General features: G+C 35.1%; 1 protein-coding gene and 1 pseudogene across 1 annotated transcript; one reads left to right on the forward strand and one right to left on the reverse strand.

Moving 5' to 3' along the window:
• Positions 1–6,964: 6,964 nt before the first annotated feature.
• On the forward strand, positions 6,965–28,904 carry LOC121391663. Its single transcript, XM_041523215.1, has 15 exons — positions 6,965–7,108; positions 7,784–7,924; positions 17,228–17,504; positions 18,206–18,346; positions 20,494–20,663; positions 27,528–27,599; positions 27,664–27,771; positions 27,821–27,883; positions 27,939–28,008; positions 28,061–28,195; positions 28,240–28,289; positions 28,347–28,479; positions 28,530–28,653; positions 28,721–28,787; positions 28,836–28,904. Exons 1-15 carry the CDS (start codon positions 6,965–6,967, stop codon positions 28,902–28,904), a joined length of 1,764 nt encoding a protein of 587 aa, XP_041379149.1.
• Positions 28,905–34,201: 5,297 nt separating this feature from the next.
• Positions 34,202–53,455, reverse strand: LOC121391664 (annotated as a pseudogene).
• Positions 53,456–61,334: the final 7,879 nt, after the last annotated feature.

The following is a 61,334-nucleotide window of genomic DNA, read 5'->3' on the forward strand; positions in this document are numbered from 1 at the left end:
GTGCAAGGCCAAATTATGTACAATGGCATTCATATAACTTTCACAGTGACTCTACTATATTACGCACAGCTGGATAGGCCTTGTCTCTGATACATATCCCAGTCCTACATTGCTTGAGCTTCTTGAAAAGAGGCAGAATCAGTAATGGATGTATCAATGATAAAGCAGTCTGCTTCTCTAACATACTACCGATTAAAGAGAGATATGTTTTATTTTAAGACCAATTGATTTATGAAAGGCACTCACCAAGTCTCTCATTGAAGAGACTCCTCTTGTCCAGCTGTATCAAGATATCAAGAAGACATGTCCTAAAATGACACATATCATAAATAATACTTGAATGATAATTACATTTATTTTATTGTAAACTAAAACGATTTGTCCACACTACAAGAGGTCTAATTTACTCTTATTTACCCTCTCATCATCTTTGTAGTCAGCAGATACTGAAAGAATATCCAGTAGATGCATGATTGTATCTGCTTTCTTCTACATATTCATACTCTGCTTCATCTCCTTCTGGTGCATAGACATAGTCACTTGCAAAGTCCATATTATCCAGTCAACTAGTACTGATGTGATTATAGCTGGGTTATTGTAGAATGAGATTTTTATATAAATATTTTGTTACTATTTTTAGAGGATTTTTTGCTTATTCACCATATGTTTACTATTTATAGCCAAGACGTCAAAGTATACGGAAGCATAGTAGTACGGAAATATTCTGAAATTTGTACAGGAATATAATGCAGGAAATACATGTTACACTCCGTATACTATTAACTTTCTATGTTCGCAGCGCCTCTTTGTAGGTATGCTGTAATTATTTATTAGCTATAATACTAAATTAAATAAATAAAATGTGGCTTGTACTATTGACCTTATTCATTTTTTATCTTTAGACCATATTATGGTGGCATGATCACTACGTGGCCAAGAAAATTGGCTAAGGAGTTTAGTACTAGCAGTACTATTACTCCTATATGACAATACTGATATCTATTGGATTAAGTGTACAAAAACTATCTGTGTGTTTTTATGATTGGCAAACATTTCATTGAAGCATATATTGTAATGTATAATGAACAACAAGGGATTGACATTCAGCAATTAAGTTCTGTATTATATTCTGTTCCACTATTGACAGCTTGGAGGAATATTAAAAGCACCAGGAGGAACTGTACCAGTGTTTTCAGGAATCTATACAAGAGTATTATAGGTACAAGACATGCATAATTATTGAACTAACGTGAGTGGACGTTCACTCGCTCTGGCATAGGAGCACGTTCCCTTATATAAGCTTCTCAGAAACAGGCACACACTGAGTCAATGAACCGCTAATTGGTGCAACACTAGCAAGATACAAACAACATCTAATAAGACCACACAGAATACCGTCATTTAGAGTGTTTTGTTTCAATGGTACCTCTTCCATTTCGATCATAAAACTGATCCACTTTTACACGCTAGACCAGTCGACTTCAGCACCAAGGGTAGTCAATACCAACAAATGCGAGCAGTTGAGGGGACTTCTCCAAAGGGTGGAAACTCATCAGGAGTGCCCGTTTCTCACATGTTGTCCACGTTCAACTCGATACCACGTCTATAACACAATATGCTATTAAATGTAATAAAGGAACAAGAATTGACTGACTTTTGATTGAAACAGAAACAGTTCTTCTACTATCTTCTCCTCGTCGATCATTTGACGCTCTTTCAAATTCCTGACATGGATGCGTTGACCTATAGCATCATAGTCAATGTAGCAAAAACGAAATGCAGTCTCAAGGTCCTACAGCATCATAATTGACCTATAAACGTAAATGAAACAAGTTTATTTTTTAAAAAATATCACTCTGTGAAGGCACCACTCCACATTGGAGGAGTAGTAGGACACTATAGAAGGTAATAAAATAATGATTTTTTATTATTAAATCCTCACTGCATCTTTGCTGAGCTTGCGATTGTGCTACAGCGAACAAAGCAAGAAAGATAACGAGATATTTCATTTCTACAATCGTTTGACCTCTAATGACGAATGATTTGTCCTTTTATAATCGCGTGGTTAAAATTATGCGCTGTTACACAATGCTCACGATCGGCTCATGTGAAAGTTGTTCACGTGTAATCAAATACTCATGACCCACTTTTGTCAAATATTATGCGACCTGATTTTGGAAAATGGACACTGTTAAAACACCTCAAAAAATAGTTTTGGTATACATACAATTTATTACCATGACAGTGTGTGTATATGTAGCAACTGCTCTGTATACCAAAACGTGTTTTTTTTTTTTAATGTTTTACAGTAGGTCCCATTTTTTCTGGATAAGTAATCAAACATACTAACTTTTAATCAAACATAATATTATGTTCAAAAAAGGAAATGTCAAAATCACAAAATGTGTACTTGAGTCAAAAATCATATTTATTATGACTGAGTTTATCGTCGGCACTCAGAAGGCAATTCCAGACAAGAGAATTGATGTGAGTACTAGTAATATTCAAAAACCTACAATAGCAACACAAAATATAATATCATTGCTACACATTGCTATAAACTCACGTGAAATGAGCGTTTCGTTGGAACTGTGGAGAGGAATCAAGTCGTTTCATATACCACTAAAACAGGGATGCACTCATAATCCCTGAAACCAAAGCCAGCTGGAGCAAGATATCCACGATAAGTGCCTCCATCTAAAAGGAATGATGCACTTCACATTAATAAGTTCTCTTTAAATGCAATATACCTATGTCTCCCCTGAAATAATCTACTGTTAGTCTGTTCCATACTCGGCACCTAAGCGGTTTGGTGCCGGAACACTGCCTCTTCAGGACTTCAGAGGCTCCAAAGGTGGGAAAACGTTCATCATAAGGGTATATCTCGTCTTGTACATGTTCTGTCTCTTTCATCAAGTCTATATTCCACCCTCTGTTGTCAATATAAAAAAGTTAAATAGCATATAGTTAAGAAAACTACTGACCTCCATACCAAAGTACCATGTTCTGATGAAATCTCTTGAACCTCTTCTTCTGTTTCAATAAAGAAGAAATGGATACGAAGTTCTGTACGATTGTAGAAAATATAGCCACGATGAGCAAGTCCTTCAGAATAGTCCACCTAGTTAATCAGTATATCTACAATCACAAAATTATTACTAACCATGAAAAAGTCACCACTCCAAGATGATGGACTTGCAACTAAAATAATGAGAACACAAATATTATTTTTATATAGTACACTAATCTTACAGCAATGCTGTGCAACAGGTTGACTGTAGGCTAAGCCTAAAACCAGCTAGAAAGATCAATGAAGCTTGCATGTTGGTTTAAAGACAGCACTTCACTTAGATGTCAAATCCATTCCACCTTCAACAGACAAACAAAAGAGAGACTACACCTCAGTTTTATGTTATTATCTTCACCACTAACCCATCCCTCTATTGATAAAAATATATTTTTCCAATGTATTATATTATAATACATTTTATATGTAATTGTACATGAAATATGATAAAGGAAGGTGGTTCAGTTTACAAATGATAATAATCAGGGAACTCCTCTTAAAATCAACAACACCTGATATTAAGTGATTATAGAAGAGAACCAATGTTAGCTTGTTGTAAATATTGCTGCAAACATACAGCAGCTTCATTACTTAACCCTGAAGCAATCATTCCAGGTAGCTTCCCTGGATATTCAGAGGAGAGCTCATACAAGGATTGTGCTAGATGTAATTTAGCATTAGGAAACCATATCACCAAAAGGGGTCATAATCTTTAGGACCAGACCATTACAAGCTGTGAATATGCCGTCTGATAGCCAGGAGTGTCATCCACCTCGATAAAATGCTCATCATCGGGTGTTGAATCATCTTCTGGCAGTTCAAACAAGCTGATAAGTGCTTGTAGTAAAGGAACCCATAGAGGGCTAACACCTCAGACAACATGTCTGGTGTCTTTTGTTAATATCTTAGTGATACCTACAGCACATATTTTCCGTTCTATTGGCCCACTCACTTTTTGAACATCTGCTATGATACTTTTCAAGGAACATTGCAAGAGTTTAGGCTCGGATGGAATCAACTATCTGTAGTAAATTAGGACCACACCACTTTTTGCAGCATATAAACAAAGAAATACAATCAGTCCTTTAACATACTAGTGGTCTTGCTGCTCTGAAGCCTTTGAAAAAGCAAGACAAATATACTCTTAATATGTTGACTCAAAGTGCTAGAGCTTATATGCTCTACAATACTCCCTAATAGATAAAACCCCTCGTGATCATTAGCTTTTGACGCAATTAACTTCTGAAACACACACAAGGAGATTCATAAATTTGTCATTACCTGTTACATCTGCAGGGGCTTTTTAACAAATGCTTGCAAAAGTCGGACAAGAGCTGAACATTGCCAGGACGTTCCCAAAGTAGAGGTGTTAAAAGGAGAGGATATATTGTCATATAAATAGTAGGTATTGGTAATGGTCGTAACTCCAGAAGAAGGGAAAGGATCTGAAAAATGTAGGGTAGAAATTCTGATACATCTCGAACCAAAATGTTCTCAGAATAATTGGAAAGGAGCGCATCTTCAAATTTAGTTACAATTTGAGTATCAACTTTGCAGGTGTAGCGAATAATACAACACAATGCTTCAAATAAGTAATGATTAAAATGGGTTTGCTTGGATTTTGACAGACCCAGAGCCAACTTTGCCACAAGCTCCTTCAAAAGAGTCTCAGCATAAGGAGCAACCTTTTCATTCCATAGGTAGGACAGTAACCTCATGATAGCTTTCATCACATATTCATTCTCAGTCGACCCTTCTCGATGAAGACAGTTGAAAAGATTAGCAAGAAGGTTTTCAAAGTGTGGTTCTATATCAGCAGGAGTTACTACAAAAGGCCTTCTGCATTACGAAGCAACATCAACTTCTCGATACAGTTAGCAGCATATGTATGAACACGATACTGGTAGCTGTTAAGTGGAGAACTAAAAGAGGCAATGAAGTAGTTAGAAGTTCTCGAGTAAGACGCCACGAAATGTCATAAGGTAACGTATTGCATCTGCTCTAAGAACAGGTTGTTTGTTAATATTTGGAGCAGATAGCTCAGTGAGACATGAGCAGTGAAGATTTCAGCAACATTAACAAGATCACTGTCTGTGTAATGCCATGACGTGAGGTTTTAGTACGTGTTGCTAGCGTCTGTTATCAAAAAAAGAGCTGTATATCCCGTACTTTTCCAACTCTTTGCAGGATTCTGGATATTCCTGTAACATAGCAGATATGTAAGCTGAGAAGATGGTAGTAATAGGCCCTTCAAAATAACGACATAATCCTCTGATTAGATTCGAAGCCGAGTGTCGACGTGTACCAATATCAGAACCGTTCTAAATCTCTTCGCAGATACTCCTCAGGATTGTCCTCAAAGAGTTCTTCATCAGACTCTCGAAACTTCATATTAGGGACTATGACGTTTCTCACAAATGTTACGCAGAGTTGCTTCATCAGCAAACAAGTTCTGATAACTCGGACGCTCAATAACTGATGCTAAAAACTCAATGGCAGAGTACTAACGAGCATGTCATGTTTTGGACGAGCATCAGTAGTGACAAGAAGACTCCAAACTGATTCAACATATTTTGGAAGATAAGGAGAGAAGTCTTCATCATACTTCTGAGCTAACATACCTGAAATGGCACATATTTGAGATTTAATCATCTCCAGAGGCCCCGATTCTTCATCATCATCTTTTCTAGTAATTTGTTATTTGTTGTGAGGAGAGTATGAAAATGGGCCATCCAGGCTCGAGTGCTTGTCAGCAAAATGATCTGGTAGCTCTGGTATGTTAGACTGTAAAATATCTTGGAGATGAAAAGAAGTGAAGCTAAATAGAACTTTTTAAAGCTGATGGGTTTTGAGTATTGGCTGAAGCAAGTTGCATTGTTGATTTAGGAGGTCTGTAAGTGGAGAGGCAAGTCCATCTAGAACTACTTTGATCACAGACCATAATTCTTGTGACTGGAATTCATAACGATTAGCGCTTAGTCAGCGAATGCGCTGTCCGTAGGACTCCATTGATAGCATGAAAAATCTCCTGATTTGAAATGATTAACCATTTCATCCATTAAACCTGGCCAATTGTTTGGGAAATCTTCCTCCCAATTATGGTAATTTGCATCACTAAGCTGTTTTTGTATGGCCTCGGGGTTTTTAACATGAGACCAATTATGTGCTTTTTAATCAGTTGGCGATCAACATCAGCATTTTGTTTACCTTTGTCCATCAATAACCCGCCAGTTACGTTTAACAAAATTTTTGAACATAATGCTGGCAGCTTGGCGTATGTGAGGCTCCACTTGTTCACTATCTGTTAGTTGGAGAAGGAGCATGGGATAGTTTTGAGTGTTTCCACGGACACCAGATAATCCTCTGCTTGTTTTCGTACTTGATACTCGGGTGAGAGGGGTATGTGTGAGATAGGATACCAGCACTTGAAGATTTCTGGAGTTGCTTCCATTCTATATAGAGGAAGAAGAAACATTGTACATTAAAAATTATCATAACCTTCTTATTACTATTTTAGCATTTTTATCTTTTCATATTTATTATATTTGTAATTATTTTCGAACTTTACCTTTCTTTTCAATTGTTTTATGAAAAAGAAATTTAATATTAATTGGGCACACCAGCTTTATGTGACAGAAGCTTTGAGCATGCGCAGAAGGTAAAGCAGACAATCAGCTCCTATTCTAATTAATGCACCACGCACACACATGTTATGTAACCAGTACAAACCACTACCTGTGATACTATGGCAAGTAGAGATTTACTAGGTATATTAAACGGTATACGTCAAGTGGTGACTGCTGGCAGCTCAACCACTATTGCTGAAGTTCGTCACGTCTCACAAAAACTCTTCATACAGCAATACATCAGTTCATTATGTCAGCATATACTAATGTAATGGAGAAATGGACAAAAACCGAACAAGACTTAGATATACCTGATTTTCCACCATTTGATGACATCAACTCTACAGACTGGGAGTTCTACAATGAAGGAGTTCAATATAACGCTGGTACAAATGGTCGTCATGACAACACTACTGTTACTAATAATAGTAACAGATCCATCACTTCTAATGATGTTTCAATCAATAGTATTAATAGACGGACGGGTTTCATACTATGTCATTACATCATCAGGTCAATAATGATATAACAGTCGATGAAAGTACTACAGAAAGGGTTAAAAATAGACAGGTTAGTTATTATCACTAACATGCTAATGTCACATGCTTATCATGTGACTATAAGGCTAAAGAAAGGCGTGTACCTGCCTCTCGAGTTGGGAGAATGGGGTCAACTTTGGAGGTACATATACATGATGCAATAACTAGTCACACCCACTTCTAGGGTTAGCAGCTGGTCTTGGCCTTGGTACAGCTGCAGAGGTAGCTCGGAGAACTTTGGGTTTCTTGAAGATTCTTTAGCTGTGGGTAAAAGCCCTATCTTGACTCAAGCTAATATAGAACGCATAGTCAGCACTTTATGTCGTGTCCGAGGTGCTGCTTTAAAGATTGGTCAGATAATTAGCTTGCAAGGTTTGCACATGATGATGTCATAATGATGTCATATTGTGTAATTTGTAGATAACAGTCTCATTCCTGACCAATTCAAGAGATATTTGAACGGGTACGGAATAATGCAGATTTTATGCCATCATGGCAAATGGAGGTATGTGCACTGTTGTGTTGTTAAGTTATTGTGTGTTTTCCTTTAGAAAGTTCTCATAGAAGAATTAGGACCAGACTGGTCAAAGAAATTAAAAGAATTTGATCCTCACCCTTTGGCTGCAGCGTCCATAGGTCAAGTTCATCGAGCTTGCCTTCATGATGGAACTGAAATAGCTATGAAAATTCAAGTAAGGATTGTGTGCCCCCTCTGTTTGAATATTACTAGAACCTTTGTTATAGTATCCAGGTGTGGCCCAAAGCATTGACAGTGATATCAATAATCTTATGGGTGTGTCCTCAAATTATGGGACCTTTTGCCCCCCTGGTAAAGCTCCTCCCATTTTAATTTACTAAATGTCTTATGACTAGGTTTATTTATTGATGCTGTCGTTGAGGTGGCAAGGAAAGAGTTGGCCTGGGAAACTGACTATATTCGTGAAGCTACTCGCTACCTACTGCACTAAATTTAGGTAGTTATTATAGGGTTAAATATTATTAAATTTAACTCTTTTGTAGAGAATTACTTGCTGATAGACCTGGATTTGGTGTACTCAAGTAATTCCAGAGTTAACGACCAAACGTGTCTTGACGACAGAATTAGTGGAAGGGATTCCTTTAGACAAATGTGTGTCTCTACCACAAAATACAAAGGATAATGTTAGTATGAGGAAGAGTGTTACATATAATGACTCTCTTATAGATTGCTAGCAGAATATTGAATTGTGTTTAAGAGAATTGTTTTGAGGTTCAGTTCCAAATTGGTCTAATTTTTAAAAACTCAGATAGAGTGGATGAATGTAAATTGGTCTAATTTTTACTTCAATGAGTCTCAAATAAAGTAGGAAAATGTCTAATTTATCTGTTTTCCATCCTCTCTCCTTCTCTCTTCTCCTCTCTCTCTCTCTCTCTCTCTCTCTCTCGCTCTCTCTCTTCTACAGATTTATTTACTGATTTTGGTGGCTAGCAGACATTTTCCCAAATACTTTACTGATGAATATCTTAAAGTAATGTATCCATGATTCTCTAGTTAATTCTAATTTTAATTGACAATTTGATATTAGATAATATATGGGTCCCACAATGGGAGATATAAACCAAGTAATAAAAAAGCTCTAAAGCATTACAATTCCTTACTGGATATGAGTCTAAGGTAAACAAAACATATTATCAAAGTTCTGTTCTCTCAAGGGACATACAGTATATACTACATGTATGACATGTACATTATTATGGACTGTTTTTTTTATAATGGTATGTTTTAGTTGTTGTTATTTTTTTAGTATCGTTTAGTTGTAAATGAAACATGACTAATGTATCTATGTATACAAAATCAGTCTATCATATCAAGTTGTTTTCCTATCAATATATGTGTAGGTGATGATACAGGCGCACGTTGAATGCTGTCATGATTCTTGGGAACCATTTAGTCAAGATAGAGCCTTTGATTTCAAAGGACAAAAACAACACAACGAATTCATAAATTGATACCTGTTCTATTAGAACACAGACTGACTCCGCCCCCTGAAGAAACATATTCGTTACACAGGTAATATTTGTGATACCTCTATCTCTCTCTCTTGACTGCACCCATCTGCTAAATTGTCTTTTATGATGGTTAGACATGTCCTTAATGCAGACATTAACTAATAATACACTTAAGTATTAGTATGGGTGGAGCTAGTTCCCTAATAATGATTAGAATGTCCCTAAGGCAGGTATAATTTCATCTTTTTGCTTTACAGGAAAATGTCCGGTGCCTTTCTCCTCTGTACTAAGGCTAGTGTGTGTGTATAGAATGTCGACCAATGTTCATGAAAATTTATGACAACTATAATTTGATGATGTACGATGATAATGTCACATGATTGTCATGTGATCATAAAAGTAAAGGTATTTTTTATTCAACAGTGTACCACTACATTTACTCAATATGTGATGAGTTTTCAACAATTTAAATGAAAGGAATCATTTATACAAAATTATTTCAGAATTAAAATAATTATATGATATATATAATATATGTGTGTCAATAAAGGAGAAAAAATGAGTTGAAAAAATTGAAACCCTACGATAACACAAGCAGAGATACACGACAGGAAAGTTTGTGTGTTATAGTGTCTCCCAAATGTCAATCAGATTGTCAAGACCAAAGAGATAACCATACGTTCGTGGTTACCCTCCTCCCAGTTTCGTCGATGATCAACTTTTGGCATCCGTCAGGAAGAGAGAATGGTCTTACCAAGTCAATTATACTAACTCTAGCTTGATTATTGGAGTCATATACAAATAATAAGGAACTCCCAATTACCTAAAATAAAATAAGATACATGTAATTTAATGTATGTATGTATCTACATTAAAGTCACATGTATACATGTACCATAATATGTCATTATTACCTCATGTTGTAAGAAAAAGACAGATTTTTTCAAGAGCACTACGAACTTGTTTCAATTGATCTAACATTTTACACTGTAATATGGAGATATAATAAGGGGTGGAGTCTGTAAAATCACCACCAACCTTGACATGAATTTTTTTTGTTTTTTTCATTGCTCTTTATAAACTTCCTCAAATGATGATGGACATACCCTCTCTCGACAGCGTACTGTCTTAAATTCGTCCCTCAATGGCTTGTCCTTAGACATGCTAAATGGTGTAATTGTGTGGTCAACATGACATATATATGTATATTCTATACCTTAATGCCTTCAATTCTAAAACCTAGAGTGGCTGTTGAAGAGAGTGTTTCTCTCCATTGCATGTAACGTGGTTTGGTAATGGCTTTAGCTGCATGTTCAGCTTCTGTTGGTTCATTGGGATCAACTGCTATCATTTTATCATACATATCCTAATATATATGAAACATAATTGAAATTAAAATGGATATATAAACATTTCCTCATGTCACATAATTATCTTACAACGTATTAAACCACTTTATTAAGGGTCATCCTCAGAGCTTATATTAATACTTATTAGTGTATTGTTTAATCTTAGATTTTCAAAGGGAACACCTCCTCTACTTATATCAATTAAAATTGATATATAAACATTTCCTCATGTCACATAATTATCTTACAACGTATTAAACCACTTTATTAAGGGTCATCCTCAGAGCTTATATTAATACTTATTAGTGTATTGTTTATTTTAGATTTTCAAAAGGAACACCTCCTCTACTTATATCAATTAAAATTGATATATAAACATTTCCTCATGTCACATAATTATCTTACAACGTATTAAACCACTTTATTAAGGGTCATCCTCAGAGCTTATATTAATACTTATTAGTGTATTGTTTAATTTTAGATTTTTCAAAAGGAACACCTCCTCTACTTATATCAATTAAAATTGATATATAAACATTTCCTCATGTCACATAATTATCTTACAACGTATTAAAACCACTTTATTAAGGGTCATCCTCAGAGCTTATATTAATACTTATTAGTGTATTGTTTAATTTTAGATTTTCAAAAGGAACACCTCCTCTCTACTTATATCAATTAAAATGATATATAAACATTTCCTCATGTCACATAATTATCTTACAACGTATTAAACCACTTTATTAAGGGTCATCCTCAGAGCTTTATATTAATACTTATTAGTGTATTGTTTAATCTTAGATTTTCAAAGGAACACCCTCCTCTACTTATATCAATTAAAATTGATATATAAACATTTCCTCATGTCACATAATTATCTTACAACGTATTAAACCACTTTATTAGGGTCATCCTCAGAGCTTATATTAATACTTATTAGTGTATTGTTTAATTTAGATTTTCAAAAGGAACACCTCCTCTACTTATATCAATTAAAATTGATATATAAACATTTCCTCATGTCACATAATTATTTACAACGTATTAAACCACTTTATAAGGGTCATCCTCAGAGCTTATATTAATACTTATTAGTGTATTGTTTAATCTTAGATTTTCAAAAGGAACACCTCCTCTACTTATATCAATTAAATTGATATATAAACATTTCCTCGTGTCACATAATTATCTTACAACGTATTAAAACCACTTTATTAAGGGTCATCCTCAGAGCTTATATTAATACTTATTAGTGTATTGTTTAATCTTAGATTTCAAAAGGAACACCTCCTCTACTTATATCAATTAAAATTGATATATAAACATTTCCTCGTGTCACATAATTATCTTACAACGTATTAAACCACTTTATTAAGGGGTCATCCTCAGACCTTATATTAATACTTATTAGTGTATTGTTTAATCTTAGATTTTCAAAGGGAACACCTCCTCTACTTATTTCACTGTTTGATGCCAAAATATTTATGTTCATAATACATACAAACATCCTCTGTACTAAGACACTAATATAGTGTTTATATATACATAGTATCATATTAATGGAATGCTAAAATAAAGATTACTATAAACAGAAATCTCACCTTTGTTTATATACTTGTTCCAAGAAATTCAACATACTTTACTAAATTACATTATTAAGAAAGACTATACAAATTAATGTATACTTACTGGTCTAAGGACTTCTTTGACACTTGCTTTAGTGAGTTCATCTTCTAACTAAGTCCTTAAGAGAGAGAGAGAGAGAGGGAGAGAGAGAGAGAGAGAGAGAGAGAGAGAGAGGAGAGAGGGGAGAGAGAGAGAGAGAGAGAGAGAGATGCGAGAGAGAGAGAAGGATTATCGGTACATTTCAAGAGTCAATTCCTCTAACCTGGTTCCCATTTAATATCCATTACAGATGGATTATCAAAATCACGCAATAAATCAGCCATTTCAATATATACTGTTCCAGTTAAGGGAAATGGATATATAATCAATCAATGGACAGATATAAATGGATACGCGAGTGCTTAACATTAGACAATTCAATTAAAACATGCCAATCATTTAAACATTAACATATTAGAGTAAAAAACAAATGATTTATGTAACCACAAAAATAATAATATGTACTATAATCTTTATATATTTCAAGAATGTTGATTATAGTACTACTTCAAAAGGGAGTGTAAATAGACAGACTAATTACTCATCCTACAATATTGTACCTCAGTGTACTTCAAATAATCTAAATAGCTAATTAATTGTGTGGGTGTGGTTAGGTATTTGGGATGTGGGAAAATTGATAAAGACAACAATGGAGGATAGTTAACCTCTGTCTCTTAGATCAGGAGGAAGGAGGGCATACAAAGAGTTACCACATAGTATGAGGTAGTTCCTTATAAACAAACAACTAATGAATGAGGATACATTCTGAGTCTTCTTTGGTAAATTCTCTTCTATATTCAGGAACAAAAGGTCTCAGAATATCATCCATTTAAAAGTCTCAATGCTCTCTAGCCTCATCTGCAGACGATTTCTTTATTATAGTACCATTTTCTTGACCAGGACTGAAATTACCTGAGGAGAGAGAGAGAGAGAGTATATAATAGCACACAGGTGTGTGATAAGCAGCATGTTTACTACTTGTAATACTACACACAAGATCATGTAGTGTTTAAATAACTACATGTTGTGAACAGTCTTAGAACATTTCCTGCCCATTTACAAGTCAGAAGTACTACAACTTTCATTAGTTTATATAGTTACTCTCACCTTGGTGTCCTGCTAACTGGACCCAGGGGTACTTCTTACGATATACTTGTACAAATGGAGACCACTGGACTGCTTTTCTGATAACAGCCCATTTCTTGAGTTAGGAGAGAGAGAGAGAGAGAGAGAGAGTTGAAAGCATGTTTACTTAGCATATCAAAAACTATATTCACAATAATTTTACCCATGAGATTACTGTTATTGTGAATTTTAGACTAATTTTGTGTGTGCCACTAAACACATGAATATTGTTAATAGTTTTTAAGGAAGTAAACAATTGTGAAATATTAACAATGATAACAAAAATATCATTCAAAGGGAGTTGAACTTCCTATCCAATTGTCAATTTATAAGGACATAAAAGAACAATCGCATAAAGGGTTAATATATACAGCTAAAATACCTTTCTTAAGACATCACAGATATGTAAACTACGAAACACTTAATGCTGAGAATTAACTGATAACCAGCAACACGTTAATTATATGCATATTATCTGGTAAACAAATTTAAACAGTATGTACATTGTATATATTATGATATTGAAAACAAACTGTTAGGGGATACTAAGAACATAATGATAACACACACACACACACACAATAGGCATACAAAAGGATATAATATTTCCTGTGAAAGTACCAATTCTAACATTGAAAGCTAAAAGACAGAACTTGCATATAATAACTGACTGACACGATTAAAATCAATAAGGAACTTTGATAACTAGTAAGGAAAGACACACATAGAAGGCTAGCAGGTGAAAGCTTAGGAAAGCATGACTCATTCTTTGAAGCCATTTACGTAATACAACGTAAAATGACAAAGAGCTATGTTGATATATGGAACTAAAATATTATAAATGAGAAATGAAATCAAACAGATATTTAATCCAAAAACAAAACTTCTTATTTACAGTAGGTCCTTATATGCAATGTGTTGATGATCAGCATTGACATATATGCCAAACTTAACAGGAAGTTACAAAATCATTGATAATTGAGGTAAAAGACAACATAGGGAGGACATGAAAGCTATCAGTCAACTTCTTATTAGTTACTGTTGTCACTTGTTGCTCATGACAACCAGACATTACAGTAAACAGTGAAATTTTAAATTGAGCTACTCTCTCAATAATTATAATAAAAACACACTCAGCAATTAGATTGCAAAGTTTTCCCAAAAGAGTTTGGTTATTATTCATATGTGAAAAGGATGATGAAACTTGATGAATATTACAATCCCTTTCTAGTTGGGAGATTTAAAAAGGGAAGTTGATAAAGCTTAAAAGGGAAGTTGTTATAGCTGGTCAGCACATTTTTTAACAGATATGTGATAATGTAACTTGATTACTTTATTGAACATTGACAAGATATTTTGTTGGCTGTGAATCACAACTAAAACTACATTATTTTACAAATTAAAAGTGTCATTCTTGAAAGCTAACACATACCTTTTTCTTTTGTTGAGTTGTTGTTTTCTCTTTGCCTCCTCCAGCAGGTGTAGGTATTGTCAGAGCGCATGCTGCATTGATGGATAGTGGGATGGGCTACTAGGAGGGAAATCTGCATCTAATATAATCAGTTTCACCATCAGTTCCCGGCGGAGATGATGATGATAGCGTGTCATCTTCAAACATAGTTACATTTTCTCGACTTCCATTGATGCTGCTGGCATTGGACAAAGGAGAGAGAGGAGATTTTGATCAGATAACAAATCTTCGTCTCCACTAGGTGACAAGAGACTCCTATACTGTAAATTAAAGGCACACAGTAATATAAAGACATTGAGGTGAAATATTTACTGTAGAGTATGTAAACTAGTTAATCATTATTATGTAAATAACTAAAAAAAATTATATGAACATGTTATTCATGTTGTGCTTACTAAGACCACTGAAGTGACTGTGGATGAAAGCAGCTGAGAGGTGGCTGCATTGTGATGTTTTTCGAAACATTCCTCCATCTTCATCCTCAGGTGATACCATAATTAAGGGTACATTCCGGCTTTGTTTGACATTCAATTGACCTGGTAAAGAGTCCACTGGAGTTGTTTCTAAAGGCAATGGTTGATAGTTTTACTATGATTGCAATCATCATTATCAAAGCTTGGTGAAGGTGAGCTATCAGCGCTTTTGACTTGACTTTCACCACGAACCGTAATTTTTTCTTGCGAACTAGATTAGGTGTCCAACGACGTGGAGAAGATGGTGATGTAGGACTATCATCTGAATCTGATCTCTTTCTGTGTCTAGAGGAAGGGGCGAGGAGATCTGGTAACTTCAGTTTGCTTGACTTCTTGGCCTCTGTAGGTAAAGTGATTTAGCTAAGGGATTGTTGGTGTGCTGTCGCTTAGAGCGGACAGGAAGAGCTGAATCCAAGGCATGAACTCAAGATGTCATCCAAGAGCATTTCCATGAGCCTTTTTTACACTGACACTTTGTTCAGGAGGTGGTGGTCGCCTTGTAGCATAGCGCGTATCGTATTTTAACTGATATTCTCACCTGAATAAAATCGCGTACTATATAAAAATCTTGTAGTTAGACTCACTCTATATCTGCGGATACCATCAGATTGAATACTTGGTTGTGTAGTCTCTCTTCCTGTATGTGCTAGCTACTTTAATAACGGAATCACAAAAGTGAACACTCCTCCTCTTCTTATAGGGCAAAAACATTCGCGGATACGCCTCATTAATATTAAAGTTATTAAAATGTAATAATTATAATTCCTTATATATAGGATCGGTCCTATATAAGTAGTATAAGTCTATTATATCTGTTAGAAACGTATTCTGGACGTTTGTGTTCAGACGTTTTGTGGGGGTAAATTTAACACTTATGTGCTACATTTTAAAATACTTTTAGAAATTATTATTTATTATATTTTTGTAAGTGCTGATAAGTAGCTATTTTGAGTTAAATAAATGCCATGCAGATGTGATACTTCATTCTCCGAAGTATAATATATTTCCTGAGACAATCACATCTCAGTACAATACTGGGGCATAAGATAAAGCACACATTGTAAGTACTGAAAGCTATTTGAACATTTTGTAATGTTATTCACTTGATGTAAGTCATGCTTTAAGTGTAGCTAGTGTTACATAATACTTACGCAAATGTTAAGTGAAAATCAAACCCTCCTTTTGCACAAAATGTGTAAATCATGTAATCATATGTACTAAAATAGAAAGTGTACATGATGCTATATTTTAATAGTTTTGTTGAGAATTCACATCTAAATGATTGCTATGAACTTTGGACTGGATTATATAGAAAATTAATGGTTCATTACTGTGTTGTGTCAAGGCTATAGTGCAGTACAGTATAGCGTAATTGAGCATCACAATTCACAAAGGGATTGTTTTTCCATTTCTCAGGAGTAAATTAAGCTAGGAATTACTACTACTAATCTCCCACTGCAAAACATTTTAATCTCCAGAGATTGTTATGAGTTTACAGACTATAGTCTGTATTAAAGTTAAAAAGTATTCATCATTGAAACTGGATGTACTCTGTACTTCTAGTCATTTCTGGAGTAGTATAATACAACACCAAAGGTTGTCATTATGACAATGATGTAACAGTAGCAATATTCATATGACCATCTAGACCGGACATGGTGATGTAAAGTTTATAATTCATAGTTATATAAACACAAGTAAATTATCTCATTGATGTCTTCAGGTCAGGGTATTTTTTTGCGTATTTTACTAAAACAACACCAATTATAGTACAATCTATATTAAAAATTCTGCTGATATAAGTTTATTGTGATAAGTCAGGAAGTGCGCATGCGCATAATTGCAATACGCGCGGACTTTTCAAGAAAGAGAAATGGCTGAAAAAAGGTACTTTAATGAGGATGATTCACAACTTTTATTTAGTTCACACTTAGTAAAGCGGGTTTACAACAGATTCCAATGTATCCGAAGACATTGGTTTATCCATATGGTGAGAATGACAGCACAGAATTCCAATTGGAGATGATCCGAGCCAGACAAGAGAAATACCAGTGTCAGCCGCCACAAGAGGAGGACAATACTTGTGATATGGACATGACAGAAGCATGTCCTGTTAATATTACACTCAATGTACCTGTAGTACCTTCAGTAGAAAAAGGAAAGAAGGTTCTCCAATTGATGCAAAAGCCTGACTTAAAAGGTATATTAAGCATGACTCCGCCCCCTTACAGCATGAGTATAGCTGATAATGGAATAAGATCCTGTGTACATGTATATAATATATTTTTTAGATGGTAACGTTGATAGTTTAGATAATATAAAAACAAAAGAAAATGCTGTTATACCCAAAGACCAAGTTAGTAAATGATAATGTTACAGAGATTGTGTAGACTGTAAATATTTTTTTGTTTAATAAAACTGGGTATGTTATTATCACCAGATGGACTACAAAGTCTTGGATCAACAAGACGTACCCCATCATCTTAAACCAGCAACAGTTATATCTACAACTCAAGAACTTTATGGAAAAAGAGAACTTACCTCCTCCTGAAACAGAGAAGACACTATACCACTTCACACCTAGTACCTCAGATGACATATCAGCTATGAGTTCATACAGGTAGAGTATATGATAATCCCCTTATATGAACAATACCACCTACATGTATATGTATATATTTACATGTACGTTTGTACGTGTACATGTACAAACATACATCAGAGCAAGATACTCTCGATTTTTGTTTCAACACATGTTATATTTACATGTAACTGTGTAAATATGTAGGAAGTAAGTCATTAATTTACATGCACTTCCTAATATCTAGTTGGCATGGTATCGCATCAATGATAACTAAACTAAGTTTTAGTGAAGCAGACAGTGTTAGTTCATTGTTTCAGGGGGACAATTGTTAGATGACAGAGGAGGGCGTGGTCGTTGTCCGCAGGTAAAATTAGACTGTGAAGACAAGATTCTATTGACACAGGAACAGCAGGTTTTTGAAGCGCAGTTTAGTAATCGCTATGGTGTGATGATGAGAGGTATATTAACTGACTTTGTAATGATCTCTTCCTCATTGTATATGACATGTTAGATTGCCAAGTCGTCATGAGTCTGAATGTATTGATGGTTCAATGGCCACTTCTATTAATGATCCTTCATCATTTAGTGTTTTTGATGAACCGAGTAATGCCTCATTAAATCCTCCTCAGACTATAGCATCAAAGTAGTGTGTACTTCAGATTTCTCTTATAAACTCTCTCTTCTCTAGACCTCTTGTGCAAATAAACTCTCCCTGGTGCAAAGAATACCACTTGGTTATCTCTCAAGATCAAAGCAAAAATGCTTCAGTAATGTTTAAACCTTCATCTGATCACCTATCAAAAGGAGAAGTTGAATCATTCAGTGTTTATGATGAACCAAGCATTTCTTCCATAAATCTACCTCATCATACTACAAGGTATAACTGTAGTTAATAGTTGTAGTTATATTATTGTTTGATATAGACCAATGGTAGCAAGGAAGCCACTTGGTGTTATCTCTCAAGATCAAAGCAAAAATGCTTCAGTAATGTTTGAGACTTCATCTGCTCACCAATCAAAAGAAGTTGAATCATTTAGTGTTTATGATGAACCAAGTATTAACAATGCTTCAATAAAATCCACCTCTATCAAAGTAAAATTGTAATGTCTATATATTATATTATCTCTCTTCTAGACCAATTGGGCAGAGGAAAGCACTTGGTATAATCCCTCATGATCTTAGTAGAAATGACACATCTAGATTACCACATTACCAGTCAAAAGGAGAAGTTGAATCATTCAGTGTTTATGATGAACCAAGCATTGCTTCCATAAATCTACCTCATCATACTACAAGGTATAACTGTAGTTAATAGTTGTACTTATGTTATTGTTGATATAGACCAATGGTAGCAAGGAAGCCACTTGGTGTTATCTCTCAAGATCAAAGCAAAAATGCTTCAGTAATGTTTAAGACTTCGTCTGGTCACCAATCAAAAGAAGTTGAATCATTTAGTGTTTATGATGAACCAAGTATTAACAATGCTTCAATAATCCACCTCTATCAAAGTAAAGTTGTAATGTCTATATATTATATTATCTCTCTTCTAGACCAATTGGGCAGAGGAAAGCACTTGGTATAATCCCTCATGATCTTAGTAGAAATGCTTCGGGAATAGTCAATGTTTTATCTAGTAACCAGTCAAAAAATGAAGTTGAATCATTTAGTGTTTATGATGAACCTTCTATAAATCCACCTAGTAATATATCAAGGTAAGCATTTATAATTATGTTATAATCTACTGTTGTCTCTATTAGAACCTTGGTTCAAAGAAAAGCCATGAGTGTTATTCCTCAAGATTGTAGCAGAAACACATCTGGAATCAACACCACCAGTAGGCATCACTCAAAAATTGGAGCAGAATCATTTAATGTATTTGAAGAAGTTAGCTTGTTAACGACTGACTGCTCCTCAATCTCCTATCATAATATGCCTCAAGTACAATCACCCAAGAAAGAAACAAAGGAAACTCCGCCCTTTTCTCTCATTAACCCTTCATCGTCTGACAACTTTAAGTCACCTCAAGAACCCTATGCTGATCAAACAGTTAATCCTCAATTTCTTAGTAACGATCACACCAGCACACCCTCTGGTAAACCAGTAGGTAAATTCACTTAACACTTTTCAAATATTCTATAACATTTTTATTATTTCTTGTAGCACTCGATGCACCAAATATCACTGCTATACAACTTGAATCAACAATATCATTTCCTGATCTCCAATCAGCTATGTATCAGCTTCCATTGAGAGATGATCCTAAAATAATTAAGGACTATATACCACCTCAGCAATGGCACCTCCAAAAACTTGACCCCATTCAAGAAGAATCACGAAGTACCTATACTAGCTCTTCTAGTGGGAGTTCAGCTAACATTTATAGTAAACTATCTAATTTTAGTAGAACATCCAATATTTCAAGTGCCAGTCAATACCATGATGAAGAGGAAGCTCCTGGTAATTTAACGAGTGAATAATAATATTAATAACATTATTATCTTAATAGAACTTCAAGTTTTAAGAGACTGTGGCGCTATGAACTCTAAACGTCAAATTAACCCTTTTGTCACTGAAACTATTGAGTTCATGCTACAATCTCTTCCAGTCACAACCACACCCGTTCATCGTAGCCCCTCCTCTTGTCCCAGAATGACAATTGGTCACACAATCCCTTTATCTGGTTCAACATACACTATAACCACCAAGATAGCAAAAGGAGGGTTTGCTACAGTTTATACAGTCACTGGTATAGATGAAGAAAAGAAAGCATTAAAGGTAAGTATTATAAGTAGACATAGCCTCAATATAAAGGTACCATTAACACAATAACAGTCTATAGTACATGTACATATAATTTGATGAGGCTAAGTGTCCTTAATATAAGTTGTTTGAGTAATCCAGTTTAATGAGAGGAATAATTAGGTCTCCACCACTCGCTTAATTAAATGTTCTATAATTTTTTTCCTAGATCCAGAATCCTCCCTTTTTGTGGGAGGTGGCCATTACAGAGGAATTACACAAGAGATTACAAGCAAATGATTTGTTATATTTGGTATGTATCATTATAAAATATGTCATTACATGATCCTGTTGTGTTTTAGACACATTGCTATATGAGTATAGACACTGTTCAACTATATAATAATGCTAGTATTATGATATATGATTATTATCCTTATGGGACCTTGTTGGTAAGTTGTATAAAGGATATCTTTAAAATGGATGGATGAATCTAGAAAACATAGATGAATTATTGATAAGTTCTTACATATTTCACACATTGTCTTCTTTATTTTCTCTATATAGGATTTAGTTAATACTTGTCGTACTCTTGGAAAAAAGTTGACAGAGCCGTTTCTCTTGTATTATGTATTGGAGTTAGTACAACTAGCAGATGCTTTGCATAATTGTGGTATTATACATGCTGATATAAAACCTGATAACATTATGCTACGAGATCTCCGAAAAGTCTTGTAAGAAAAATTTATGAAATCTTTATTTTTTTTAATGTTTCATAGTGTACTATAAATAGTAACACATGTTACTATATTTAGGATAGTTGTCAAATCTAATATCATGCAAGATTACACATTTCTTTTGTTGTAGATCAAACAAAGGTACAAGTACAATTAAGGGGTGTGGTTTATGTCTGCTTGACTTTGGTCGTGCCATAGATATCCAGGCATTTCCTCGTGGTACTCAATTTATCGGATCATGTGACACTGACTCATTTCAGTGTATTCAAATGCTAAACAATGAACCATGGACTTGGCAGGTAATAAGGTTGAATCCTGTTTCATAATAGCATCTATATAGAATGAATTTATATACTAAGTTTTATACAATTTGTTTTAATAGACTGATTTACATGGCATTGCTGGTACTGTACATGTTCTTTTACATTTTGATTACATGGAAATATGTAAACATCCAGTATCTGGTCTTTATCAACCAAGAAACTACCCACAAGGTATCACCAAATTCTGTTTATATCCAATCCATTGAAGATGTACTGTTGTTTTGTATACAGGATGTTAGATCGTGTGATGTGGGTTAATTTTTTCCAAGCTCTTCTCAATTGGACAGGAACTGGTGAAACACAACGTCCGAATCTATTAGAAATGGCGCAACCTTTATCAACGAAATTATCCCTATCTGGGAATTTATCTGTTAGTCTTAAGTATTTATGGAACCAGTTAGAACAACAGAGACTGAAGAAGTAGTCTGTTTAAATATGGAGTCTGTTTTTTCTTATTAGTCATTATTTTATGGATGCACTCATCTGTTAATAGATATGTCATGACAATTTTAGTCTGAAACTTAAGTGGTCTGGGCAACTAACCCTTAGTTTAAAAATATTGGATAGGTGGCTAAACCATTTGTTTTGAAAATGTCAATGTCTCAATGTTAGGTTGATCTGTTTTCATGATCTGCTGGTCAGGATCTAACAGAGCTAATGCCACCTAAAGTCACTTAGGGTAAACAAGGCTATTTTTACACCTTCTGTAAATCACATTATGGGATGATATTAATAAAGTTGTAGCTTATAAAACCCTAACAGTTCTTGTTCATACTTGTCATGGATAATCTACACAGTTCTGAGCCACAATATTGTCACAAATATTTTGACACAAGCAGACAACTATACATACATGTAAGATACATCTAAACTATCAACACTATTTGTCTGACTGTCTACACAGAACTTAATGCATAAAAGATGAGTGCAATGAGGGTACATCTATAAGTTCTATATAATTAAGTGTTTTTTTGTGAGTAGGTGGAAGTATACAACTGTTATCAATGACAACCTCACTGTAAGTAGAACCTTAACTTATTTTGAGTTGTTACTTAAATAAATGTACATGTACAAATAAATATGTACATGTTTATATTTATTGTCTCTTATTGTAATTGTAATATCATACTATCAAGAGATGAAATCTATAATTTCTTTTTACTATCTCCAAGCCTGACCAGCAAAAATGAGCAGCAAATATATGTGAATATATTTATTTCATAAATAAAAAGTAACACAAAAAAGGTTATTAATTTTACATTAAAGTATGGTGTTTCTTTACAGGCTCCATAGACATTTTAAAATATAAAATAATGTGAATATTAATTGCTCCTAAAAAATAAAATCTATGCATATTATTACCATTAGTGGTCTGGTATTATGACTTCAATCATAATGAACTGATGTTATTAACTCTTTTGTATTTTTGATATCATGTCTTAAATTTTTTTTATTTGATTCTCAATATCAGGATTTAATAAAACAAAAAAATTATGTTAAATAGAATTATAATTTATAAAAAAACCCTTGTGTGTTGCCCAAACGATTCCTACTCGCTCACCCACTCAGGCTTCCACTTAGGCTCCAGGATTCCCTGCTATTGCTAGCTGGGACCGCCACCTGGCTTGGTAACCCTCGTCTTCGCGAGGTAATCCTGGCTGGAGCGTCGCCCTAACTTAAACCAGCCGTACGGGATTCCAGCTCTTAGGGAATGTCGCATTCAGGAACCGGGAACCACAAATACACCAGCCTCATCTCGTTTAAAGGGAGACTACCAGCCCTATCCTAGTCGGCCTTTCGGATACTCCGTAGAGTATGCTGGTAACCATCTCAGAGGTCTGATGCATTGCAGAACGCTGGCCCACAACACACTGGCACTCATGACTGCTTCAGTTTCTTTTTATATGTACGTCAGATTTTGTCTTCATGCTCTTGTGGGGGCGCGCTGTGCTCGCCTATGAATCTCATTAACGATAACTATATGGTTAAACTAAGGCTTAAAGATAAAAAATTACCTAAACAATCTTCTTCATTATCTTTTGTTCTTTCTATCTAAATTTATAACAGCCCCTTTAGTTCCTCGAGTGCTCCAGACAAGTATATTTGTATAACTTTCTCCCACTAATGGCTGTTGACTTATCTTGTTGTAGCTATTATTAGCTAATTATATAGGGTCAACCTAAGACTGTTTATATAACACTACAGTTAATACAAAAATTGACATCCATAATCTTATGTCTCAATTTTATAAGAAGTGGTGGCATAAATTTAAGCTTTAAATTACAATGTAAATATATAGTACATCAAGAGAAGACAAGTATATAAGTTATAAGCACAACGATGTTGAAGACTTTGTTATGTGAATACAAAAGAAAGGTTGGCATATTTTGTTATATTAATAGTTTGAAGAGATTCACCACAGCTTCCATACCTAAATTTATATTATATTAAACTTATTATAGGTGTCTACCCTTCACAAATATAGTCTACAATATTGTCTGAATTATCTAACTCATCAAAAATCAAATCCTGAAGGTGAATTCTCTTCTTACCCTGTTCAATATATTATTGACTAGTTGAACGTAATACTTATGAGCATCTTGGTATCTATCAGGAACAAATGATTCATGCATATCTGTTTTCAATAATAAACTCTGATATTTATTGTATTTTTCTCTTTTACTTGATAGAGTTTGAACAAGAGATTCTGACAAAATGTTTTTGTACCATTGCTATACCTGTACCTTTTGTATAGGTTTAGTAATACCCTCAGACTCAGTAAACATACTCCTCACCTGTGTGACAGTATAAGTTGTATTAATTTAAATGTTTTTAACTTTAAATATTACACCTGACTTTGTACATTCACAACATGCATGTTTGCTGGTTGATTACAGGAATCCTAAAAAAATAGGGTGGTTCAGCAGACACTGGAGGATACCACAAACATAGCAATTGCTAACTGTGTTGGCGATACAAGTATGTATCGCTATAATTCTCACATATTATAGTTTTGCGCATGCGTGGACCAGGACCAGAATTGACTCAATTGAGTAAAAGGGTTAAAAATTGAAGGACACCTTCTCCGGCTAATGGCACTCGCTGATGAACCTAAGAGTGTAGAACAAGTTAAATGGTCGGACAGGTAAGATTTTCACTTCATTATACATTATTGCATTCATTCAATGCAGTACTTTCTACAAGGAGGCTCTAGACAATGTTGTATTGTACAATGCACAGGTAATCAGAGAGAGAACATCAAGGTTACCTTACATTGATGCTCAAACTGGCATAGCACAGAAAGGTAATGGTTTTTTTTTAACTAATTTATATCATAATTTTTCATGATAACAAAGATTGCCGTTTATGGAGGGGAAAACACGAGCGTATGGTGGGCAATCTACCAGGTCAAATTTATAGCTACCCTCCACGTCGTTGGCGCCTTGAAACAGCTACACCACTCCCACAACCAATTAAGAAAAGTATTCCATTTTCATTTTAATTATAATAATCCTATTAAATAATTTCATAGCATTGTCTGAAACATCAGAACCTACCAATGGAACAGCAGGATCAGCTGGTCTTGTGCAATCAGTTGAAGGGGGTGTAGTAACCAAAAGGAGTTCTCGCCTTGCTGGTTTGAAACGAGATGAGAGTACGTAGAAACATTTCAATATACACATGTACAACTCTTGTAAAGAGAATTATCAAGTAATATTATGTTTTGGTAGGTGGTGTCACAACAAATACATCAAGAGTAACTATGGAGTCACCTATCAGTTCTGAAATGAATGAAGACGAAAGTGATAAAGACATGGATTTTATTGATGAATATGACTCAGAGGAAGAGAAACGACTCAAAAAAAGAGAAAGGTGTCTTATTTTAGAATAAAATTCTACAAATTTTTTCACAATTTGTTTAGATTACTACACGTACTCGTACTATTACAGCACCTCAGAAAACCACTCGAGATCCAGAAAAGGAAAAACCTTATGCATGCACTGCTTGTAATCGTCGTTATAAAACGCAAGCCTCATTAAAAGCCCATCAAACTCAGTATCATGCTGGGGAGTCTATATTGACAATAGAGAAACCCTCATTGGTAGTGACGTCAGGAGGAATTAGTGCATTAGGTGGGGGAGGGGCTAAACCAGAGGAGGCCCCTGTTGTTAAGAAACGTAATCCGTATTGCGATTTTTGTCTTGGAGATGATGATTTAAATCAAAATTAGGGAAACCAGAGAAAATGGTGTCATGTGCCGACTGTGGTCGATCAGGTATGTTAGTGAGTCTGTTTACTCTCTATCTTATTTCTCTTTAGCTCATCCTTCTTGTCTTCAGTTCTCTCCAACTCTTGCAGCTGTTGTTTTGACTTACAGATGGCAATGTATTGAATGTAAATCTTGTTCTTTATGTGGAAAATCAGACAATGATGTAAGTACGACATAATACTGAAGTCTCATTCCCAAACTTACAATCCTGGTTCTTAAACTTTAGGATCAACTCTTATTTTGTGATGATTGTGATCGAGGTTATCATATGTATTGTCTTAAGCCACCAATGAAAGAAGCTCCAGAAGGTCTGATCAATTCCATAATAGTATTATTTTTAACCCCTCCCTAGGTAGCTGGAGTTGTGGCATGTGTAAAACTCACACTTCCTAAATACATCATGTATCATTCATCATCTATCATAATTATACTATGAGTAAAATTAGATTGGATCATCAATCCATATTTTTGATACAAACCTGAATTAATGTAGATAAAATATTACTAGCAGCATAATTCTTTGTATAAGTTATTGGGTAAAGCAGTCGACATTAATATTACATGTATTACAACACTAATTATATTATATAGATATATTTAAACACTATTTTAACTCTTGTAATAAAGAATTAAGTTCTATAATTTATATTATAGTCAGAGGTAGTGTGTGTGTACTTGGACGACACAGAAATAGAAGTGATAATCTTTTATTATAAGGTAGTTTGACGAAGGAGTGACAAAATTTGAAGAGTTTTTAGTGAGTGGTAGCCAAACAGTTTAAACAGAATGATCTGACATCTGATTCCTCATAACTAAAAAATAGAGATAATAATTAAAAACAATAAAAATTAAGAGAATTATAACTAATTTATAACTATAATACATACAATGTCATATCTTACTTAAGGACAGAACAAAACTGACAATAATTTTGTCTGCAGACAATACAAGACCGATGACAGAACATACAGACCCAACGGTCACAGTCAGTACATCTCACTCTGTTAGCTCCTTGTCCCGTCACGTCACAATGGGTACAATATTGACGTGGGGCCTTCCCTCCCTTTAAAGGAGACTTTAAAATTAATTTGTGTGCGCCATTAAACAAATCCATTCATACCACCAACTGCTTGAAGTCGTTGTGAAGATACATCTGGATTGGCTCCTTTGAATAGCAAAGCTTTAGTTAGAGCTAAAAGAATGGGGTGTGGTCATTATAGAATGGCGGTTAATTCTTCTTACCATATATTCTATCCATCTCGTCTTTGTCTGCTAATTCTTTAGGACCAACATGGATTTTTAATTGTCGTGGAATCTCATCACCAAATGGATTTTTTTCTTTTTACTGGTCTAGCCATTTTTTGTGCAACTTCACTGTTTATTATTCATAACTCATTAATATTCATAGTCCTCAAGCATCCACGTGGTAGAGATGGAGAGATCTAAGATTCGACTCAAAACTCATATTGTAGAAATGTCAGTTATAAATAGTTAATTATATAGTAAACTCATATTGTAGAAAATGTCAGTTATAAATAGTTAATTATATAGTATCTTATTCTTGAATAGGCACAGAGTACTGACTCACCAGGTAGCTATCCTGGCTGTGACGACTCCTGGAATATTGATAAATTTAAGGAGGTAGATATACTCTATTCACACTGAGAATGATATATGCATAAATGTCACTGGCCTTTTCTCTTAGAAATTCCATGTTGACATTGTTAGTCTTAGTTATGCTACAGCTGAATTTGATATGGTCAGATTAGATGCTGCTATTGCTAATGCTATTCGTCGTGTTCTCATTGCTGAGGTATGTTTGCATTGTAACTAACTCTATAAATATTAAATAATTTTTCAAGGTTCCTACGATGGCAATTGAGAAAGTACATATTCATAATAATACATCCATTATCCAGGATGAGGTACATGTACACGTACATGGATATAATAATACATGTGAAACTCTATTAACATTAGGTTTTAGCCCATCGGATGGGACTCATTCCAATATTTGCAGATCCTCGTAAATTCTCTTTTCTTCCTCCTCGTAAGAACGTCATTTCACAGTTTGTAATGCTCAAATTTTGTCTTTATTTTAGAGGAAGAAGGAACACCATTTCCAGAGCCTTCATCTCAACATATGCTTGAGTTTAAGTTGAAAGTAAAATGTACTCGTAATCCTAAAGCACCTCAAGATTCAGAAGACCCCAATGAACTCTACCAGTGTCATAGAGGTATATTTGATAATGTAGGCGTGGCCCTTTTAGTTTGGATGTAGTTACTACAGATGACATGAAATGGGTTCCAATAGATGAACAAGATAAAATGGTATAGTATTAATATGGGTTATCTTTGGAATGACTCTCTCTCTCTCTCTCCATTTAGTTTTCAGTACATGATATTCGTCCTGTTGAGAATGATATCTTAATTGCTAAGCTCCGCCCAGGACAAGAAATAGATCTTAGATTAATTTGTGTTAAAGGCATTGGTAAAGATCATACCAAATTTTCACCAGTTGGTATAGTCAATTATAATTATATCTTTAGTATATTAATTGTTTTTAAATAGCTACTGCTTCATATCGACTGTTGCCGGAAATAACTTTAACTAAACCAGTAGTTGGACCACTGGCTGACAAATTGGCAATGTGTTTTCCTAAAGGTGTCATAAAAGTACAAGATGTTGCTGGTAAGTAAGGAAATAGGTTTTGTGTTGTTTTGTCTTCCTTTTGTTCATCTCTTCAATTCTTCTTAATTCAGGTCAAAAAGGGCATTTGTATCTAATCCTCGTAAAGATTCTTGCAGTAGAGAAGTTTTAAGACATGAGGTTATCAATATAATGTGTTATTAATGCTAAGTCTCATTACATGTCTAGGACTTGAAGGAATGCGTAGAGTTATCTCGTGTTAGGGATCACTTTATATGTAAGTGCAGTGTCTTGTAATATGAAACATGCAGATATTTGGCAATAGAGATAACAATGTTATTATTTTTGATTAGATTAGTCTTTTTAGGAGTCATAAAATTAGACTCTATTTCACCTGCTGTCTAGGAATGTACAAATTCATCAGTGTGTTTGATTTCTCTCCCTCCCTCCCTCTCTGTCTCTCTCTCTGTCTCTCTGTCTCTCTCTCTCTCTCTCTCTGTCTCTCTCTCTCCTCTGTCTCTGTCTCTCTGTCTCTCTGTCTGTCTCTCTGTCTCTCTGTCCTCTCTCTCCTCTCTCTCTCTCTCTCTCTCTCTCTCTCCTCTCTCTCTCTCTCTCTAGACTCAGTAGAATCCACTGGAGCTCTTTCTGCTGATACTCTTGTTCTTGAAGCATTAAGAATTCTAATAAATAAATGTACTCATTTTCTTTCTGAATTAGATGACATAACTTGTGGAAACTAAAACAGTTAAAAAGTCCTAAAATATACTATAATGATTTATTTGTGATTAGAAAACCTATAATGACACAGGAACTATAACTAAAAGTTGTTTCAAAATAATCCCACAGTTACCAAAAATGTTTGTGTGGGATTTCTATGTAAACTTGAGGTAACTATTGGGTAGGTTTTATATTAGGTAATTCAATTGGATATTGCATTGGGTTAGCACATTGGGTATTGTATTAGATAATTCAATTAGGGCATTGCATTAGGTAATATATTGGGTAATGTATTAGATATTACATTAGATATTACATTGGATAATATATTGGGTAATGTATTAGGTACCAGTATTAGATATTACATTGGATAATATATTGGGGGTATTAGATATTACATTGGATAATTATTGGGTAATGTATAGGTACCAGTATTAGATATTACCTTGATAATATATTGGGTAATGTATTAGGTACCAGTATTAGATATTACATTGGATAATATATTGGGTAATGTATTAGATATTACATTGGATAATATTGGGTAATGTATTAGGTACCAGTATTAGATATTACATTGGATAATATATTGGGTAATGTATTAGGTACCAGTATTTATTACTTGGATAATATATTGGGTAATGTATTAGATATTCTTGGATAATATATTGGGTAATGTATTAGGTACCAGCATTAGATATTACATTGGATATATATTGGGTAATGTATTAGATATTACATTGATATTACACTGTATAATATATATGGGTAATGTATTAGGTACCAGCATTAGATATTACATTGGATAATATATTGGGTATGTATTAGGTACCAGTATTAGATATTACATTGGATAATATATTGGGTAATGTATTAGATATTACATTGGATAATATATTGGGTAATGTATTAGGTACCAGTATTAGATATTACATGGGATAATATATTGGGTAATGTATTAGGTACCAGTATAGATATTACATTGGATAATATATTGGGTAATGTATTAGGTACCAGTATTAGATATTACATTGGATAATATATTGGGTAATGTATTAGATATTACATTGGATAATATATTGGGTAATGTATTAGGTACCAGCATTATATTACATTGGATAATATATTGGGTAATGTATTAGATATTACATTAGATATTACACTGTATAATATATATGGGTAATGTATTAGGTACCAGCATTAGATATTACATGGATAATATTGGGTAATGTATTAGGTACCAGTATTAGATATTACATTGGATAATATATTGGGTAATGTATTAGATATTACATTGGATAATATATTGGGTAATGTATTAGGTACCAGTATTAGATATTACATTGGATATATATTGGGTAATGTATTAGATATTACATTAGATATTACATTGGATAATATATTGGGTATGTATTAGATATTACATTAGATATTACATTAGATATTACATTGTGTATTACACTGGGTACATATCCATATAAGGGTTCTATTGGTTAAACTTATTTTTCCACTGATAATTAGGAGACATCATTTTATAGGATTCTGTTGACAATGAGCTACTGAACTCATCTAGAGAAAGAAGGACAGCATTAGTAATCACTCCCTGTCAATTTTACTCCAGTCTGTGTACACTCTATAGAAACATTACATTGTGTGAAGTCTTCACAGCTCACTTGTAGTAAACTAATTCAATAACTAATGGAACAGTTGAGACTGGATTTTAATAATAGTTCAGACTTTAATACCATTTATGGGTAAGTCTGGTAAAGAAACATAAGCTTTAGTATATGACTTGTTATATACTGATTTAATATAAGTTAGTACTGTAGTAAGATATAGTAAGCAACTTGTTTATTGTTTATAAGAAAAATCAAACATAATATAATGTATTTGATTACATAAATGATTTAGTATACACAACATTATTGATATAGAGATATAAGTGAAAATAACGTGACATTACATTACAAGTCATTGTCTCCAGTTTTAAACAGGGGCCTCCTCTTTATACATGAATTAATTCTGGATTAGTATCTGACACTCTTGGTTCTATTGATGCTTTCCGAGGTAAACTCAGAAAATCTTGATCAGATATTGAACTACTTCGAGAACCTCCTGGTAAAAAAGTTTCTTCTTACAGTAGAGGTGTGGCTTCTGGAGGAGGGTGACCTCAGGACAACTATTTAATCGATGTTTAGGGAATGTTTGAGCAAGGGGTACATCTGTACTACATTCAGGTGCTACTTTGATGACTCCCTCTGGAATTGGTTTCAGAACCATGTCTTGAAGTAAGGGTAGGTCTCTATTATATTCTTGTACTATTTGATTTGACTCCCTCCAGCGTCAGTTTCAGAAACTACGACGAGTGCTAATAATAGTGTTCTCTCCTTCAGCAGAGGGTGTGGTCATTTCGGCCAATGTAATAAGTGTATAACAACTAGACACTGCATGTGTGTTTGCAAAATTGGACAGGGGGTTGACGTCTCGACTAATGCTCAATATATTATCACAACTAGTACTTCGTCCACTTCCTTGATGAATGGGTGTGGTTTCTTCATTGATGTATGGTACTACATCCATTGTGGCTCTGTGAGGTGCTGAATATGGTCGTACTTGATTCCGTCTAGACAATCGTTGATTTCGTCTCATTTCTGCATAACGAGAGGAACTCCTCGTCAATAGATAATAGTGGGTTGACACCCAAGACTTTGTCGTGTCCTTTGTTGGCAACAAGACCAGCGAGTTTTTGTATAGGACCCTGGATGATAATGCATCAACATGTCTTGATTGAAATAGCATGCTATAGAATGAGAAAGAGAATAACATATTAACAGAATATAGTATTATTTTGTGAGTAAATTATTCATAGTTAGGGATTATCTAGTAGTCAAAGCTATAGTCCTGCACTTTTAGATAAATATGTAGCAACATGAACATGTTAATTTACACAAGGGGATATGTAACAGGACAGTCAGGACTCAGTGACGTGGGAACAAACTTAATCTCAAGAGGAAAGCTAACACATAGGCACACGTCATTCTTATTGATATGAACATACCGAAACCCTAACATCATATCCTAGAAGTTGAGTTCATTTTTATCTAGCTACTGTTTCAGGAAATAATTATAACAAATCTCATATCCTCAATACATATATGACTTCAATACATTTCATCACTACACTATACTACATGAGACAGTACAGTATATAAACAGCATATGTTCTTTTATCACAATATTTTATTGCATACCTTGTCTGATAGAGACACCCAGTCAGTACACTCCTCTCTGTCTCTTCCAGTAACATACAATGTCACAAATCCATGCTTCTTTTGTCTGGTAAATAACCTATGATATAATAAACTATTTTAATTAAGGGACACTACATTCTTGTAATAGATACTAACAAGTGATACCAAAGTAGGTAAAAGAAATCAAAAGATGTCCAACAAATGTCATTTAATGTTTAACGACAAGACTCTGAGTGTCATGACACACACAGAGTCCTGTGTAGTGAATTGAGATCACATACTTCCCACCAAAAATTACTACAACGCATGTTTTATGTAGAGTTGTCACTATGGAGAATTCCATAGTGAAGTAGCCCTACTTCAAACCATTTGAACAGCTGTATTGTAGACAATATTTCAACTATTTTAATTTATTTGGCACAAGTTATACATTGTAATGTTAACAAAATTAACACTCCTACTCTATGAGGACGTCATTATGACAACTTCTAATGTGTGAGTCATCATGACTTTTGATAAAGAAGATAGTAATATACATAGTGTGGTAATGTCCAATTAGTGGGAAAACAGTTGATATTTAGAGTTAACACTAGTCTCATTCCTACCTCTATGTCTAGGAACATGACTATGCAGAAATGAGTAATTTTCAGTTTATATTTTACCTGCATTGTATTGCTAAGCTGAAATGCACCATTGTCAACAAATTCAACAGCTTTGATACATTCAATTGGAATACGACCTTTAATGTTGCCAATACGCTGTTAGGGAGAGAGAAGATTGTGTTAATGATCATCACTTTGAAGTAACATGATAATATGACTGTATTCACACTTCAAATAAACGGCTATAATGATAATTGAAAATATAAATTTAAAAAATTATAATAAATAATGGATACTCTTTAAAAATTAACAATAATACAACAAGGAGGGCATCATAATTATATTTACCTGTATTTTCTTATTTAAACATTAGTACTATATTCTAGTACAGCTGTTTAGGTAAGTTACTTTGTCAATATGAACTTACATCTAGTGTTCCAGCGTAGTAGGAGAGAGCTTGATCAGTGAGAATGAATACTCTATGGCGGTAGTTTCGGTTTAGTAAATCGTCTCAGTCCTTGCGACCTCTTCCATAATCCTGCTATTTTGACAGTTGGACTGTAACTAGAACAACACGATAGTCGATCTCCTCGACTACCCGTCTCCCTCCATCACTGTGACATTAGGATAATCAGACATTCTCGCTTGCTCGTCTTCGAAGATTAGAACTGCCAAAAATGAAGCAGTCACTGCCCTTTTCTAGAAACGTGTCCTTACGAAATCATAAATGATAATTTCATTGCAACAAATTATCGACCACGTGGTCACCAGATTTAACTTGTGTCGATAAGAGTAACCTTATATAAATAAAATGAGGTGACCTGATTAAAAGAAATAAATTATTCACTAAAGTCCATTACAAATCGACCAGCTGAAAAAAGCCATATTACACGCCATTATAGATATTATGTCTGTAGATTTAATTCTTAAATGTTAATTGATTTAAATTGGTATATATAACAACATGTAATGTCTAACAATATCCAATTAACTATAAGATAATAAAAGATCAAAGTCTATTAGATCATTGATGACTTGTCAGCAAGTCTCTTCTCTTCTCTCTCTTGGATTGTTCCAGCGTCAAAAGAGCATACCCAATCTGCTCTTCCTAATAAGATATACAAGTACATATGGATTACCATGACGATATACATAGGATATGTGGAATAACTGCTGTGAACAACACACACACCCATCCTCAAAGACAGTTATATTAACTCAATGTTGTTGAACAAATGTTACTGACAATGATGCAAAGAACAGTATTATATCATAATATTTGGAGACAGTGTAGATGTCTTTATTTACTATTTCATTGACTTGTTATTTCTATAAAATAATTAGATGTAATATTATCAAAGAGGCTCATTCTCTCCTAGTACATTTATATCCAGAATGATATGGTTGAAAATATAGAGAGAATACAACAGAGAGAGAGAGAGAGAGAGACTGACTTGATTAAAAGGTTGTGCCATTTGACGTAGAAATCTCTTACAAATCTAAAAAATATGAGATGAACACACTCACTATTGGTTGTGTTTGATTGCATACAATATTTGTATGTGTACAATCAATATGAGTGATGTTGGTTTGGATAGAAGTATAGAAAGATGGCCAGCCACTCCTCAATATGGTGGGTGAAAGGTTAGTAAAACATAATCAAAAGGAGGCCTTATTAACAATACAGAAAAGTCTAAGTGTTAGTCCTTCTTTAGCATGACAGTCCTTGTGCTATTGTGTATAGGAAGGTCAGTTATGACGTAAATGTCATATGGTGTTATTGAAATGTCAAAGTATCATATAGTATATAGTATATATATTGTGTGTGTGTGTGTGTGTGTGTGGTGTATGTGTGTGTGGGTATGATAACAATGAAAGACATAGAAAGAATAACTTAACAGAATTAATAAACTGAAAGTCATCAAATACAAACATGTATAGAGTTGTCAAATTCTAAGAGAGTTCATCATATCAATATTACTCTCATAACATTTGTTAAACATTGTGTATGTTTTAACTTAACTTCTTAGTATGTAAAATTCCCCAATTAATTCTGTCCATTAATTTACTAAGGTGCAGTACAAATATCAATTAATAGAGGGAAATGAAATTATCCAGCTGGACAAGTACAAGAATGTTATTTGAATGCGTGTACAAAAAAGATTTTAGTTTATTCGACTTACATGAACTGCTTCTTCAGTTGAGAGGTTACATACAGAATCTGGTAGGTGTTTCCTATTGTGAAGAAAATAAAAAGACTTATATAAACATAGTCCCATATTCTTATTGTTGATAAAGCATTTGATTACATAGCAGTTTATTCAATTAATGTATAACATTCCTTATTTGGTAGTGTTTTGCAACATTATCTTATGCTGAGTAATGACTTGGTACATGTACATGTATATGTACATCATATGTTACATGTACCTGTATCCATCGTGGTAACTTCCCTCTTTTATCATAGCGACCATAACGCTATGTGTGATAAAAATGTGCACATTGAAGTATACATTACACAATAAGTACACAATATCTCTTATGATTATCATGTAGCTACATCATTACTATCATATACTGAGAAAGTTTAAATATGAACAGCAAAAATACATATTCTGGGAACACTTTCAAGATAATACTATCATGTACATGTACCCTTCTTCTGGGAAGGTGATCCCCCTACAAATTCCCCCTATATAAACCACTACATCCCCTACAACCACATACTCCTCCTCATACATTACTTTATAGAAATATTAATGAACACAGCAAATATTGCAGGTGTAGTTTCACCTTATCAGCAAAAAACCATGATACCCATAATCTGTTTTTGCTCTTAGTGCTCTCCCTACACACTGTAGCAAGAGAAAGATCATTGTGAGTTTATTGTCCTATACTACAAACTTGGGCAGAATTTCTCATTGCATCAAAGTTAAGAAATCATTCTCTCTAATTTGGAAGTTGTCCCTCAGGAACTCTAACCTAGCCTATAAGGAAAGAAACACAAATGAGTAATTTTTATCACCCACACATTTACAGTTCACCGGACAAAACATATCATCCTACACATTTTGTTACTACACATCACCATCTGTTATTATAATAATGGTCCTTGCCATGTGTTACTACATGTCTTTGCAATTTGCTACGTAATAAAGAATATAAATGTCACCAGACAGCTGCTTGATAACCATTTTGTATTTTTAAAAATTGTATCTACATAAATAAAGCTTAGAATGATCATATACATTGTCTGTATATAATGGTTTGCCTAGCAACAACTTTTGATAGCTAGAATTTGTGCAGCTAAGCAGTCAATTATCAAAATTACTTTAAGGATGCGACTCTGTGTATAGACATATGGTACGCCTACTATTACAACAGCACGACCATAATGATGATCTATAACAATGAGAAAATTAATTGTATAAACCAGCTGGTATCAAATCAACCAACCAAAATCAACTCCCTCTGATACTTTTCCACGTGCAACTGATAGAAGAATGGCACCTCGGCCATTTTCACAAGCCTGCATGAAAAGAGATATGATAACAATTATGGTATGACCTCTCTGTAATGAACATTTTGGATAATAGAAATTGACAACAACAGTTTCTTGAGACAGGGAGATTTTAATATAAAAACTTAAAGATTAAAGGTCTACAATATCAGGAAGTTGTTCATGAATGACTACACTGTAACCAAGACAATACAACAGAATCTATTACTAGCATGTGTCTCTTTGCATGTGAAGATAATACTGTATTGTCATAGTAACAGGTACAGTTAATATACTGTCACTATTTAAAAAATGTGCATACTTTTCTGTAATTTGCGAGTGCCATATTCATCTCAGCGTTATCAGTAGTTTCAACAAATACAAGTTTATTACGTTGTATTTTAGTCATGAGTCCTTGATCCATCCATTCATGAACTGTCTGTTCCTAGAATTACAAGAGAGGGAGTAAACATATTGTAGCAGCTGGTAGCATAACATATATGGCAACTAGAGTGCACCATGTATTCATAACTTGGAAAAAATACTACAACACCATCTGGCACTATGTAAGAGAGGTCAACCATGAGGTTTCCATAGTTACGGACACAGCTATAACAAAGCAAGAGAGTTAATGGAATTTGTTAGCGGAACTCACCTGAATCAGCTCTCTCCTCAAAATTTGGTTGTAATTGAAACCTGATCATTCCCCCCTCCCTACCACCTATAAATAAATAAAAAAATATTATCCTTTTAAATTTTTCCATTATTTACAATAGGACAAATACAAGGTCTAGTAAGACTCATTCCATACGAGCTTAAGAGGGCAGGTTGGAACCTTAAAAGACGAGGGTACATATCTAAAGGTGAAATAGTCTGTAGAGAAAGGATACATTAAGTCGAGATGTTATATGGCTTACAGCTGAAGTAGAATGACAGTGAAGTAATGATCAAAGACAGGCTTAATGGCAATACTAGCATCCATACAGCTATGGAATGGATTGATGGATGGTTGGTTTGGAGTGTATGAATAAATAGTGACAAATGGAGCTAGTTATTATCAGATTGTACCTGAAATGTAACATAGGGTTAAAAATTGTGGGAGCACGATCATCAAATGGTTCATAATAAGACTAAAGCCTAGGGAGGTACGTGAGCACATTATCTAATGGAAATAATAAACCTTCAGTGTATGTTGAAACTAATGTAGCAAAGTTAGCTACTTTAGTAACAGCAGAATAGTCTGCTAATTCTAGTAATTGCAAAGTTTGTAACATTAGATGTAATCTCTCAGCACAAAATCTAAAAACACAAACAGAGAGAGAGAGAGAGCTAAGGAAGCCAGCTGCACATAATATACCTCAATGGTTTTCTTTCTATACATACTGTGGAATATATATGTTGGAGAAAGAAATTTGGTGTTTCAGCTACAACATGATTAACTCTTAACGACTCTATAACAACACATAATTACATAATAATTATTTTTCTCTAGACTATACTACTTTCAAATATTCTGTGAACCGTTTCAAAAAAAACAAGAAAATGCTCTCCTCTACGAATGCTACCAGGCAAAGCCTCTTGTAAGATATCATCTGGTAGAACTATACAAACTTTATTTTTATAACACAATTGATAGACTTTTTTTACCAGGATTAGCAAGATGTACATCAGCTTCTCTTTCCATCTCTTACTCTTCTTAAACCTTCCACAAGTCGCCGGTATTCTCTTCTTAATGTTTCTTCTCCCATCCTTTAGAGGACAAAGTTAGAATGATATTGCTCCAGTGATATAACTTACTCTCTTAATTTAGTTTGTAAATTATTAATGTTTGTAGCACATTTTTCTAATGTCCTTCGACTGATATCTATACTCATTGACTCAATACACACATTATCTAGAAGACATAAAAAAAAATAAAGAAATTAATACGGTAGACATATTTTACCTATATTGTGTGCTTCATCAAACACTACTACAGATTGTTGTGGTAGACCTTTTGAGACTAATTCTGCAATTTTAGGATCCAAGAGATAATAATAACTATATATACAACGGTTGCATGCATCAATCTACAGAGATAGAAAGTAAATTTTAACAATTTATAATAAGAGCTTTCTTGCTTACTGTATATCTTGCAAGAAAGTATGGACACCATCCTTTAATCCGACCATACTGCTTCAAATCATCCTATATAAAGAGATGGCAACAATAAATTAATGCTCTCTATCTCTCTCAAGAGAACTGTCAATCAGTCGTCATGGTAACTAGAATTATCTGTCGTTACCAAATCATAAACTCCAGCTGGTATTGGTTCTCTTCTGCCATTAGTATCAAATTCCTAGTGGAAAAATGTATAAAAAACTGTTATATTTACAATTATCTCACCTATTATATTATTATATATTATTATTGTTGTTATTATATTGTTGTATTTACTAACCTCAAAGAATTGACACACTGGTATTGATCTATTATTCCTATGTTATCTCTAATAAATGATGCAGTTAATTTAAAACACTCAGTATCCACTTGTTTTCCATCTTGATTGCCCGCAATCTAATTCCCAGAACAATAGCCAGGAACATATTTAATAAACACTCACCATTGGATGAATACATAAATTTTTACGTGAACTAAGAGCCACACCCAAAATATCAGTTTGGAACCTAATTCAGTTTCATAACAAGTAAGAAGAGTACGTAATTCTTTTAATGCCTTTGTAATAAAAATAAACTATTAATTTTATAATTATAATTATAAAATTAATACCTTATTAATCTCTTAACAGTTCGGTGAACAATAAATAAGCTTTTGTACATGATGAGGATGTGCCTACAATATTTGCTTTAAATGGTTAATTAACCTTATTATAAATGGTTAATTAACCTTATTATTAAACTTAATTAATATCATATAATTATGTTTGAGTGCTCTTACTATGTGATATGCAATTATAAGAGCTAACAATGATATTGTTTTTCCTGTACCACAAGGCATTTCCAGAATACAATGACCTGTACAACAAAATCAATGATAATATATTAACAATGTCCCTATAGAAGGGGGTTCCTGGAAATATCACCTTAGCATCTAGGGTTCTTTTGAGATCAAGCATGTAAGAATATTGTTCTGGATAGATATAATCATAGGGAAAGACAACCAGCAACCATCAATGTGATCCTGTAACATGATAGCTAATAAAAATAAATAAACAAAGTACTTACTTCATAATTTGCAAGTTCCACGTGAATTTGGGCGTGGTTAATTAATTTCTAATGATCTTATAAATGCGCATGCGCTGTAGAATTTACCGGGAAATATGGAAGAACAAGAAGAGTTTTATAACTGGAAAAGGTCCAGAGTTACAAGGTAAGATATACACAATTGTATTTCAATAATGTTCTTATATATTTGTACAGCTGTGTCTTTATATACAATATAACAGGTTATAAAACGTATTAAGTTTTGTAGAACTATTTTGCAGCTGTACATTAAAAATGTCATCCGACCAATACGCAATAGTATACTATATCAAACATTTATTGTTTTTATATAGCATTGTTGCGTGAACTCATTGAAGCACAAGATGCAGACAAAATGGCATTACTTGCAGATAGTACCACTCCAACTTTTTTGCAGGCCCTACCCTCGTCTATTCCTGCGTCCTCTCTCACAAACCAGCTTCATGGATCTGGAGTGACACTGTGGAATAAGCGGTCTCATTAAAATCAGCAGCTGCAATATCATTATCACTTAACGCTCAGTGTAAGGATATTAGTGTATGCACCTGTATACATGTACTATCTCCTTATCAGTACGCCATGTTGCTGTGACATTAGTATTTTCTCTGTACTCCTCATGATAATTCAGAGCAGCTACTAAAAAAGCAAATAACAGTACGGTGATGTTTCCATAGCAATAAACCACACCTCTCATTTTATTTTTATAGATGGCTATCAAGACTGGCCGAGCATGGTTAGGTATGTTGGAAATACATTAGAGAGCTAGTATATCTTTGTTATTATAATAGAATGTGATAATCCTTGATGGCAGAAACATCTTTGGAGCTAGCTAATCAGGTCAGATTTAATATCATACTCTATTGATTCCCTATCTGACAACCCTCCAGTGCTGGGAACGTCTTTGTAAAAATTATCCTGTTTCCTCAAATACATCTGAATCTACAAAGTTATTATTTAAAATACTTTTGTTCACAGCTGAAACAGTAATATTTTAATTTTATTATGTTATCGATATTCTTTGTAGTTACTAGGTACTGAACAAGAAGACAAAGGAATAGAATATGTCAAGAAAGCCAGAGATCTGTTATCTACTCAAGACAGAGAGGTATATATAGATTGCTAGCTAGTTATTATAATACATGTTTAATACTTCATTTTTAGATGGGTTATTTTTGTCTGTGTGTTATAATTTTGGTCTTCAGCAAGTCCAATGTGGTAAATATGGTGTGCTGTTACGGCTTAAGTAAGTCTGCATTTTTACCTTATCGCTGTCTGGTTATATCTGCATCTTCGTTATAAAGAGAAAGCTATGATATTGGTCGAGGATGTTCAACAGTTGGAGCTGTTAAACAGGTTATTAAATCCTGCTTTACTTGATGTGATTTTTTGGTATGTTAGGCTCGAACTCTTCGTTTGTTGGCCAATTCATATTTAGAGTGGGATGGTCACACCCACTGGCAAAAAGCACTCAATGCTGTCGGTATGTTTATAGAACAGTGGGCTTATTTTTGGTTTTGGAATAGGACTGGCTAATTCTGAGCACTCTCATCCAGCTGGTTTACTATTGAAATTACTATTCTTTTACAATTCAATACACAAATTGACAGAACAAAAAACAAGGTAATGATATATCATATTAATGATGCACATATCAATTTTTTTTTATTTCCTTACCTCTTTACAGCTCTACAAGAATGTTAGCACATCCTGATCTTACAATAGAGATAGAGTATCTGCAATGAGATTAGCTGCTCAGCATGATCATCAGATCTAGCTCTTTCAGCTTTACAAATCCTAAAACAGAAACTAAAATCTCCATCAGATCAACAAAGTCTACAACGACTTCATTTGGTAATTCGGATGAATTAGTCACTGCTATCTTTATTGAATATAGGAACTATTGTTGGAAGGAGGTCACTTAGATCAAGCAAAGGAATTGATAGAAGATTGTACTTGAAGGTATTTAATATAAGTATTATTTGTGTATTTGTCTCTTTGTTTCTTAGATCATGCAAGTTCTGAGCCTTTAGATACTAAAACAGTACAACTTAATCACCTCATACTTTGGGAACAAGCATCAAAATCATTTGAAGTAATGCCATTTTGGTATTGACATCTATACTAAACATATTTCATAGAAAGGGGATTATATGATGCACTTGAATGGTACAAATATTCATTACTGTTATTTCCAAGTGATGCCACTAGTAACAAAAATATAGCAAAATTACAGGTATTTAATCCTTTAGCTGTTTCTTTTAATATGACATGTCTTTTTTTTTTACTACTTTAGCGTAATTGTTGTATTTGTTATATATATATTTGAAGATCTTAATAAGGTAGATAATTCCCAGCATTTGTGTACCTTCTACATCTTATAGGGACTGGGAAGCTATACAGATAGCTATAAAACAATGATAAAAACTCTGTCCATTCTTATTACTTGCATTCAAAGTATCAGTTTTATTGAAGAAAGAGGAAGAAGGTTAGCAAGTCAATAATAAATAAATAATTTTAGCAGAACTCATAGCCATGCTCTTGCTTTCTTGCAAGCAATGATGGAATGTACCAACGAAAGTGATGATTTGCCTGGTCTCTGGCAATGGCAGCTCAAATGCATTTGAGGCAAGTAACGTTTATAAATATAATCAATATAATTATAGAGTATTTATCTTTAGAATAATGACCGCCAATTAGCAGTACAGGCATTGGCAAAGTGTGGCAAAGAACATCCTTGTAATACACAACAGTTCTTACTGCATTGAGGTAGAAATACTATTATTATCATAATATAGACGATATATTTGTTATTGTATAGGTGTTTAATGAGACTAAAGATGACATTACTAGAGATGATTGTAATGATAAGTGTACGCAGGTTGAATTAAGTATCTGTAAGACATATAGAGTAGAATCTCCTTAGATATACATTCTGGAGGTGTTCTCAGAGCACATATTTGTCAAGTTGATATACTATAGAAAGTGAAACATCCTTTGTATAACTAAGAACTGGATTAGTGAGTAGTTGATTCAAAAACTTTGTAGTTCTCTCTTGCAGTCTATGCTACAGTATACTGAGTTTAGCTGATCAGCGTCTTTCTGAAGGCTCTGGGAGTTTTGATCAAACATCATATCAATCTGAGTTAATGTGGTTTATGAAAATCACTTGGAATATTGCTCTTCAAGCTGGAGATGCTTATTTGGAATGAGAGACAGGCTTTTGATGCTTGTCAAAGGTCAGTCTAGTATTTAATATCACTGTCATTAGATTTCTCAAACCTTGCAGTTTACTCTCCTCCTTCCTACTGACAAAACCACAACAAATCGATAAGACAGTCATTTAATGGCAGCTGCAGCAGCACTCCAATGTGGAGGAGATCAAATAAACAAGAAGAAAAGGTTTTGCTATGAAACAACACAATATTAATAATACTACCATTTTTAATTTTTGTTAGATCCACATTTACAAGCTTTCTTTCTCATGTCCAAAAGTGCAGAGATTTTTGCCAGGGCTTGGATTTACCAGCATCTGATCCCACCTTATCTCTTTTAGTATTGTATGAGTTTGAAGCACAATCAATTCTAGGACTACCAGATGCTATGCAACGTGATGAGCGTGGTCACACCCTCCTCCTGTCCTCAGGTTGAGCCCAAAAACGTATGAACATAGCAGGTGAGGAACAGTTAATATGAAATGTTTATTTTATTATTATAACAGCTTTAGCGGTTCGTACACCTCCCTAAGGAGGGGGAACACGTTTTTTGTACAGAAGGCTTTAAAGATGGCTATTACAATGCATAAACAGCTAATTCATGGATCTGGAGAGACTAAGTAAAATGCATGTACATTACATTATATCTGCTATTACATTGTATTGACAACTAGCATGTGAGAGGAGGGGGCTGGACTGATGTATAAATCCTAGACAACCTGTCTCTTTATTTTGTCTTTTGCAGCCATTGTACACACAGTTTTGGTTCATGATAACTCCTGGTTGGAGAATATATTCATGACATGCAGGAAAGAGCAAGCCTTTGCTGTTCTCGTCTGATCCCCCCCCCCCCCCCCCCCCCCCCCCTCATTCAAATAATGGAATCTAAAGGAAAGGTAAGCCAATATTGTATGAGTTTATATATAATAGCCCCCTACTCCATTTTAGTATCCAGAAATGGAGATAGTCTGGCATATGCAAAGACTTGGGCATACTGGGATACATTTTATATAGGTTTAGTAGTACATATATTCTAAAAGTAGTCTGTACAGGTACAATAATATAGTCCAGACACAAGTTAATATAGTAATTCCCTACTAAACTGTGGTATCAATTTATAGTCTCGATTACCTTTGGTTAGTTAGAGTCTTTATATTCATACTTTTTTTTAACAGTGTGGTTGCGATATAAAAGCAAGGCGAGGCATGGTGTAGGTCTAGGCTATATAGATTTCTTTCTTTGCCCCAGCTACCAGAATCCTACGTTCACAGTCTACCAAGCACCAGGTCAGTAAGCAGCTACCAATACACGTTACTATAAAATAAAAATGATGTCCACAATTGTCATGTAATGTTATATATTTATATGGTATGATCATACATATCTATACCTGAGGACATCTATTGTATTTACATATTATAGATGTCCATCAGTATATACTAAATCCTGGATAAACTGGAAGGTCCCTCAACCAAGTCACCCTTCATGAAACTATACTCACTAACAACAAGTTTTACTATAATGAATCATAAAAATAGTTATCAAAGATGTTTTAAGAACTCCATAGTGAATGATTGTAATATACTATTAACTATTATAGGCACAACTTTAACTAGCTAAACCTCTAATTCTACGGTAAGTTTGTATCTGTTTTAAATACGCCATTAGCAGTACTCAATAGGTGGCATTCGGGATTTTTCATAGAATGTGGGAGGATTGAGCATACACTACTAATTGCTAGATAACGATGAATGTAATAAATGTTTCATTCCGTATTCTGGCCCAGTATTTGTTTTTTTTTCCCACTTGTATAAATCCACCGACAACCAGAATACGCATGTGATAAGGAGACAGATGAAGACAACAGTAATTATTAGAAGGGACACAGGCAGTATCCAAAGAAATGGGAAGAAGAGGAGGGGAGGGAGGTTGGAGAGGCGTCTGGGTAGGAGTTCAAAAAGTCTAGACAGACACCATTTGTCCAACAAACCCATACTGGATGAAATACTCTCCCACCTCCTCCCGGATTCCCTGACTGCAGTGCAGTTTATACTATAAAGAAAAGTACAAAGATAATAACATTCCTTAACACCAATACACAGAATCATCATCAATACATGGCATTAATTAAAATTATTGATCTTGCATAATAAGAGCTCACTTTTTCGAACATTGGAGATTGTTGTAAAACTGTACCCAACCAGCATATGTTGATCTTAACCAAGTGACAGCTACAATCACGAGCAGCTTGTCTGAGCTCAGGGTCATCGGCATTCTCCCATCCCTTAACTAAAAACCACTGAAGAGGTGCCCATGCATTAGGGAAGTCCCCTGTGTTGAGTAGAATCATTTAAAGACCGTAGGTATTCCTCCTGCATATTGCAGTATTCCAAGAGATCTCAGCTGCCCCAATACTATTTTGGGCTACGAGTGACATTGAGACTATTATTAATGCTGTACATAAAATGGTAGTCACACTTGAAGCATAAAATCCAGATAAGTAAGTGCTCTCATCTAATAACCAATCTCTATATATTTGTCCCCACATTTTCACTCCAAAAGAGATTTTCAAAGAGTGTTTTGTCTTCTGATCCAGCATTGGCCATACTTTTTTTTTTTTTTTTTTTTTGCAAGAATATCAGGTGATGACCTACATGCATGAGAAAGATTCCAATATATATCAGGTGAGACAATATAGTAATTATAATAAATACAACTATCTTAATTGTAGCATCACAAGTCACGTGTATGATAAACTATTCTCACCAGCAATGCGATGCATTTTCTCTCTAGTTGTTGTTCATTTGTTATAATTCCTAGTATTGCTCTTCAAATCTACTGGTATTACAGACTTTGCCCTATTAGATGCTAATGTATTTTGGCAAAGGTCCAGTTGTTGAGAATCCAAACCCACGAGAACTAAAATCCCAGCCAGACTCTGCAGCTGATGCTATAGTAGAAACGAGTTGGCTTCGGTTTTCTGTAAAAGAGGTTTAAAGAGATTTTAATTTTAAAGATACTGGTAAAAAATTTAGGGAACATACCAGCAGGCACTTGTTGAACCTGTCATATTGTCTTCTCTATAAGATTCTGTGTCTGTTAAAGAGTTATTGTATGACAATTTTAAAACTTGGAACTGTTTACCTTGGAGTAGTTTATAGAGTTGCATAATGGTTGGTCAGAGCAGTTTCATTGAGCTATAACTACACTTCTATTTGTCCATCCCAAACTGATACTCTTTGTCCAAGAGAAGGCCGCATTTCAGTTTAAAAACGAGTTATCATTTGTTTAACTCATGAATACATTAGAAGACCATCCAAGTTAAGAGAGGAGGTTTGTGTTCTTCTTGTGTAGTATATGCGTCCGCCATTTAGGAACAATCCATATCTATATTTAATTGTTAATAGAAATTTATTAACAGAGAATAGTCTCACTTGTCAATTAGCTCGGCCATCTTACTGATCCTTCCACTGTGCTGTATTTTCATTCCACACAACAACAATCCCTTTATGATCCAGTAACTATCCCTAAATAATTCAGTACAATGGATACCTCTCTTAAAGAGACTCCTCATAGCAGTGATAAATTAAGCTATAAACTATATTTACCAATAATAAAACTCTAAACCGACGCCACCATCCCCAGCAGATATAAAAGGATAAGACACAGAAAGGAGTGAATGACGGGAAGGATATTGCTGAACCTCTGGCTTTAGCTATTCGCATTAAGTTTAATATGATGCTAGAAATTAGTCAAATATAGGTCCCTTTTTTCCAAACTTTCTCCACAAATTATTTTAATCCATAAGCCCAGGCATCTCTAAACTCTTTATTTGTTATAGTAGCAATGAAAGTTGGGCCTGTAAAGATAATGAATAATTGGTAAGTATTAGCATCAAATGATACATCTTATGTTTTATTACTACAGTAATAGCATATATATTTGAAAAGGCTTAGGCAGAGAGGTAATAGGTATGATAGGACATTTTCAGACTTTATGTTTGTCTGGACAACCAATACTAAAAATCCATACAAGCTATATATACAGTACAACAACCCATCAAAATACATCTAATTAGTCACCTAGCAACAGCCAATGAAATAGCTGGAATAAGTCCTCGACAGATGATAATTGGTTGAAGTGAGTCACAGTTGTTGTTTCGATCTTCCAACCAGAGATCTCATCAGCAGACACTGCAGACATACAAAAATCCTAGATATTATTCACCCTCCAGTAAGCTAGTGAGATAGAGCGTCCCACTGTTGAAAAATTATTAACCATGACAGCACGTCAATGGTAGCTAGAGGTAGCCATCGGCCAGCCTATGCGTATATACGCTATGTAGCTTTTCTTTGTTCCAATAATTGTTGAAAATACTAAAAATCAATAAACAAAACCAAGCTATATATACAATACAATTTCACCAATTATTGCAAGAAAAGCTACATAGCTATATGCCATAGGCCATGGCTACCTCTTAGCTACCATCGACGTGCTGTCATGGTTAATAATTTCAACAGTAGGACGCTCTATCTCACTAACTTACTGGAGGGTGAATAATATCTAGGACTTTTTGTATTCTGCCGTGCCGCTGATGAGATCTCCGGTTTAGAAGATTCAAACAACCTTGCTCACTTCAACCAATTATCATCTGTCGAGGAACTCTATTTCCAGCTATTTCATTGGCTGTTGCTATGGACTCTTAGATGTATTTTGATTGGTTGTTGTATTGTATATATGTGCTGGTTTTGTTTATTGATTTTTAGTATTGGTTGTCCTAGAAAATACAGTCCTGAAATGTCCTATCAGGGCATATATACATATATATATACCTATCTTGCCAATCAGGTGGTTCCCATATAGTCAGATCAGAACCAGGTTCATTAACCCAAACATTAACAAATTTTGACAATGTCTCACGTGATCTGTTTGTTAAGTTACCAAAGCAGAAAGAATTGTTTCTGCATTATAAAAAAATATAGGTAAACAAACAGGATAACAGGAATAGTGATACACATTTTAATACAAATTTTTTTTAATCACCTGTTTTAATAAGAACAACATTACTTTAAGAGAATGTACTACAGTATGCACGTGTCATTCATTTGCAAAGACATATAATGCATTACTTAATGCACTCTAATGAGGCATGTGTAGAAATATGTAGTTAGAGTTGTAACCATATCCCTCCATCCTACACATTCCAAATGACTATTATGAACGTCCGGCCCTTTCTCATTGGTCTATTTTATTCCACTATAAGTATATTAAATTGCATTATCATTGTAACCAACAATTTTACCTATACATTAATTATTTTTAGCTGTGTGCATTATACTGACCTGGACTAGCTTTCATTGGTCATATATCAACAAAAGTTTTTGAAACATTAAAACAGCTTGAAGCTGACAGCTTCCAACAGATCACCATACAATAAATTTCACTGTAATATAACAGGAATAGATTACACACACTAAAATGAACTACCAGTAACAAAAATCAAACTGAAGATCCTAAAAGAGAATTACCTATCACATGGTTGTTACAGTCTCTTCACATTTTACTTTTACTAATAGTCCAAATAAAAACAAAATACTTAAACAGAAGATTAACTGTTTTGGCGCTCATTCATGCATTGTTCAGTAATAGTACCACCCTTCAATCTCTAATTAAAGCCTATCGATAATTAATAGTATCAACTTAATTTTAATATTTTTGTGATAAACTGACGTAACATAAAATTGGTGATACAGGAAATTTACAAAGAAATATATAAGCAGAAAGCAAAACTTTTTTCTAAGAATGCACACACTGATAACAGCCAGGTTTATTTCTGTACAAACAATAACATAGGTCTGTTCTCCATCTCTAAGTAATGATCAAATTTTTTCCTGCTGAAGTTAGGTGACCACAACCTCTCCTCAAAGAAAAAATCAAATCACCTTGGCGATATCCTAAATAAATCCATTTTGGTCTGAAAGCTTCCCTCACTCTCCACCTTTGCCATAGCTTGTGAGAGAAGCACTGGTTTGGGGGGGGGGGACTGGTGGGGGGTATTTGATATTCGTACTGATAATCCCATATATCAATATCAAGAGTCTCATTTAATAAGGCATGACTACGTGCTCGTTGCCGGACCTCTTCTGCTTCTCAAACACCAACTGAGACTTTTATTTTCTCTCATTTCTTGCATACGTTGTGCATCTATTTTGTAGGAATGAGGCAGCCTTCTAGCAGAGTCTCTGAAGACTTTGGTTCTCAATTGGCTCAGGAGATGAACTGACAGATATTTCATCGTTCAGATGAATTTCTACTTCTATGGAGATTCCATTGGTCCTGCTATTGATGTCGTCAGAACTGATCTTCAGGAGAAAAAGGGAATAGGGCTTCCTCAATAAGGGGAGCTTCCTCTAATTCTGTTTCTTGCCCCGGTTTTGTACTATCTTCTAGAATATGGGTATCATCTTTGAAGTGAAGGTTCCTTACCACTATTCTAGCCACTGTCTTGTGATTTCAAGGTAATGAGGACTTTCTTGCAGTGTTTCTCATCTGGCGCAAAGTCTCTCCAGAGTAAGCTCCCACAGAATCATCACACCAGATTTGTCCAAACCTGTGTCCTCTTTCTCTTCTTCTGGATCAGGTAATTCTGCAGAATATTTCAGGCAAGGAGACTGGAAACCTTTAGCTCCACTCAACCATACATTTCTCCTTTTGACAAGGCCCTTCGCAAGGAACTGGGATCAAAAATCTCATATACTCTGTATATGGATGCATGTGTAACAGAAGTCTCTTGTTCATGGAACACAAGAATGTGACCTGTTGCCATGCCAACCCATACAGCATCCATTGCAGGAGTCATACACAAGTCATGATGGCATCATGTTTCAGAACAGTCACCTATACCACATCTTTAAGCAAGATTTCACGAACGTCAATATCATACAGGTGAGTTTCGTCTCCAGCATCCCAAGCAGAGAGAGTACTACCTCCAATATGAGAACTCCATACAATACATTTATCTTCATGGTGTTGACATAAGCTAGGTGGCCAATGAAAGCATCCCTTCTCTGACTACGTTTGTATGAGTGCTCCAACTGAAGTGTGTCTAAGTTAAGGTAAAACATAAAACCTAGTGGTGTGACACCCCGACATGTTTTCTTGGTCACAACAATACCATCAATAGCATGCTCTGAGATGTAACGATACTTGGGACGGCAATTTGTTTGAACAGCTCTTTAATCCATATCAAAGGCAAAACAATACCTTCCAATGTCCCAAGGTAGACAACAGTGTCAGAGCAGGTGATACACAGATACAGCATTCTCTCTCATTCGTATATTGTGGACTAGTTCTCGTGAGATCATACTAAGATATCAATCACTCCATACTGCAATACCAGCACGAGACACATACCCATACATGATCCCCACACACGCACAATGCATTGCACTTGGTTTTCTTTAATAAAATTCTTGCTCAACTTTACCATCCTGTTTGTATTATAGATGTTTCCATTCAGCTCCCTCAGATCCATCGCAACATATCCAAAGTTCACTGTTAGTATGACTGGTCACATTAGCTTAAGCATAATCATGAGGCGTGATGGCACATCCTCGTCTCAGTGAGAAACGACTACGAACTGGATGGATCCCCATCACAGACTGGAAAATAACATTTTGAGACTTGACAAACAATTAAATCAGAAGTCTCCGGTCGTTCATCTGGTTTATCATGCCAACAACGCTCCATCAATCGAGTTAGATAAAGTATCCTGTTTTCAGCCATTGGGGTATCAACAATGCTAGGACGATCACCTTGAACAACCTTGTGTCAATTTTTACAGGTTGAACATTGTGAAAAGGATGACGTCGGGCAATCATTTGATAGAGAAGCATACCAAAGAAAAGATGTCAGCTCTATGATTGTATATTGCTTTCTTTTTACCAATGAAAAGGACTTCAGGGAGCATGAAAACTTTCGTTCCTTGGATTCCCAAACACCTACTGGTGAAAGATGGGTAGCAATACCAAAATCAGTCACTTTAGAGTGACAGAGAGAAGCTTCATCTAGTGACCACACAAGAACATTGGCAGCTTTTAAGGTCACGAAAAATAATACCATGCTGATGTAAGAAACGTAAAGCTGCTGCCACTTGGCTGCTATACGGAACATGACCAAACGAGGTGACAGGATTTGACTTCTTCAGAAGATGTCTTTCAAGAGAACCCATTGGTGCTTCCTTCTAAAACTAGAGCCATGGAGAGGATATACACTAACACCAACCAAACACACAAGACAAGGATGATGAGATTTTCTGTAAAACTTTTTGCTTCAGAACGCAACTCATTGAATGCATCTTCATTTCTTGTCAGTATTTTTTAATAGCTACACTCTTTCCTCTACACTTCCCCCGAATATACACTTTACCAAAACCACCTTCTCCAAGGAGAGAATCTTGGTCTTCTTGGTATTTTATCTCATCAGGTTTCAAGAGAAATTCATGCATCTAAATCTTGAAGGAGAAGGTCCGGCATGATGTCTGTTAGAGCAACTTGTGATTCTTGTTGGCATCTCGGTCATAGCCACATTCAATTTGTGGACGATTACTTGTAATGAGGGACATATACTGGTCAATTTTAAACTCAATGGGTTCGAACGACCAGTTTACGACACTCATAACATGGTACTCTCTGTTCAACTCCTTTGTTTGTTGGGGATTCCTCCATCCAGGATACCATTCATGAATTAAACTAAGAATAATATCAACTAGCTGGCAAATTACTTTTGTACCCTTTCCTGTTGGTGAAGACATTATGATAATACCATCTCGTTTTTTGGTTTTGGTGTACACTTTCGATTGTTTTAATGATTCGATAGCAAAAGAGACATCAGGTCCTTGATAGACAATTCCCTCTTTCCAATATCTAAGTTTGAATTGACTTCGATCAAGAGGTTCGTCATATCCTTCTCCCACAATGATCTTTTGATGTTTGGCAAAAGAAATGAACCTCACTGGATGGAGATTGCATTGGAGAACTAATACTAACTTGTTGTGCTTGTTTCATCATTATACTGGAATTGCTACTTTCAGGTTCTGGGTCTCCCTTACCATCAGATGGATCGTCAGGTTGATCTGCGAGAGCATCCAGAGCTTGACATACTTTGGAACAGTGTGCATTACTCGAGAATAAGTCGACTCCAAAATCCTGGTGGTGTAGGTGAACTGAAAATAATAAAACGAAAATATAATGGTGCTAATTTATCATCTGGTATATGTCCAGCATCATCTGGTCGCTCATCAGGTACATTGAAGAAAAAGATACGACGATTATCCAAAGGTAGGGCGATCTCAAATCGATCAAGAAGGGTCAAATATCGCTCAAAATACTGCCAAGGAAACCTAGGATCACGAAATAGAAAAGGCACATCTCGACTGTGAAGGATTCCATTCTTTACAAATGGATTTCGTTGTTCTCGAACAGTACAATTTCAGACATCATTTTACACAGCCATCGTGGATCTATGAAGTAGAGCTCATTGATACGATTACTCCTATCATCATAGTGAAGTATTGTGCCCACTTCATTCAAAAACAAAGTGGCTGTCCGTAACTCATCATCACTACAAATGTCAGGCAGTTTTAATTCCTGCACAAGATTTTTGAATTGCTCCACATGCATCACTGGATCTTTGTTTCCTTTGTGGACTTCTTCTTGCACTTTTTCTAATTCCTTGTTTAGCTGGAAGTAGCTGGCAGGTATCTCCTGTCCCATTACAGGGATACTTCCTTTTCCTTTATACTCAGAAGCTTGATTGTATATAGCTTCACGTAGGGTACCAATGTTCTCCAGACGGTTCATCAATCCCACAGCAAGCACCTCAGGAATAACTAACTTATTCTGATAATCTGATGCTAGTTCTGCCACCTTTCCCAGAAGTTCATCAACCATAGGTCGTTCCCCTTCCTCTACTTCATCTAAGTGGGAACCAACAATAAGGACACAAGAACGAGGTGCTCTCAAAGCAATATTATCAAGCCAGGGCTTTAGCTCAGCAATGCCCTTTTCACCATGCTTCACATTCCAGAGGAGAAGGTACATAGAGCGCTCTGATAAGAAACACTGGTGAGTGGCATAATACTCTTCCTGTCCTCCAAAATCCCCAAATGCTAAATTGATACTTCTTCCTCCAAGTCCTCCAGCGTAATGCCATTCACTTACATCTACACCGACTGTAGACTGATTTATACCAACATCCAAACCTTGGAGTCGAGCCACAAGTGTTGTCTTTCCACGATCCTGTTTTCCAACCAACATAAGCTTCATTCGGTAAAAACTTGCGTGCAGAAACGGAGTTTGCTGTTTAAGTAGCGGATGCAATCTCGTGCATCTTTCTGAATATTTCTTGGAGGGTCACTCAAAATCTTTGAGGCCTTCTGTGAGGAGTTTGTTTAAGTTTGAAAAAGACGTCCCATCTCCACAGGGCAGTGAAAGAATATCAGGATTATAACTAATATTAAGATATTGAAGACTAGTGAAGGGAACAACACACAGTGGTACTGTGGCGGAATTTGTTGTTACTCAAATTAAGTGTACGGATTGACACAGCAACTACATCTAATGGAAGAGTGGTCAGCTCATTGTTTGAGACATCTAATACAGTCCAACCAGGAGACCATTCATGGACATCTGGGATTTCGGTGAGATGGTTGAAGCAAAGATTCAGTTCATTCAAACTAGGAAGTTCAAGGAGACAGCGAGGAATGCTACTCAATTCATTGTGCTGTAAATCAAGTTTACAACCTATCAATGAAGAGAAAACCAATAAAAAATTAACAATATCTCCAGAACATTTGATTATCTATGATAAAATTAGAATATTCCTTACTTGCTTAAGGTATCCACCAATTTCATTTGGTATAGATCGAAAACCCATTTCTGGCTAAACGTAACCTTTTCACCCAATGAATTTTACGAATCCTGACAGATCAAGCACAGAAGTCGCAGACCATGCCAATAAACTGAACCTTCTTCTTGGTTTACATCAGTGCGGAGAAGGAGTTCTTCACGGACAATTGGGTTTTGATTACGACGAGCTATTTTCAATTGAACAACAGTAGAGACACGACCACTTATAACAGCTTTTTGAACTTCAGCAAAATCATCATCTTGTGTGTTTGGCTATGGAAAAAAATACAGTTTTAAGTGCTAACATAGTTATACAAGTAACATTCCTTGCAAAGAAACACAAAATTGTAACCAAAAGATTATGAATATTTTTGTAGAACCTATTAAAGTTTCATTAATATTCTGGTTAAAAACAATAGTCCAATGGTCTAAAACAATCTTACAAAACTTCCTGACATGCTACATGTGTCAAGCAGACGAAACCCTTGTTAATGGTTCTATATATACAACTATAAAGGCTTCACTTGGATGACACTTTCATGATACTATGTATATAAACTCACTTCTGATATTTTTAGCATTTTGTGAGTAATGTACATCACAAATATCCTTACTTTGATGGTGTAGCACTTGTATGATTTATGATTACTATGTATTTTATTAGTCAAGTGTCATTGAGATCATGATAATTGGGTATAATTAATAACTTATTATTTATTTGCTAAATACCAACAAATATTATTAAATTCCATTTATAGAATTATTATACTTGCACCATTTGTGCCAAGCTAACTTCAATACTTACATTTTGGCTGCGAGTTGGGGCACCAAATAACTTGAGGACCAAATCTTTTATCATTCTCTTTAGCTGCAATCACTAAGAGAAGCATAGACACGAACATCATGTTACGAAGTTCAATAATTTTTTCAAAGCATCATCTATGTTTGTAGCTCCTTTGACAACTAACTTCCCAACATGAAATGATTACCAGCTTCTACAGCTGCTATGAGTGCTTTCTCAAGACAATATGGCTCCAAATCTTCAACTCGTACACGTAACAACTCTGTCAATTGTCTCCATGTTTTTGACTTCTTTTGATAATTTCGAGATAAAGAAAAACAAAGTGATCAACGATATCATGATGCTATGAATCATTTTAACTTCCTTAAAAGGAAGAATATACTACAGGTTTCAAAGTGACAACTGAACCTATATTATCTTTCTCCAAAACAGGTTATCAAAACACAAGAAAATAATAATGACAACCAAGGAACAACCTTTTAACAGCCCACGATATGTATATATAAACTTATATATAAATACTAAAAGTGTATGATTTGTCTCTTGTCCAAACAAGGAGTTAGGAGTTTATTCACTACAGTATATGCTAACAATCAAAACTATGAAACATGTTGGACATGTGACTTAACTTATTAGAAGTAGAAACTTTGATAATGACTCATCACAAACAAAGTCCACTTGTTAGGTTTAGGTGCTAGTTTTCAAACATAACCTAAGTATTTTATCCTTTAATTTAATGGTTATTTCCTGTTATATTAATATTGCTTATACATTTGTTAGTCTTTAAGTATATAGCTGGATTCTTGTCACTTGCAATGCATGGGCTAAATTGGCATATGTCCCTAGCTTACTTTGCTACAATTTTGTTTGATTTATGAAACTTAGAATCAAAATGAAACTCAACTCACCTTTCACTTCTTAGCAGTCGTACAATATTTGATTTCGAGCTCAAACCTGCAGTCTGTTTTAGGAGTTTTACCCGTAATCATCTGTCAGACTAATATCAGCACCATTCTCCAACACTACTTTTCACACAATCAATTGACCAGCACTTGCAGCCAATGGAGAGGAGGTGTAAACCAGAATTTGCACGGGCATTCACATTTTGCTCCTTCTTCAGTTAGGTGAGTATTACTTTAGATTTATTGCCAGAGACAGCCTCGTGGAGTGGAGGTACCCAAACACACCTCTACGATTGTTAATGTCGATCATTGAAGTCTCTCTGTCCACAGTTCTGATATACTCCTATACACTGAATGGTGATTAAAATGGAGGACTAGGTCACGCGTAACGCAAGAACAAACTTACTTTTATCTTCTCTATGTTCCCAGCGTGACAGAATTTGTGTAGTCTGGCATCATCTTGCATAATACTAGACATCTTACAGCTGAGTCTTCCAGAGCAATAGCGCTGGCAAATCTTTGAGCTGAAATGGAAAACAATTAATAATACCACGCGCTCTACGAAGTCACGTCGAGCTACCACACATCCTAAGAACATGTTTTTCAGCCACCAACCCACTTTCCTACAATTTAAGAGCTCTTACTGGTCAATTCTCTCCTATCACCAAGATTAAGCGAGTTATTTAAGCAGAAGTCCACTTACATTTCCTTTGATGCTTTGGCTCTATTTTATGCTTTGCATTGAATAAAGTTATGTATGTTTTGTGGACATGTTAACCAGAAACGTGTTCAAAGAAATACTATAAGCCTTTTGGTAGCTTTTGGGACTTTAATTGTCACTATTATACGTAGATTTAATATTGGCAGTGACATTCATACAGTACTGAAGTGTATACCTTCAATGACAAAAATTATTACAATACCCTAAACCATAGTACCTAAATATGGTTAACTCACCAGTTGAAGTGTGGTGACTTGTTTGTGCTGTATGAATAGTCACTATGTATAATATTAGATCTGTCCATCATGTGTCATTGATTGTGGTTTCTGTCCCTACTAAAGTGACTATTTCCACAAAAAAAAGTATGTTAATTAACTTATCAATTTCAGATACTTAAATGACTCATTCTTGTTGTATGTACAATTATACTAGACTCAGTGTTAAGTCTGTATGATTGTATTAGACTTGCATACTATCAATTAAGTGGTTTTCATTGTAGGTAAATTATTCAAATGGTCACTCACATTATCATTAAATAATTAAAGTTTTCATGTAAAGGCTACTATTTTTTTTTGTAAATAATTGGCAATTGGGTAACTGTTCATGGATGTAGTAGGTCACGACCACACAAAACCTCTGATTTAAACACAAGTAACAACTAGTTATATATGTCTGATAACTAAAGGATTACTACCATATAGTAGTTGTCTGAACTACATTTGTTCAACGGTCTATGAGAACTTGGACTAATAGATGGCCGATTTTACCTTTCACGGGAGATTAACCGCTGAACAAGACTTTTCATGGATGGGCCACTGAATAGTCTCTGATTGAGTCATTTTTTGTCAGCCTGTTTAGAAGGAGGAGGTTGATGTATTATCATCTCCATGAGTAATGCACACAAAACTCAAAAACATCCATTGCTGGGAGAATTATGATCAGGATCCTGGGGTTCTGGATGCCCGCAATAGAAATGATTGCCGGAGCTACACTCCAGCCTGGATACTCTGAACAAGATTACTGAACCATAATCAGAAAGCTTTAGCCGTTCATGTTCCTACTACAGCTGGTCAAAGGAGGACATTAGGACTCCTAACCTCACGATTGTAGTATAGAATGTGGTTGCCGAGGAGCTGAAGGTCGTTTAAGAGCAGCATGATATGTCTTTTAGCAATGTTGCATAATTTGAAGGATTAGTTAATGAAGATTCTCTCAAGTTCTTGGCTGCAAACTTGTTGGCATGTCGTTCCGCAAGGGATAATGGGGAGAGCCCACTCGTGCGAGCTTCCGCTAACTGGAGAAGATTAGGTGACGTACTCGAGCAGCGCATCTCCATCTTCTCGAGTAAAACAATTGACATGTTATATGGTGACAGAAATAACCTCCTGAATGGCAATTGGAGCTACTCTAATTCCACGAAATTGTTAAGCTAACTTTGACTTCTCCCCAGCTTCCTTTCCCAAGAAACCTCCTTGACAGTCCTTTCAATCTCCCTCCCTCCTAAACTACCCAATGAGACTGCTCTTGTAACTGCTGAAGTTGTTGGTTGAAGAGTAATATTATCTTGCTGTGTCCAGGAGTTGTAGCGACGAAGATTGTGTTTCAATATAATCACGTTCTTGACAAAAGTGCAACTTGCGTTTGTTTGTTTCTCTTCAAGCTCTCGATTAGTTGCTGTAGTGGTCTTTCTTTTGTCTGAAGGGTCCTCTTGTAAGAGCTCTTGTCATGTCATCATCAGTTGTGTTTTGTGTCATGTATCTTTTTGTTTGATAGTTTGAATTTGCCTGTTTAAAATGTTTGGTTTTCTCTTTTTTTCTTCTAACTCGGGACTTGGTTGAAGTAGAAAAGCTGTGGAGGTTGTAGAGTAAGGTTGAGTTGTTACGGTCCTCCCATAGAATCCCTTCTTGCAAACCTTTCAAATCTGTTTTATAGGAATGAGATTCCATTGGTCCCTGCTATTGATGTCAGAGCTGATCTAGCAGGACAAAAAGGAAATAAGGACTTTCTTTAACACAGGGTAGTTTCCTCTAATCTCTGTTTATTGGCCCCGGTTTTGAATATCTTCTAGAATAGGGTATCCATCTTTGAAGTGAAGGTTCCTTACCATCTCACCATGTCTGTGATTTTCGAGGTATTAGGGCTTTCTTGGCAGTGTTCTCATCTGGCGCAAAGTCTCTCCAGAGTAAGCCGACCACAACAAAATCATCACACCTGTACTTTGGCAAACCGGGTTCTTCATCTGTATTCTAGTAATTCTGATTAGAATAGACAGGCAAGGGGGACTGGGAACCTTCAGCTCCCTTATTACCATACATTTCTCCTTTTGACAAGGCCCTTCACAAGGGACTGGGATTCAAAAAGTCTAATTAAACTCCCACATATGGACGGCATGGTTCAATAGTTTCTTGCTTGTGAAAGACGAAGGATTTTACCTGTGCCAGGCTCCAACCACCCAGTTATCATTGCAGGAGTCATACAAGTCATGATGGCATCACTTCAGAACAGTCACCTATACAACAGCTTTAAGCCAGACTTCAGGAACGTCATATAATCACAGGTGAGTTTCTTTCTTCTCGCCAGACCAAGAGCAGAGAGAGTACTACCTCCAAGATGAGAACTCCATACAATACATTTATCTTCATGGGTTGAGCTATAGCTAGTGGGCCAATGAAAGCATCCCATTCTCTTACTATACGTGTTGTAGGAGTGCTCCAACTGAAGTGTGTCTACAGTTAAGTAAAAACTAAACCTAGTGTGTGACCCCAGACATGTTTCTGGGTCACAACATACCATCACATAGCAAGGCTTCTGAGAGTGTAGCGATACCTTGGGACGGCATTTTGTTTGAAAAGCCTTTAAAGTCCCATATCAAAGGCAAAACAATACCCTTCCAATGTCCCAAGGTAGTAGGACAAACAGTGTCAGAGCAGGTTGATAACAAGATACAGCATTCTCTCTCATTCGTAATATTGTGGACTAGTTCTGTGAGATCATACTAAAGATATCATTCACTTCCGTACTCAAATACCAGCACAGAGACCACCACCATACATTGATCCCCCACCAGCAAATTGCATGCACTTGGTTTTCCTTTAATAACTAATTGTGCTCAACTTAAAACCATCCTGTTTGTATTATAGATGTTCCAATATCAGCTCCCTCAGATCCATCGAAAAACTATCCAAAGTTTCACTGTTAGCTATGACTCCGGCACATTAGCTTAGCATAATCATGAGGGGTGATGGCACATGCCTCGTCTCAGTGAGAAATGACTATATGTAACTGATGGATCGCATCAACAGATGGGAAAATAACATTTTTGAGAACTTGAACAATCAAATCAGAAGTCTCCGGGTCGTTCATCCTGGTTTATCATGCCAACAACGCTCCATCAATCGAAGTAGATAAAAGTATCCTTGTTCAGCCAGTGGGATATCACACTGCTAGGACGATTCACCTTGAACAACTTTGGTATCAATTTTTTTCAGGTTGCACATTGTGAAACGGTTGAGTCCGGGCAATTCATTTTGATAGAGACTCATACCAAAAGAAAGATGTCAGCTCTATGATTGTATATTACTTTCCTTCTACCAATAAAAAGGACTTCAGGAGCACCACGAACTTTCTTCCTTGGATTTCCGAACAACCTACTGGTGAAAAGATGGGTAGCAATACCAAAATCAGTCACTTTAGAGTGACAGAGAGAAGCCTTCTCTAGTGACGCACAACAAGAACATTGGAGCTTTAAGTCAAAAAAAATAATACCCATGCTGTATTAAGAACGTAAAGCTTGCTGCAACTTGGGCTGCTATGCGCGAACATGAACCAAACGAAGGTACAGAAGTTGACTTCTTCAGAAGATGTCTTTCAGAGAACCCATTGGTTGCTTCTTCTAAAACTAGAGCCATAGAGGATATATCCACTAACAAACCAAACAGAACAAGAAAAACAAGGATGATGTGCGATTTCTGTACAAACTTTTGCTTCAGAACGCAAACTCATTGAATGCATCTTCATTTCTTGTCAAGGTATTTTTTAATAGCTTACACTCGTTTCCCCTACACTTCCTCGATAACCTTTACCAAAACCACCTGCTCCAAGGGAGTAATCTTGTGGTCTTCGTGTATTGTATCTCATCAGTTTCAAGAGAAATTTTCTGCATCTAAATCTTGCAGAGGAGTGTCAGGCATGATTGTCTGTTAGAGCAACTTTGGGTGATTCTTGTTGGAATCACTGGTCATGCCGCCACATTCAATTTGTGGACGATTACTTGTAATGAAGGGAATATACTGATCAATTATTTACACTCAAATGGGTTCGACACGACCAAGTTTGCGACAACTCATACCATGGTACTCTCTGTTCCAACCTCCTTTGTTTGTGTGGATTTCCTCCAATCCAGGATACCATTCATGAATTAAACTAAGAATGATATCAACTAGCCTGGCAAAGTTACTTTTGATACCCTTTCCTGTTGGTGAAGGACATTATGATACTACATCCATCTCGTTTTTTTTTGGTTTTGGTGTACACTTTCGATTGTTTAATGATTCGATAAGCAAAAGAGACATCAGGTCCTTGATAGACAATCCCCTCTTTCCAATACTAAGTTTGAATTGGAACTTCGATCATAGAGGTTCGTCATATCTTCTCCCACAATGAATCTTTTGGATGTTTGGCAAAAGAAATGAAACCTCCTGGATGGAGATTGCATTGGAGAGCTAATAACTAACTTGTTGTGCTGATGTTTTCATCGTTATACTGGAATTGCTACTTTCAGGTTCCTGGGGTCTCCCTTACCATCAGATGGATCGTCAGTTGATCTGCGGAAGCATCCAGAGCTTGAAACTTGGGAACAGTGGGCATTACTTT

This window comes from Gigantopelta aegis, unplaced genomic scaffold (assembly GCF_016097555.1).
Source record: "Gigantopelta aegis isolate Gae_Host unplaced genomic scaffold, Gae_host_genome ctg2786_pilon_pilon, whole genome shotgun sequence".
Taxonomy (NCBI): Eukaryota; Metazoa; Mollusca; class Gastropoda; order Neomphalida; family Peltospiridae; genus Gigantopelta; species Gigantopelta aegis.

Coding starts and splice junctions, on each gene's coding strand:
- LOC121391663 (XM_041523215.1), top strand. CDS start 6,965: ATGGAGAAATGGACAAAAACCGAACAAGACTTAGATATACCTGATTTT. Junction 17,505..18,205: donor GCAAAAGCCTGACTTAAAAG/GTATATTAAGCA, acceptor TCATTGTTTCAG/GGGGACAATTGTTAGATGAC. Junction 27,884..27,938: donor CATCCATTATCCAGGATGAG/GTACATGTACAC, acceptor TATTAACATTAG/GTTTTAGCCCATCGGATGGG.